A 72,089-nucleotide genomic window follows, 5' to 3' on the forward strand; every position below is an offset into this window, starting at 1 on the left:
TGACGCAAGTCCTCCCACAGATGCCCACAACTTGGATCCACTGGAAACAGCACTCAGCCACCTATGGGGCCTCTACTGCAACTCGTTGTAGTCATCCCCCACCCTGAAGCTCAAATAAAGGGCAGGGACAGTCTCAGAGAAGGCCATGACTGAAATGAGAACCTCCATTCGTGTGAAGGCTCCCATCCACTAGGGTGCTACTGGCTCTAGAGGCATGAGCCACTTAGCTGGAACTGACTCTGAAATGTCCTGACACATGCTCTACACCCCTCTCATGCCCTGTAGATCTGGAAACCCTGCACCTCCTCTGACAAACCTGTGAACTCGAGCCTGTCACCTAGAGAGCACGTTGGGCCTACTGCCATGGGACCCCAGGAAACATGAGGCCGACTACCAACCAAGTGGCCTCTATGAGTGCTAACCATGGGGTTCCAGACAAGGGGCTGCCATAAGCGCTCCTCGGTGCATGTCAGTTGTCTCTACTCCAAGCCACGTCGTAAGAGCTCCCAAGATCGAAGCAAACTCACAGCAAATCGGTCCTCTAGTCTCCTGCTCAAACCAACTCTGCGCATCTCTGTAAAGATCCATGTGGTCGAAGGTTTCCAAGGGCCACCTGACTGAGGCACCCTGGCACGAAGCCTCTGTAGCAAAAACTCCTTCAAGGGCTCCTCACGTGGAAGAAGTCCTCTGACTATGAACTTCCCAAGAAGGGCTCTGCTCTGATGTGTTGGATCAATGATCACAAGCCCTCCCTGAGAACAAGGGAGTGTGATGACCTGCCAAGCCACCTTGGCTCGGGCTATCTGAGTGTCACGTCCTGACCATAGCAAGTTCCTGATCAGCCTCTCTACCTGGCTGATACAAGAACTCGAGAAGATCTAACAGGAAGTGATGTACCACATAGTCGCCACCAAAAACACCTGGTTGGCAACTACTACTCTACCAGCCAGAGAAAGTCGTGGTAAGCTTTAATGTAACAACTTTATCCTGATGGACAGGAGAAGGGGAGCAATCTGATCTCTTTTTAACTAATCCAGCATACCAACTCATTGATTTTGTATATATATATTTTTTCCAAGAAAAATATCCTTCTATTAGTTAATGAAAACTACCCATAGGGCTACATCCACCTCTGCAAGAGAGGGCTACAACAAGCATGATGGGGAGACTCTCCGAATGAAAAAACAGCATATATACAATGAGGCTAAATCAAGAGATGGGAGGAGGGAAGAGCCACACAGGTGGAAAGTAGTGCCATTTGAGCACCCCCTGGACTATGGTGTAGAAAGGCCCAGGGCGTCAGAGTCGAAGGAAAGCCTCGCGGCACTCCCACATGCGGTTGGAGCTACCCTGTAGTCCCTCAAGCTGTCCTCTGAGAGTATGGATCATCTCTAGCCAAAATTCATGAACAGTCTCTGCTGGTGGCACAGGCGAGCCTCAAAGATGCAAAAACAGCGGGCCTGCCAGATGAACCAAAGTGTCAGGCCACTGATGAGCTCCCAACACTCCTCTCTCTCACTACACCACTCTTGTGGGGTAATCTCTGTAGCAGGCTGGAGTGTAGGTCGCCCCCCCTGCATCACTATCATCATGTTGGTAGAAGATAGCTCAAACCAAAGTGTGGACCAGGCCGCTGCCCCCCAAGTGTACTGTCGAGCCGTAGAGAGAGCAGGCATCAGCCAAAGAACTAGTAGCCACACCTGTTGGGCCGAGGGACAGTCCCAAAGACAATGACTTTGACTCTCTACCAACTGGTCACAGGCTGCACATGCGGCCGAGAGACCACTATGCACAAGCCAACTCCCTATTGTTGTGGCTCTGTGTGCAACCAACCACTGAAACAAAGTGACGTGCCTCGGCTATTTGGAGTCCCACAACCTCTGCCCAAAGGCTTCCAAGAACTCGACTATGAGGCCCTCCTCCTGCCAATGACGTGCCACAGCGGGGCGGGCCTCTCTCTGTGCTGCTACTATATGACGTCCAAGCCAAACAGTGTACTGAAAGAAGGGGACTCCTGGGCGGTCTGCAGAAGAGAATGGGTCCCTCTAAAGCCACTCACCAGGATCCCACTGTACTCGTGCCAATGGACAACACTCCCAATCCCATAGCCTCCAGTGTCCAGTCTCAAGAGCTGCTGGGTCAGGGTCTATGACGCAAGTCCTCCCACAGATGCCCACAACTCGGCTCCTCTGGAAACAGCACTCTGCTACCTGTGGGGCCTCTACTACAACTCGCTGTAATCCTCCCCCACCCTGAAGCTCGAACAACAGGGCTGGGACATGTTGGGGTATAAAGCCCAATGTGGTCGCCCAGGTAAGTGGGCGGGCCGCCAGGTATGTACACATATTCTTTTGTAAAAACCTAATAAGAACTCACTATGCTCTACACATTACAGTACAGCGAGTTCACCATATCATCGTGCTCTTCTTCTCGCACTCTCTCTCGCGTCGCACTTCCGCTCGTACTCCTTCAACTGGTATCAGAGCTCAGATCGAGGCTCGGGGCAGCATTGCAAGAGGCTAGAGTCACCAACTCAGATTGGATTGAAATTCGACAGGCGAAGACACGACCCCAAATCTCCTCAGTGAGCCCGACAGGCTCGGTGTTGTCAGAATTTCATTCTGAGGTCATCTCGACCACCGTTCGGCTTCGACAAAGGTCTGCGCCGGGCTTTTTCGACTACGTGGTCTCAACGGGTGCAGATCCGACTCTGCAAATTTGGGGTTTTCGGCCTACGACTGCAGGTGTTGAGGATATCGACACTCCCAGAGTGTTGATTTGTGGCTATCTACACATCGAAGGATGGCTCACAGTTCTTGGAGGCGTGTCACATACGACACGGGCGCATCTACACACAGACTGTAGGCGACATCCACTAGTTCATTAGGTAGCTTGTGTTTGCTGCTTGATATTCTAGATTTCATCCTGACATTACAAGTACTTCCACATGGGATGTATTGTCAGAGATGATGTATGTCTGTTGAGGGTTTGCTGGCTCTGAGTCACGCAACAAACAACCGCAGCAGCGGTTACAGCATACAGTGGGAAATTTGTGGATGTATGACTTTGTGGGAAGTCTATGTACTGTCAGATTTACTGCAGCCTTTGTTGAGGGTCGAGTGAGGTTTTATTGAGCTGGGGGATTCTCGAATGTTGAGATCCTTTCGGTGATACAGGTCTTGGAGCGATCCCTCGAGCACCCTTAGATAGGCAGCTAGGATGTATTGACTGTGAGTTAGACAGTTGGGATTGCATCTTTGCTTTATTGCCGTTGAGGCATTGTCGCAGTCTATGCTTACAGGACAGTGAGAGACAGTACAGGTGCAGGACAGGTTTACCCGCGGCTTACAGTGTCAGAGAGATAGTGTTTTTTGAGCTGTTTTTTGGTCTGTTTTTAGTACACCAGAGCCATTTTACAAAGGAGACTCTGCCAAAATTTCTGTAGAATCTGAAGCTTTCTTGGTTCATTTGACAGGTTGATATTGGTTCAGAGGTCAGTTTACAGGGGAAACTCTGCCGAATTTTTCCCAGAAAAGTAAACTACTGTGAAGCGTAGCTATGGCTGGATCACAGGACACTGCTCTTTACAATATCAAGAAGCTGGATGGAACCAATTTCCCATTGTGGAAGAAGCAAATTTGGCACGTGTTGGTACAAAAGAAGCAGATAAAACCTATAAATCTCAAGGGGATAAAACCAGAAGATATGGACGAAGATGAATGGAGCGAAATGGATGAATTGTCACTTTCTACCATTATGCTGACTTTGGCAGAAAGCGTTTACTTCAATGTAGCAGACGAGATGTCGGCTTATCAAGCATGGTTAAAGCTGAGTGATCTTTATGAGAAGCAGAGTGCAGCTTCACAGGTATACTGGCTTAAGAAGATTGTTGACTTGAAGATGAAAGAAGGGACACCTATGTCCAATCATCTGAATGAATTCAACACAATCTACAGTCAGTTGTCAGCTCAAGGTGTCAAGTTTGATGAACCTATTAGAGCTATGTTCCTGTTGATCACATTGCCGGAAAGTTGGGACACTTTTCGTATAGCTTTGAGTAATTCTGCACCTCCAGATGGTTTGAACATAGCAGGTGTAGAAGGAAGTCTGCTTACTGAAGAAACCAATAGAAAGACAATGGACAAAGGCAAAGGAGCAGCCTTAGTTGTCAGGGGAAAGACCAAAGAAAAGTACAAAGGTGAAAAGAGGAATCAGTCTCATAGCAAGTCCTGCGGTGCTAAAGGCAAGAGTGACATAGAATGCTACCATTGTGGCAAGAAGGGTCACATGAAAAGAGACTACAGAGAATGGAAAGCAAAAAAAGGCAAAGAGAAAGCTGAAGACCATGGTGAGAATAACAAGTCCTCAATGAAGATTCAAGAAATAAATGTGACAAACACTGTTGCAGAGGATGACAGTCTAGTGTCAGGAGACATCTACTTCTTGAAGAATACAATGGACTCAGCTCTTCTTACAGCATCTGATGGAAATGCACTGAGTGGCTGGATTATAGACTCAGGGGCATCACTTCATGTGTCTCCAAACAAGGAGTGGTTTACTTCTTATGTGACCACTAAAGATCATGTTCGGTTAGGCAATGGGCAGACATGTGAGATCTTAGGTGTTGGAGATGTTCAATTGAAGTTTCAGAATGGCTCTTCTTTCACGCTGAAGAATGTGAGACATGTTCCCGCAATTACAAAGAGCTTGATCAGCACAGGTTTACTTGATGATGCTGGCTACGTCACCACTTTTGTACAGGTGGAGAGTATGTTTCAAAGGCCTTTCAGGACTTTTGTGAGTCAAAAGGTATAAAAAGTGAACTTACTGCTCCTTACAATCCTCCTCAAAATGGTGTTGCTGAGAGGATGAATACGACCATACAAGAGAAGGTCAGAAGTATGTTTTCTAATGCACAGCTGCCAAATGGGTTTTGGGCTAAAGCTGTATCAACAGCTGTTCATCTTGTAAATAGATCTCCTAGCAAGGTTTTGCAGAAGGATTCAGTGCCAGAGATGGTATGGTCAGGCAAGGTGCCCTCATACAAACATCTCAGAGTCTTTGGCTGTGAGGCATATACTCACGTTCCAAAGGAATTTAGGAACAAACTTGAGCCAAAGAGTAGAAAGTGTATCTTTCTAGGCTATGGTAATTCTGGTGAGATGGGGTATGACTTTGGGATCCCGAATCCAGAAAGGTTGTCCGCAGCAATGATGTTCACTTTAATGAATCCAAATATCATTCTAAATTAGAGAGGGTTGAGGAGATTAGAAGAGTTGTCTTCCAAGAAGATGGACCTGCACGTGCAAGACAAAATGTCAGGACTCAAGAGGAGCAAGGACAGGATAGAGTGGAACCACAGGTTATGGTTGAGCTTGAGCCACCTATTGTGCGTAGATCTGGACGTGTCACGCGACCTCCTGATAGGTTTGTTCCATCTATGAATTATGTCATGTTGACTGATTGCAATGAGCCTTCATGTTACAAGGAAGCAGTGCAAATGAAGGACTCCGGGAATTGGCAATTGGCCATGCAGTCAAAGATGACAGCTCTGCATAAAAACCAGACATGGAAGCTAGTTAAATTACCACGGGGCAAAAAGGCTCTACCTTGTAAATGGGTTTACAGGTATAAGATCACCGCTCATGATAGTCAGCCAAAGCACAAATCAAGGCTTGTTTCCAAGGGCTTTAAGCAAGAACAAGGCATTGACTTTGATGAAGTCTTCTCTCCGGTGGTCAAGATGACTACATTGAGATGCTTTCTTGCATTGGTTGCCATATTAGATTTGGTGTTGCACCAGATGGATGTCAAGGCAGCGTTCTTGCATGGTGATTTAGATGTGGAAATTTACATGCAGCAGCCAAAAGGGTTTGTTGACAAAGGCAAGGAAGATTGGGTATGCCAGTTGTTAAAGAGTCTTTATGGCTTAAAACAATCACCGAGGGCATGGTACCATAAATTCCACAAGTTTATGCTTTCTCAAGGCTACAAACGTAGTGAGTTTGATCACTGTCTATATACAAAGAAGGCTAAGGATGGCAGTTGGCTGATCCTTATTTTGTATGTGGATGACATGTTGATTGCTGGCAAGCACTTGGAAGAAATTTCAGCTTTGAAGTCAAAGATGGCAAAATCGTTTGACATGAAAGACATGGGTGAGGCAAGTCATATACTTGGTATGTGCATTGAGAGAGACAGATCAAAGAAGTTGATTTGGTTATCTCAAACAGAGTATATTGACAAGGTTTTGCAACGTTTCAATATGGAGAAGGGAAAGGCATTGAGTGTTCCATTGCCACCATATGTGAAACTTAGCAAACAAGATTGTCTTGTGTCTGAGGAAGAAAAGGATGAAATGGATAAGATTCCATATGCGTCTGTAGTGGGTAGTTTGATGTATGCAATGATTGCTACTCGCCCAGACATTGCATTTGCAGTGGGAGTAGTAAGTCGATACATGTCAAACCCAGGCAAGAAACATTGGGAGGCAGTGAAAGGAATATTGAGATACCTGAAAGCTACAAAGAGTATGCGTATATGCTATGGGAGTCAGGAGCTAAGTGTAAAGGGTTTTAGAGACTCAGATTATGCAGGTGACTTAGACAACCGAAGGTCTACGTCAGGGTATGTCTTTACATTGGCTGGTGGAGCAGTATCATGGCGTTCTAGATTACAAGATTGTGTTACTCAGTCTACTACAGAGGCTGAATATGTTGCAGCATCAGAGGCATGCAAAGAATCAATTTGGCTTAATCGACTAGTAACAGGTTTGGGAATCAAAGAAGAGATGCCTGTGTTATATTGTGATAGTCAAAGTGCTATACAATTGGCTCGCGATCCAGTTTATCACTCAAAGACAAAGCATGTGGATGTGAAGTATCATTTGATCAGGGAAATGCTCGAGGATAAGCAACTTCAGTTTGTCAAAGTTCACACCACAGAAAATCCTGTTGATCTACTTACAAAAGGACTTCCCTCAGAGAGCTTTGCGCATTTTTCGCAAGCAGTTAGGTGTAGGGTAGTACATCACTTCTCTACATCTCTTGTATATTAGCTTGTATAGTAGCTTCTCTCACACTTAAAGTACCACATTGGACTTTAAGTGGGAGATTGTTGGGGTATAAAGCCCAATGTGGTCGCCCAGGTAAGTGGGCGGGCCGCCAGGTATGTACACATATTCTTTTGTAAAAACCTAATAAGAACTCACTATGCTCTACACATTACAGTAGAGCGAGTTCACCCTATCGCCGTGCTCTCTCTCTCGCATCGCACTTCCGCTCGTACTCCTTCAGGACAGTCTTTGAGCAGGCCCTGACTGAAATGAGAACCTCCAGTCGTGTGAAGGCTCCCATCCACCAGGGTGCTACTGGCTCGAGAGGCATGAGCCACTCAGCTGGAAATGACTCTGAGATGTTCTGACACATGCTTTGCACCCCTCTCATGCCCTGTAGCTGTAAACCTTGCACCTCCTCTGACAAACCTATGAACTCTAGCCAGTCACCTAGAGAGCGTGTTAGACCTGCTGCCATTGGACCCCAAGAAACATGAGGCCGACTCCCAACCAAGTGGCCTCTCTGAGTGCTAACCATGGGGTTCCAGACGAGGGGCTGCCGTAGGTGCTTCTCCGTGCATGTCGGTTGTCTCTGCTCTAGGCCATGCCGTAAGAGCTCCCAAGATCGAAGCAAACTCTACCAGCCAGCAAAAGTCGTGCTGAGCTCCAATGTAACAGCTTTCTCCTGAACAAGAGAAGAGGAGCAATATGCTACTCGGGGGACAAGTCCAAACCAACCTGACAACCCAAGTACCGAACTGCAGTCCCTGGGGGAATCCACCTGAAACCCTCTCCTGGCATCCAATCTGGCACAGGAGCACTGCCAACCGAGAAATCCACTGTCTTTCTCGAGTTGATCAGTGCGCTCGATGCACAACAGAAGGTCTCTAAATCCTTCTCACATCTGTGTAGATGGCCTCGTGGCCCTCTAAGTACAAGGCTGAGTCGTCGGGCAAAATTAGCATCCAGAAGCTCATCTCCCCGAATAGAGAGTGCTAAGCCCCTCAGACCAACCTGCTGTGACACCAAAAATCTTCTCATCGCCTCCGCATAGAACAAAAAGAGAAAGGGGGCAAGAGGACAACCCTGTCTAACCGATCGTGTGAGCATGAAGCGCTCACCTCTACCTACTCCCAAAAGCACCTGACTGTGAGCCTGTCTATACAAAGCTGACACCCCTCTGATCCAAGCATCTGAGAAGCCCATCCTGCGTAGAGTGCCCTCTAGAAAGTCCTAGTCAACTCTGTCATATTCCTTCTCAAAATCGAGAAAAAGAATCACAAGGTCCTCCCCACGGAGCTGTGCCAGGGCAAAAGCCTCCCAAAAAGTGAAGATGTTGTCAAGGATACTGCGTTCCTTGACAAAACCTGTCTGAGTCCCATGTATAAGGCTCTCCAAAAGTGGTTGAATCCTCAAACTCAGAGCCTTGGCAAGAATTTTGTAGGCTGAGTTGAGGATGGTGATGGGGCACCACTGTCGAATCTCATCCAAGGAGCCACCCTCCTTTGGAATGAGGTAAATTGGGCCCTCACTCATGCTATCTGGCATCATTCCTGTGTGCAGAATGTACTGAAAGGCACTACAAAGATCTGGGCCAAGCAAGTCCCAGTACTCCAAGAAGAAGCTGGGAGTCAGCCCATCCTCACCTAGACAGCTACCACGAGGGAGGGCCCTAAGAGCCGTGTGCAGCTCCTCGAGCTGAAGAGGCATCTCTAGCCTCTAGTGCATCTCCTCATTCACAAGACAAGGCATCTGTGCCCAAACCTGCTCCCTACATACATCATGCCACTCTGACTGGGGCTCAGCCGCCCGCCGATAGTAACTCACGGTAAAAGTCAGTATAGCAACTACATTCATATCCTCGGGCTCACAAACAACTGACTCATCGGGTCTCCTCAGTTGATTGACCTTGGCATGCGAGTGTCGAGGTCCCAGTGTCTCAAAAAAAGCACCTGTCACTCTGTCACACCTGAGTCCACTGAGATGCCTGTCAATGAAAGGAAAACTCATGACGCCTCTCCTCTGTGCAAGCAAGCGCCTGTCGACTCCTCCAACCATGGACTATCTGGATGTTGCTCCTGAATCCTCTGTAGTGAAGAAATGCCTCATCTGAGACGTTGCTCCTCCTCTCTCGCTGTAGCTCGTCGAGCCAGAGACTCCTAGAGAAAAAAGTGGCTAAGCTGAGCTAGGCCTAAGGCCACTCTATCTGCAGGTAGAGCCTGGCTGTCCATGCCCTCTATCCAGAGAGCCTCTACCCTCTCTCTGAGTGCTGAGTCCAACAAGACCTGCTCTAGGATGCGAAGCATCGTGCTCCCACTCCTTTGTCTGTGTGCCACTGTGAGGATTACTCGTGCATGGTCCGAGAAGGATGTCCCTGTCAGGATGCCCACTGATCCCCCCAAGTCACTGAAGTGGTCACTAGTGTAGAAGCGATCTATCTGCGATAGATTCACTCCTCCCACTTTGCGGTCCGATCTAGAGAAGGAAAGACTCACTGGAGGCCTCACAAATCCAGAGTGCTGCAATGTATTCGAGACCCTCAAAGTCATACACAACCTCTCCCAAGCTGCTAGCTCGACTCCATGCACAGTAGCATGGCTACCTGCAATCCTGTCAGAAGGGTCCTCCAACATGTTGAAGTCCCCTCCTACACACCAATGGTCAACCTGTGGCAAAGACTCAACAATCTTTGACCAAAACTCTGCACGAGCACTCGCCACATTGGGCGCATAGATGTTCACGAAGCCCACAAGGCCACCCTGAACCTGCATAGTAATCCACTTAGCCCTACGTGGCACAATAATCCCTCTGCCCACAATGGCCTGCTGCAATGAGTCCGCAATAGTCATACATATCCCACCTTGGATGCCTCCAAGTCCAAAATCAGCTAACCAAAAGGTATCATATCGTCCACGCAAAATCTGACCACATCGCCGAATGCGGCTCTTAGACAAATGGTGCTCCTGAATCATAAGGAGATCAATCTCTCCTCCCACAAGGCAACACTGAAGCTCCTGATGCAATCGGCCCCGCTGTCGCTGAAACTGGGGCCCACCTAGTCCCTGCACGTTCCACGAGATGATCCTCATGGGGAGCGAGAGAGAACACATGCTGCCGCAGTAGCAAGACGAGCTATCTTTGAGGCTGTCTTGGATGGGGAGTAATCCTCATCCGAGCGTCCTCTAGATAGGCGAGACTGCAGTGAGTGCCTAGTCCAAGCCCAAGCAGAGCGAGCCATGCGTAAAGCAACCTCCTCTGTCCAGGAGTTCTCATGAATGTATACATAGCAAGGCAAACACTGCGTATCAGCAAAAAAGTACACGACAATGTGCCTACATCCTGCTGAGTCTGGGGGTGTCACCGCAAACTTGGCCAGTGGCCACAAAGTCTGCAGCAAATCTGTAACTCCAAGTTCTCCCATGTGGTGAGAGACCTCGAGAACCTGTGTATGCAACCATCCCACCACTGAGTCGAGGGACCACTCTGTCTCGGCCCTACCATAGAGGGGGAAGGAGAAGCACTGGTTCAGGAGGCCCGAGTACTCCACACTCTGTCTAAACCAACCCCCACTCACCCGAGGCACAAGGATGACCTTCCGGAGCGTGTGGGTATCTCTGAACAAAACTCGAACTGAGGGGATGCCAGCCGCCTTGGCAACTACGGATGCTACCATACAAGGTGTCTCCAGGACAGTGCAGATGGCGGAGCCAATCCTGGAAAGAAGTGGTAGGTACTCCCTCGGTAAACCCGGAAAGCAGACAGAGATGGGGATGTCTGCCTCCTCTACTAGCACATCCTAAGTTGGGTCAAAACCATGTCTCCACTGTCGAAAGTGGGCGCGTGATGCTCGGATGGCCAGTGGACTCATAGCTATGACCTTGGAAGCCATCTCGGAGGTCTCGAACTCGATCTTCTAGTACCCTTGTCCGAGAATCTGGACATCCAAGATCTTGCCCACCTCTGCGAGAAGGCGGGCCTGGAGAAGGTCTCGCAGCTCTCCTCTGCTAGGATGAGTGTCGAGAATTTTACAGATGACCGAAGTCGCCTGCAATGCTCAACCTCAGCGGCTAGGCTCGCTTGCTCTGTCGGCGATAGAGCAAGTCGAATGGTGGGCTCAGCGGGGTTTGGCGAGGGGGCTTCTGGCGAGTCCCTCTGTGGCAAAGCCGGAGGCTCCATCTGTGTCTATTGTTGTGTTGTAAGAAGAGGTCGACAGGCGGACGCTGCAATCAGGCGTAAGCGACACTGTCCCAAAAACGAAGCAATGCCGAGGAGGCCGAACTACAACGGATGACGAGGAGAAACCGAGGCGGGGGGGGGGGGGGGGGGGGGGGGGGTAAGGGAAGGCTGGAGGTAGGAGGAGGAGGGGGTGATGGGGGGGGGTGGCGGAGGGCAGGCAGCGGGCGGCAGTGGGCAAGAAGAGCGCAGGCAGCAGGCGGGCGGCAAAGGGAAAGCAGCGGGTGGTAGCGGGCAGTGGCAGCGGGCGGCAGAGGGTAGGCAACGGGCGGGCTGGAGGCAGCGCGAGCAGGCAGGGGGCGGCGCAGGATGACAAGCAGTGGGGCAGTGGGGGAGGGGGAAGAGGCAGCGGGCTGAGGAGGGGGGGGCTGGGGCTCGGCGTGCGCAGTGGGTAGCAGTAGCGAGCTAGAGAGCCAACGGATTTTCTCGATTTTGTATATTGTTTTTTGATGTCATCTGTCAAACAATCCTTAAATGGAAATTGGTAAGATAAATTGTAAAATATTTTGCCAATCGTGGGACTTAAGACCACTAAGATTGTCATCTCTTGTAAAGTCCGTTTTCAAACAAAGCATTCACCTAGTGGGACTCTTGAATGAAGATATAGTCTTCTTCACTTTTTTTTCTTCTGCACGACTCAAAACCTATGGACCTTTTGGTATAGCAAACTTTCCATTGGGTTTAAGTCAAGGCCACATCTTTGGAAATTGCCCCACAGCCTATAGGTAATCTCTTTGGGCCTTTCTCTCCCTTTTTCTAGTGATGGTTTTCCATATGATCTTCCTCACATTCTTGAAGATATACATTGGGTCGAGCAGATGATTAATCAGCAGGTCACTCTAGTACGGGAGTTCATGAAAATTAGAAAGCCTTTCCATTCCAGGTGGCATGAAATCTCCCCTCTTTAGCCACACGTTTTTCCAATCGCTCGCTTTCAATGGATACATGTCATGTTTGCATATGTTTGGTCCACATAGCTCATGTCCTTCAAGCAAAAATCTACCATGCTCCTCGTAAATTGTCTTACTCAAATGATAAGAGCAGCGGAAGCCAAGTCGAGGACCACATTTTGGATATGCATGATTGCCCAAGTAACTCAAACTTGAAAATCACCAAATTTAAATATAAAAGCGTTGGCATATCCAAGAATAACATGTATGTGAGGGTTTCAAAGGCACTTGCCTGAACATTCACCAAAGTTTGGCCAATTGTGCATGGTCCACATGAGAATTCCTTGCACATGTACATTTCATCGTCCGATTGGTTGGGACATATTGACCATATCGATTCCTGTCCACAAGATTTGGAGCTCTTCTATAAGTGGTGTCAGATAGACGTCCATGTTCGTTGCTTTGTACTTTCATGGGACGATCAGTGACAACAACAGATCAAGATGCCCTTCTTGATAGCTAGCCATGGTGGAAGATTATAATTAACCAAACAAATAGGCCATGTGCTCCATGACAAAATGCGTAATCCAAATGGGTTTACTCCGTCCATTGCCAGACCAAAGCGGATACATCGAGGCTCATTCTTAAATGTAGGCCAACTTTTCTCTATGTGCTTTCATGCACAAGAGTTAGCAGGTACCCGCATCACATCATCTATCAATCTAGTATTTGAGTGCCATGTCATCAAATCGGCTATAGACTTACACCTGAACGTGCTCTTTATTCTTGGAATGATAGGAAAGTGTCGAAGGACCTTTGCAGGGATATATTTTTCGTGTGTGTCCTCTCTATACCTGTTTGATCCACAATTGGGACATTGTTCCATATTTGCATACTCATTGCAAAAAAGTAAACAATCATTAGGACATGCATGTATTTTGTGATAATCCAAGCTTAAATTAGTAAGAAGCTTTTTAGCGGATGGATGGGTAGGAGGCATGTGATTCCCTTCAAGTAAGATTTTCTCGTTGAGCAACCTATTGTTACATAAACAATTCAGCCCCTTGATCACATTATTGAACTACAATTTTCACTTTATCATGCTTAGGATTTGGCTGAGAATCTCTGTGACAGAGGCACCAGACCACCCGTAGATAGATTGCAAATTAAGTATTACCAAAGCGGTATAGGGAACTTAGATTTCTGTAGCATTGTAAAGTGGCATGCGTGCAAGAGTTTTTATCATCTCACCTTGTTTATCGTTGCTATCATCCTGTCGATATGGATGGGCTAACTAAGGTTGGTTCGTAGTATGGCCTTGAATGTTGTCATCTTCTATGTTTTCAATGAAGGGATCCAAAGAACACGTCTAACATCTACTCCATCTCTACTTCTTAAAATGCCACATTAGGTATTGGTTGGGAGGACTCAGTTGATGAATGTTCATTTGAAAATCATCTTCTTTGGGATGAAGTTGGAGCGATATCTACTTGCGGAAATTGATCTATTGTCTCTGGACCACGAGATCGATAACATAGGTCTTATAGTTGCTCTATGGAAAAGAGACAGTTTTTGCGTATGTGCTAGTCGTAGATTTTTTTTTTTGAAAGATCTAATGCTTGCAATGTGCACAAGGACACACCATCCTATAACCTAACATATAACCTAAACCAAACCTAAACTATAACCTAAACCTAACCTAACCTATATCCTATAGGTTATAACCTATAACCTATAGGCTATAACCTATAACCTATAACCTATAACCTAAACCTAACCTAACCTAATCTATAACCTAAATTAACCTATAACCTATAACCTAACATATATCCTAAATCTAACCTACCTAACCTAACCGAAGTCCGTTTGCATTTTTTTGAAGTACACGAATCATTTTCGTAGTTGGTTTGCATTTTTCTTCTATTTACCCGCTAGCTCTAACCTAACCTATAACCTAACCTAAACCTAACCTAACCTAACTTATAAGCTATAACCTAAACCTAACCTAATCTATAACCTATAGCATATAACTTAACGTAACCTATAACCTATAACCTATAACCTAAACCTAACCTAACCTAACCTAACTTGTAACCTAAACCTAGCCTATAATCTAGCCTAAACCCAAGTCAGTTCGCGTCTTTTGAAGTACACGAGTCATTTTTGAAGTTCATTTGCATTTTTATTAATATTTGCCACTATCTCTAACCTAACCTAACCTAACCTCTAACCTAAACCTAACCTATAACCTAACTCAATCTATAAACTAACATAGCCTATAACCTAAACCTAACCTATAACCTAACAGTCCTATAACCTATACTAACCGAAGTCCGTTTGCATTTTTTCTATTATTTGTTGCTAGCTCTAATCTAACCTATAATCTAAACCTAGCCTATAACCTAACCTAATCAAAGTCTGTTTGCGTTTTTTGAAGTACAAGAGTCATTTTTGAAGTTCGTTTGCATTTTTTCTACTATTTGCCGCTAGCTCTAACCTAACCTAACCTCTAACTTAAACCTAACCTAACCTATAACCTAACCTAAACTAGCCGATAACCTAAACCTAAACCTAACTTAAGCCTATAACCTAAACCTCAATCGCATGATGATGATGAGATGGTAGCAAGAATGACATTCCCCAAAGCATAATTTCAAAATAAAATTGCATAAAAATTTAAAGCATTGAAAGCTTCACGCATGAAGTTTTGTTTTGTTAATACAATATAATTTTAAAGTAAAATTGCATAAAACTTGAAGACACTCACATGCGGCCTATTTGAGCAAGAAAGAGTCTTAAAAACATCTTCAAACCTGCAAAAATGCACACACACACACGGTATGTTAAACATACACTAAATTCACAAGCCTACAAGCAAGCTCAAAAATAATCTCACCTTGATGTCGAGGAGTAGTCCATGAGCAAGAATCCCACCTCCGACAAGTCGTTCACCAGTAGATCTGCACTAGGTGAGGAAGAGGAAGGCAAGAGAACCGGCAAAAAAATGAGGAAAATGCGTAGAGAGAGACCCACGGTTTTGTTTTTTGTAGGGTCCACTGGTACAAGTGTCGGTATAGACAGTAGTATGAGCATCGATATATGCACCAGTACAGTCCTCAATATAAGTGTCGGTACAGACGCCAATATGAGCACCGAAAATTAAAAAATTAAAATTTTTAAAACCTTGATGTCCCTCCAACTTTACCTACACATATATTGATGCCCGCCATTGACACCAGTAATTTGACATTGTAATTTAAGCGAGCTCTTGTAGTGGATGGAACCCAACCTTGACCAGTGGCCTTGTATTATGTTGTTCTAACATGTACAAGCTTGAAAGTCCAAAATCTTGTCTCTGGGACTCAAAAATAAATAATCTGATTATTTACTTTTCTCAAATTTTCTCACTTTTTATAATTGTTTTTCCATATAGACACCTTGTGGTAGTCTCTGGACAAGTTTCACTGAATTTGAACAAGATTTGCCCAAGTTATCAATTGTTTAGTGTCTGTAGACTCAGTTTTCAAGAATATGGCTTAAGTCTCATTTTTGTGATCCAAATTTCACCAAATTTGATATGTGGAGTCTACTAGATATGCTTGACCTTGTAATATACTCAGTTGTGAAAAAATTCTCAATTCTGGAGCAGATATAAATAATCACGATTATTTACTTCTGGGATTTTTTGCAACTTTTGTCAAATTGTTAATACAAACTAGTAAAACAACTCAACTTAAGCTCCCTAACCAAGTTTCACCAAGTTTGGATAAACTCTGCTCAAATTGTCAACAGTTTTGTGTCTGCAAAGACTGACTTTACAAATCTGGCCACAATTTTCACATTATAGATCCAAATTTCACCAAATTTGATGTGTGTGCTCAATACAACATGATAGAACTTGTGGTATGCATGGTTGACCAAAAAAGTTTGAAAATTTGACAAAAGCAAACAATTGTGATTGTTTACTTCTGGTAAATTTTAGCATAATTTTGATCATTTGAGCATACACACATGCTAAACACTTCAAACTAAACCTCTTGGACAAGTTTCACCAAATTTGATCAAGATTTATCAAACTCAAATTCTCAAAAGTCAATACAGATCTTTATTTTTATCAAGTTTTGGATCTGTTTTGTGATCCAAATTCTATGAGCCTTCACTAAAGATGTTTGTAATTATGCATAGAGTCTTTGCTATCAACCTTGGTCAATTTTGAACTGAAAGTAAATAATCACGATTATTTACTTTTGTCCTGAACACTTTTTGTAAATTTTTCAATGGTCAGTCTTTTTGTGACATGTTTTAAGCCTCTAAGTCAAGTCAAAACTTAATTTGGCCTAAATTCTCAAGAAATTATAAATAATTTGTTTTTGAAAACTCTTAAAAATTTACCTCAAATGTATCTTCAAGCTTACCCACTGGTTCATACAACTTTTATGAGCATAACCTCTAGCCGAATCAATGGTTCACAGTCTTTTAGTGCTGATTCAAGCCGTAAATCTAAAATTTTGCAACTTCATATATAAAGAATGGGGTTGTGGAAAGTGTCCACAAACACTTGTTTTTTTTTAATGGTTTTCTGAGCCTTGATCTCAAGACTTGTCTTGTCCATCAATCATTCTTAAGATCCTTACCTAATCCTACAATTCTACAAGGTACTTAGCAAGTACAATCTACTTCCAATCTACCTCTACACAGCAAAAGACGACACTCTTAAGTTGTGTGATTTTAAAGAGAAATTTTTACTCTAGGTGATCCTAAAGGAAGTTAAAGGACAACTACACTAGATGCTCTTGTTTTCCCTAGTTTAGGTATATTCATACTCGGTAGCGGCACCAACTATGGCTGGGTTTCCTAACCTCACTCTTATCTTATTTGCAGACATAGCGAGAACCACGAACATAATTGTCAATCCATGGGATGAAGGTAACTGACTAGTGCATAGAGGCTAAAAGAGGGTTTCAATATCTTGGAAAACAAAAAACAACTCACATCTAATACAAGCTACACTCAAATGACCAAAGTCATCAAAAGCTAGTCACTAATCGGCAAACAAAACATGACCGTTATAGCATCAAATGACATCCAAATGTTACGAAACTTCTAGGAAAATTATAGAAGACCAAAGCACACATGCTTATGGTCTCAAATCTCACTTTTGATTAAGTACAAAAAATACAATTATTAACAACAGTGAGATTTTGACCCAGTCATTTTTGTCACCGAATGCATCTAAATGCTTAGCAATGATGCTCCAATACCCCGCCTATGTTTCTATTGTGATTTTCTAGCTTAAAGTCCTACTTATGATGAAATTAGGCAGCGGGTTGGCGATGCCAAGCTACAATTTACCATGATATGTTTACGTCAATGCATAGAGCTCTTACCTGCGGTTGCATTGCAACAGATGGCACTGCAATGTGACAACCAATAAGGGAGTAGGAAGCAAGAGAAGGAGAGAAGTGAGAGGAATTAGCTCACGCTGTGTATTTCTTATCCAAAACCTTTATAATAACTTACAAAAATTGGCATTTATATCTTAGCCAAGGTTTTTTTGGTAAAACACTAATCATTTGGGAGCTCTAACTAAGGATAAATTGATACAATGTAGAAGCTTATAGCTCTGGCTCATTGATTACGATATCCACTTGGAAAATAGGAGTTACAATATTCCTGATTTATCAAAAGAATAAGTTTTTTTACAATAAAATTCCCACAAATGGTTACATTGGTTAGCTTTCTGCTAATAGTAACTCCAGTGGGAGAGAGGTGGATCCCTATAGTGATACACCACCAGTAGATGTATTGAGTAGCACTAGAAAGGAGAATCCACTCCTGATCTGCTCATGAACATGTCAGAATCCCGAGACTTATGATTATAAGCGACAATTTTGATGGTAACTCCAATGGAGAGGGGTGGAGCACTATACACAAAATCCGCGTAGGAATAGCAGAGACAACATCACAATTAAGGAGTAGAGACTGAGGCGTGATGCTTTAGCTAAGTATGTACACCCACCAGCCAGGTAATAATGCATTAAAGTCAGTGTCACATAGATTGACACTGGAAAATGAGGTCGGAGCCCCATTTGGGGGGAAGGGGGGGAGGGAGTATCCTATGTGGATTTTACCATAAGATGCCAAGTGCCCAGTGAGGGACCCCATCTCACATGGGGTTTGATTAGATACCAAAAAGTCGCGAAGGAATGCGGCTTGATGCCATGGATAGGCATGATTCATCCCAAGGGTTTTTTTTTTAATAAAAACATTCTATTATATAATGTGAACAACAGGAGATAAGTTAAGATTGAGAAACATAAGCTGCAGGAAGGTACAAGGTTCCTAATGTATATCTATACGCCAGGTTCAAAGAGCAGCCAAAGATTTGTAGAGGTTTTGGTTAGGAGCATTGTGAAGGGGATCCAAGGTGTATATAGTGGGAGGTTCCATTCCATAAGGCAATATGAAGGAGAGTGGAGCACTTGTGTGGCATGAGTTATGGTGGGCCCTTGCTACAAGTTTACAAGTTCCAGATTGTATCTATTATTTCACTTTATGTGCCTTGGGCGGTCGGCCATTTGTTTTTGAAATCCTAGGCATATAAGTGAATTGTAGGTCATGTAAAAAGGGAGATATCATTTTGAGAGAAAACCTAGCAAAGAGAGGAGAAGGAGGCTATGGAGGTGGAAGCGTGAATCCACATGTACTCTCTTCACAAATTGATTAATGCATGCATTGAAGTTGAGTACTCTTGCTTTTCACTAATGTTGTGTATTAGTGTATTGACGTGTGTCAATTAATAACTAATCACTCTCTAATTTATGAGACTACCTATTGTGTGTTTGATTATGGTATTGTATGCATGATTAGATTAGTGTGTAGATTAGGATTTGTGCATACATTGGCCTAATCGTAACCCCGTGAGCTTGGGTGAGCTCGTGACTAGAATGTGCCTACAAGGATTATTAGAGAATGCAATGAAGATCATTGTATGATTTGTATAGGGTTTAGTGTGTGAGCAACACTAATCCTTTTCATTAGTTCTTTGTTCTCTCTAATATAAATGGACTCACATGATTTCCCCACTTATTTCTATCTCATTACTCTTACACACTCACCCATGTGTGATGTTTCCATGCCCTAGCCGGGTTGCTACCATTTGCGGATTGATAATTTTGTTGATTCGTTGGAGCTATGCTACAAAGGGAGCCAACATTTGGCACCATTTCTAGGGACGGTAGCCTAAGCTAGAGGAGATTTTTTTAGAAAATTAAGTGTTTAGGAGTAGGTTTATGTGTAAAAAACCCCAATTTCTCACTAATTTGCTACTAATTAGCTAACAGTTGGAGTGTTTTACATGTGCATATCCCTAATAAGAGGCTTGGTAATCACTCTTTTTTTAAAAATTGCAAAAATCTTGTGTAGATTTGAGTGAATTCTAGTGTTTAATTAAGAGATTTTCCACTAACTATCCCCTCTAATTAATCACTAATTGCATGTGTGTTTAATGCTGCACATTGATAAATTTTTAATTGGATGTGTGCTCATTAATCTTATGCATTTAATTTTGTTGAAATGAAAGCTACACAAGATTTTGTGTTGGTGTGTGTAGGTCAAAGCAGTTTTGGAAGCACACACACACACACCGGTGGAGTCGTCACTTGGAGTTGCAATTTTATGCGATTCTTGATGTAAATGTGAGTGCACTAACCCACTTAGTTCCTAATTTAGGTGCAATTTCTAATTGAAAATTAGCTAAGAAAAAATTGGTTCAATTTTGTGTGTATTGGTATGCGCCTATGTGTAGCAAAGTGCACAAAATTGGGTGCAATTCTGTGGCAATGTTGATGTCAATTGATTGATTTGAACTGATTTGATTTCTATGGTTGTCAATAGATTATGGTGAATGGTTTGATATCGTAAATTGCGTCGTCATGCTGTCAAAATTGCTCTAAAATCATGTGTGTGTAAGCTTGTAAGTGTGTTAATTCTGCATAATTACACAATTTATTTGAATGATTGCATTAATGTGAAAATGAGATGCTGAAAATTTTGATCTAGTTGTGATTGTTGTGCCAATGTGCAAATTGTTTTAAATTATGCCTCTAATTAGATTAATTTTTGGGTCAAAATTAAAAAAAAAACGAGAAAAACAATTCAATTTTTTAGTGGCATATTGATAATTGATTGATTGGATAATGTAAATATGTTCTCTATAAATTGAGTTGAATTGGATGCATAATTATTTTATAAAAATGGTAATTTTTTTTGCTAAATTCAGTAATTTTTTAGTATTTTTTGTTAATTTATTACCAAAAATATTAATTTTGATCCAAAAAATAATAAAATGAAAAACATTGATAGAAATTTTTGATCCAATGCGTGCTTTGCAACTTTGTAAATTGTTTCTAAATTTTTTGACTATTTTTTATATTATTTGGGTAATTTTTGCATAATTTTGGAGTATCGTGCAAATTTTTCTACTTTTGGCATTGATTTCTATTTGTGGTTTTTTTTTAAAATAAACTACACACACCCACCTCCCACAACACCCCTCTCCTTTTTTCTCTTTTTCATAAATTTTTAGCTCATTTTTTCTAATTTTATCAGACTATTTTCATCTTTTTTTGTTTTTATTTTCATTTTTGCACAATTTTCTTTTATATTTTTTTCTTTCTCTTGTTTTATTTAAAAAAACACCCAAAAAAATTTTCTCCCAAAAAAACATTTTTTAACAAAAATAATATATATATATATATATATATATATATATACACACACAAAAAGGAAAAAAAGAAATAAGAAATAAGAAAAAAAATAAACAAAAAAAAAAGAAACCGTTAAAAAATATCGACACACAAAAATAAAAAAATCTCACACACACATTCACACCTACCCACCTAACACAAACACATTCACCCACACACACACATCTACACAAAAAGACAAAAAAAACGCTCTCTAGACTCTCTCTCTCTCTCTCTCTCTCTCTCTCTCTCTCTCTCTCTCTCTCTCTCTCTCTCTCTCTCTCTCTCTCTCTCTTTGAAAGAAAGGTTCTTATATTACAATGTTAGTTTACAGTTTACAGTTTGCTCAATATGAGCATACATCGCTGCTGAAGTTCCTTATCTCCGAGGGTCATGACATCTTCGAGCACCCTGTTTTTGATTTCTTGTGATGGAATCCTAGTGCTCGATACATATACGTGATCATAGAAACTTATATTCCTCATGTTCCAGATGTACCATACATACCAAAGCCGGAAAGAATGCAGGCAAAAAAGCATTGCTGAGTCCTGTGTTTTGAAGAATCCAAACATGCATGTGAACTTTGTGAACTTGATTCCACCAAAACTTGAACCATTTCCACCATTCCCTGACTTGACTGCAATCCCAAAAGATGTGTCTCACTGTTTCATTTCTATGACATACACTGCAAGCTCCTGTTCCAGCTCCCTTTTTGAGCATAAGCATGGATGAGGGGATAGCTCCCATCACTACCCTCCACATAAATACCTTAAGCTTAAATGGAGATTGAAGTGTCCACAAGCTTGCAAGTACTTTAATCCACTAGTCATTAGTTTGCGACATAGACCATTGTTGATTGCACCTAATGGCTACATCAACCTCAATATGGAGAGCAGCATAAAACTTATCTGTTTTGCATGACCACCAACTTGCATGTGAAGAGGGTAGGTGCCACTCTTTGTGTCTATCCTCTGCATTGACCAAAGCGATATGAGGTAAGGGGTGAACAAATGTGCATAAATGGTTCCCTAAGCCCATTGCCGAGTCTAAATTCCCTTCTTGCTACAAGAAACTCTTTTGGAATGTGACTAGAATCCATAATCTGGCTAATTTGTACTATGAATTTTTTGAACATAGAAAGGGCTCTTTTCCCAATGAGCATTGTTGGTGGTGTTTGAAATACATGGCTCCAAAAGACACTCTCAGCTCCTAACGAATTCCCTGTGTATCGCTGGCGGCCATTCCACTGGAGTTTAGAGGCAATAATCTTCCCAGATGTAATCAGCATTTGTGACACAATGAACCCATTTTTAATGGGTGTTGCAGTAAAAATCTTATCCCATGATGTAATATTCCAAGTGCCATGAAAATATACCATGGAGCAGTCGATGAGGTACCATAAGCATAGGGACCAGTAGGTATCTCTTTGTACCATATGTTGCATGAGAGGCCCCCTCCTAGCATGCGCATGTGTTGTAAGATTCAGTATGCCAAATCCTCCATGCTTCATAGGCATGGTGAGGTGGTCCCAGGCAATAGGAGCAGCAGACGCTTTTTTCTTTCCCCACAAGAATCAAGCTAGGGCACATTTGAAAGGCTGTAAGGATTTCTCTGTCCAATCCAAGAGAGGTATATAGTACAGTATACATGGCAAGAGGATAGCCTGGATAATCCGTAGTCTTACATGTAATTGCCACTCTTCGCAGTGCCAAGAGGCTACCTTCGTCAATACTCTCTCAAGAACCCATTCTCGAAGAGATTTCATGGACACTTCCACTCCAACTGGGTAGCCTAGATGTCGAAATATGTGTCCTTTTGATAGACTCTTACCATTCCAGACAATCGCATGAAAAATTCTCGCAGTAACGTCTATCAGTGTTGATTTTGTGAGATTTATGTGCAACCCTGCTGCAAGGGAGAAGGTAGACAGAAAATCCATACATCTAGCAATGTTACCATTATTGGCTTTCAAGAACAAGATAGTGTCGTCAGCAAACCCCTGACCAACCAGTTGCTCATTGCCCAAATGCAAGACCTGTATCTTATTTTGTTGTACTAGTGAATCCACGTATGTGAACAATGGGTGTGTAATCACAGCAAACAGTAGGGGGCTAAGGGGGCACCCTTGTTTGACGGACCTTGAGATAGGTACTTTGTCTGAGAGGATACGATTAATAAGAATTATGGACCATGCATCTTGTCCTAACAAGTAGATACATGCACACATTCAAGGACCAAATCCTAGTTTTTTAAGCCCATCTTCACAAAATCCCAGAGCACTGTGTCAAAAGCCTTGGCAAAATCAATATGAAATAACACTACATCTTGCCCACTTCTGATTGCATGTTCAATGCCCAAATTCACAGTGAGAATGTTGTGGTAGATAGATCGTCCTACTATAAACCCACATTGAGCCTTGTGTATATGCTTTTGGAAGAAGGGTGTAAGCCTCAAGGAAATGGCCTTGGCCAACAGTTTGTATATGATTCCCATCATGGTAATAGGCCTCCAATCGCCCATAGTCTTTGGGAATAACGTTTTGGGCAACAATTTGATAATACCCTGTTTGAGGCATGGATCCAAGCATTGAGAAATCCACGAGGCATTGAGCATGGGCACAATAATGCTCTTAAGTTGATCCCAATATTCTATCAAGAACTCCTTAGAGAGCCCACAGATGCTTGGGGTTTTATCATTAGGTAGTTTGGATAGAGCAAATTTTAGTTCTCCCTCAGTAAGTTGTTGCTCCAGTCTCTCTGCATGATCGACGGAGCCCACCATGAGTGAAGGCAGCAATACCCTATATTCCATTGAGGGCTTTCTTCACCCGCTTCATGCAGGCAGCGCAGTCTATGGAGACCTAAATCTAATCTAATATAACGTAAATCTAAATCTAGCTTAAATAAACGTAAATCTAGTTAAAAATAAACCTAAATCTAATTTAATGTAAGTCTATATATAACCTAATCTTTAACGTCTTTTAAGATAGTTTCCTACGACGTTATAACTCTCTTCTTCTTGTGTGTGTGCGCGTGTGTGGATGTGTGTGCCAATAAAAAGAGATAAATGGTATAACCTTTCTATCACCCATGCCAATTATGATAGATTGATTATGCCATTTCCCTCTTGAATAATAGGTCTTGAGTTCAACTCTTCGTCGGTTAGATCTTTAGGTCTTTTAATTTTAATTAGTTTCCTACGACGTTAAATTAGTTTCTCTCTCAATGTGTGTGCGTTTTTTTGGATCGTATGCATGTTTTCTCTCTCTTTTTCTCTCTCAATGTGTGCGTTTTTTATTTATGCATGTTCTCTCTCTCTTTTCCTCTCTCAATGCGTGCGTTTTTTGTTTATGCATGCTCTCTCTCTCTTTTTCTCTCTCAATGTGTGTGTGCATTCTTTGTTTATGTATGTGTGTGTGCGTTTTTGTTTTTGTTTGTACTCTCTCTCTCTCTCTCTCTCTCTCTCTCTCTCTCTCTCTCTCTCTCTCTCAAAAACACTATGTGTGTGTGTGTATGTGTGTGTGTGAGAGAGAGAGAGAGGGAGAGAGAAAGAGGGGAAGGGAACATGAGAATGAGGAGAGGGAAGGAGCATACCTGGCTCTCCTTCCTCTCCTCGTGTGTGTGTGTGTGTGTGCAGAAGAAAAAGAGAGAGAGAGAGAGGGAGAGCGTTACCTGCTCCTTGCTTGAGGGCGCCGAAAAACTCAGATCTGAGATCTGAGTTTTTGGGCGCGCTCGGTTATTTTTTTACCCCTGCCGGCGTCGCTATGAGCGTCGCTAATATGAAGAGCCTCTTGTAGTGTCTGCTCAATGCATGAGTCCACCGTGTCAATAACGTCACTAGTTGCTTTCATTCTGGCCTCAGTATTATCTGCATCCTGGTGAAGAATTTTCATGAAATAGACTACAGCATGCTCCATAATATCCTTACTTTGCTCCATTTTTTGTCCACTGTCAGTATGCACCACTGCCATACATTCCCTTATGCGCTTACTTTTAAGTTTCTGAAAGAATATTTTAGACATGTCATTACAATCTTTCAAAGCATGTTGCCTGCATAAAAAACGAGCTTTAGTGGCTTGCATTATTTCCTCATTTCGGATTACATCTCTCTCTCTCTCTCTCTCTCTCTCTCTCTCTCTCTCTCTCTCTCTCTCTCTCTCTCTCTCTCTCTCTCTCTCTCTCTCTCTCTCTCTCTCTCTCTCTCTCTCTCTCTCTATCTATCTATCTATCTCTCTCCTCTTGCACCGAAACTGGCTCTCCCTCTCTCTGTTTTTTTAACAGCGCGCCATGGCCCATAGGGCCCAAAATTCTCTCTCTCTCTCTCTCTCTCTCTCTCTCTCTCTCTCTCTCTCTCTCTCTCTCTCTCTCTCTCTCTCTCTCTCTCTCTCTCTCTCTCTCTCTCTCTCTCTCTCTCTCTATCTATCTATCTATCTATCTATCTATCTCTCTCCTCTTGCACCGAAACTGGCTCTCCCTCTCTCTATTTTTTTGGCAGCGCGCCATGGCCCATAGGGCCCAAAATTATCTCTCTCTCTCTCTCTCTCTCTCTCTCTCTCTCTCTCTCTCTCTCTCTCTCTCTCTCTCTCTCTCTCTCTCTCTCTCTCTCTCTCTCTCTCTCCTCCTTGTGTGTACCCCACCCACCATTCCTGTCAAACATGTTTGTGAAGGATGTATTTTGGGTAAGATGCATCATTCAAAGTTTCCAAAGGATGGTTCAGTTAGGGCCACATGTAGGTTACAGCTTGCGCATAGTGATGGTTGTGGGCCCATGCAAACTCTGTCTTTGGGAAATCACCTTTACTTCATGACTTTCATTGATTTTAATTCCAAGCATGCATGGGTATTTTTACTTAAAGCAAAGTCCAAATTGTTTATGTGCTTCAAACAATTTCTGGTGATGGGGGCTTTTCACAAGCCAAGCTCCCATACCCCTCTTCTCTCATCCCCACCCCATGAAAACCCCTCTTAGGGAGGGAGTGATAAAAGACATTGGAAAAAAGTAAGGAAAAAATAAATTATGATTATGTAAATATATGAGAAAGGTAAAATAGGCCACCTCATGCCTGCGGGGCAGCCCATCCCCACCTTGCCTCCTTTTTCTTCATTGTTGCCCCGCCGTGTGTCCCTTTTCCTCTCCTCCACTCAAAAGGTCAACCCCCTCTCTCTTCCCCTTGTCCTTTCTCCTTTCTCTCTACCCTCAAGCTACCCCACCTCTCACCAATAATGCATTATAACTCACCAATAATGCACCCTAACTCACATGCAACTTACCCTATCTTCCAAAATAGTATACCCCACCCCCCCTTTCTCTCTCCTATCATATCCCATGACCCAAATACCCCCCCCTCTCTCTAAAGGGCGCCATGTCTCTTTTCTTGTAGCTAAATAACCTCCCCCACACTCACACACACTCAGTTTCACTAAAAAAGGTGCCCACAGACCCATCCCCACCCGGTGGTTACCTGATTTTTCTTGTGCTCACACACATCTGCACACAGATTCACCTCTGAACACACTCCTCTCTCTACCCTCTTGTAATTACTTTATTCTCCATGTCACCTCTCACTTTTTTTCATCAACCCATCTCTCTCTCTTAGTCTCTCTCTCATGAGACTGCTGTTTTGGCACATATACACACAGCCAGACAAGTGGGGCCCACAGTCACATGGCCTATGTAGATAATGATTTCTTCATTTCTAAATTCTAGAATTTCTCCCCCCCCCTCCTCCCCTATATAAAGAGGGGTCACCATCACACAAAAACACACAACATCACCAAAGAACACACTATGCACTGTGTGTGCCTAGTGCACACACACACACCCACACCATCACCATCACCATGCTTGTCTTGAGCATGACCTCTACACCCTTGGCTATGGAAGATGAAGGGCAACTAAATGAAGGATGATGGCCATAATCCTCGTGCGAGTCTTCACCATCAACTCCCACCTATCCGCCATGTGCTCTACCACTCTCTCCCTTCTCATTCCCCTACCCTATGCTCCCCATTTCATCGCCTAATTCTCTAAATAAAGCTTGAGGTTTTGTGAGTATGTTTTCTTGCAATGTTTTGCCCATGTGAGGTGTGCGGAATCGCCACCTAGTCTTGTGTTTTGGAGTGAGCTTGTGTATATGTGAAGGGTGTGCGGATTCGCCATCCTTTTGTGATGCCTAAGTACTAAGCCGCTATACCCCCTCCCTCACTCTCTCTCTCTCTCTCTCTCACTTGATCTCATTCCCTTTCCTTTTCATCATTACTCCCAAGCATCCATCTCTCTTGGATGAAAACTTTGTTATGGTGGTGTGTTGTTTGCGTCCTAGCCGCTGAAGCTAGGTGGTGCCCCCTGTTTGCTTTACCATGACACGCTCGAGGCGCGCCATTCGGTCCCCGGTGTTTTAGAGGCCGTTGGGGTTCGGGGTTCGCTTTGCTCCCGTCACTGGCTATGGCTGAAAATGTTTCGAAATGTACTATGGGTAGAATATATATCTCATGAATTTAATGCATTTCTAGCTAGTCGTGGGATAAAACATTAATGTACAGTGCCTTATACACCTCAAAAAAATGGTGTTGCTGAGAGGAAAAGAAAGTCACTTACAAAAATGACGAGATAAATCATATCCAATTTGCGATTTTTTTGTAATTTTCATGATAAAGAGGGAATGTGAATATGGGAGTATGTGTAGAGATATATGTGTGTATCATGGAAGCTATGGTGAAGAGAGGGAATGAGGATGGTGAAGAAGGTGATAAGAGTCATGGAATGTGCAGGTTTGGGTGTGGGAAGGAGAGGGAGGAGTGTGTATGAGTGAGTAGGTGTGTGGAAGGGTGAGAGAATGAGGTGGCAGCTTTGAAGTCGGCCCATAAAATTTATGTAAAATCGCCCTTGACTCCAAAATTTCTGAAAAAATTATAAAAAATACTTCAACTTACGAGCTACATTTTCTTTTTTGGACATCTTTTCAAATTTGGAGCAGAAGAGGGTGCCAAAATTCGAGCAAAAAGCTATCCTTGCAGCACCTCATAAGGCTTGAGGTGGGACACTATTTGATTCTTTTTCCTTTGTAGCTTCCAAGTGAGCCCCCCATACATCAACTATGACCTAATTTTTCCAAGGAGCTTGCACACATGTATGTTATAGGATAAGTATCAAATATGATATTTATTGTGGGTCAAGAAGATAGGTTAGCTAGTCATGGATCTTATGAAGAAATGGACACATGGGATGCATGGTGGCAACTAGAAATATATATGTGAAAAAAATAAAAGGAGGAAAATCATGAGGGAAGAGACCCTCAATTATTCTCTAGTTTGAGTGATTTATGAAATTTATTTGAAGATGAAACCTATGTACTTGTGAATACTTATCTGGGCGGAATGGAAAAGTATGACGGAGCCGATAAGGTGATTAGTGAATTTTTCCGGTGAAGTCACACAAAGTTTTTTCAAGGCTTGTTGGAGTAGAGCTTAAGGGATAGAATGATAGTAAAACATGTATAAGGAATGACATGCAATGGAAGCTAGCATACTTAGGCCTGATAATGCACACCTAGGAATATATATTTACATAAATACAAAAAAATTGAAAAAACCTTTATACTTAGGCCCTTTATTTGATGGATAGTATTTAGATGTAAAGAGGACCGTAATATTCATTTTTTTGTCTCCTAGCCTAATGACTCGCAGATATACACTTGTAGCAGCAACAGCTAGCTCCCCTGCGCTTGGTGCTTGCATGTCATCCAGAGCCTCGTGCCCCATGTAGCGTGCCTCGTCTTGCCTCCCTCTGCATCACCTACCTCCCTTTACCCTCACCCTAGGCCGCCTCGCACGACTTCTAATCGTATCAACATAGATTCCCTTGCTTTTTCCAATTTTTACAATTGGGTACCCCTACTCGCTCAATGATTTAATAAAAAAATGTGATAAATGCCCTAATCGCACACACGCTATTTACAATGAAAAAGCAAGCCTAGTCATTGTGCTAGGGTGTTTTTGTGGGGTGAAGTGGCTTCTTAAAAGATTTTATGAGAGCCAAAAAAACGGCTATCATTTAGCCCCTCCCTAGATGATGGTATATTCATGTACCATCAAAAGACATATCTTCCAATGAGAGTGTTTTTTCATCCTTTGTGATATTTGGTGCCTCAATCGAATCTTCATCTTTTAGTGCCAAGCTCAAAGACTTACATGGTATTGTAGTAGTTCGATGCTCTTGTAGATCCTCTGGTAGAACGCGACTCAAGTAGGGCTTTAGTCGATACCCATTCACCTTCTTAGGGTGCTCCTTGCCATCCAAATCCATGAGTTGATAGTAGTGTGAGTAGTAGGCCTTCTTTACAATGTAGGGACCCTGCCATCTAGTATTGAACTTCACATCAAAGCGATTGTCAAGCCGATTATCGTACCTAAGCACCAAATCTCCTTCCTTGATCCCTTTGTCTTTCACCTTTTTGTGGAGCTTGTCCTTTATTTGCGTAGCCTTTCTTTTATAGCACTCATAAGCCGCCTCCTGTTTCCATTCTAGTTCTGCTAGGGTGAGAAGAAAATCTTCCCATGCTGCTTCTTCTCATTGTGCCACCTTTCCATGAAGTCATATCGTTGGAATGTTGAGCTCGATGGGTTGCAAAGCTTCTTGACCATAGCCTAGGTGGAAGGGTGTGAACTCTGTTGCTTCCTTGTAGGTAGTCCAATAGGCCCACAAGGCTCCATCCAAGAAGTCATCCCATAGATTTATCTTGTTCTTTACCATCTTTCGGATGATTCCTGCAATGATATCATTAGCCTTCTCTACCAAACCATTTGACTGAGGATAGTACGATGTGCTATGCCGATGTAGAATGTGAAGCTCATCACAAACTTCTGTGAGCAATCCCTTCCTAAATCCTGGACCATTATCAGAGACAATCGCCAAATGTGTGCCAAATCTGTAACAAATGTGAGTGTACACAAACTTGCTAGTTGTCCTAGCAATGACTCTTGCCACACTTTGAGCTTCCACCCACCTAGTCATGTAGTCTATGGCCACCAAGATATACAATTTTCCATTTTTTGTCCTAGGAAATGGACCCATAGCATCAATGCCCCATTTTTCAAACACCATTTGCAAGGACTAACTGACGTGGACCATGCATTGTTGGCGTCTAATACGTTGTTGTCGCTCCTTAGCCTCAGCTTGAGCTTGTATCTTTTTCAATTCTTCTTGTACCTTGGCTGCCTTTTTTTATGGATGGCATGTAGCTCCTCTTGGCCTAAAGGATCATAGTATCTTTTAAATTTTCTCCCATTGACAAATCCAATGGTTTCAACTCCATCAAGAGTTTCCACACAAATGGTACCTTGTGGGGTGATTTCACATACTCTATATGGTCCTTTTCCCACATATTTCAACTTTTTCTTCTTGTTATGCACTCCATACATAAGAACTTTATCCCCAACCTTGATATCCTTGTTTTTTAAATGACGGTCAAACCATTTCTTTCTCCTATCTTTCTCCACAAGTGAATTTTGCACAACCAATTGTCTTTCTTCATCTAACCTCTCAAGGATATATTAACGCTCAACTAAAGTGTTACCATCCCAACCTTCTTGTGAAGCTACTCGCAGACTACAAATTACAAACTCCCATGGAATAACTACTTCTTGGCCATATACATCTTGAATGGTGTACAATTAATATCCACTTTGTAAGCAGTACGATAAGCCCATAGAGCTAATGTCAGCTTCAAATCCCAGTCTGTGTGATGAGCTTTCACTGTTTTGGTCAAGATAGAAATTAAAGTTTTTTTAGTGCTCTCAGCTTGGTCATTTGCTTGTGGATAATAAGGTGTAGACTTATGGCTATCATGAATTTTGTTGTGAGTTCCTTTATCTCTCCATTTATAAAATGAGTACCATTGTCACTCACAATCTCAAGGGGAAAACCAAATTGTGTAATAATGTTCTCAAAGAGAAACTTAGCAGTTGACCTTGCATTAGCCTTGCATGTCACCTTGGCTTTTGCCCTCTTTGTCACATAGTTAGTGGCAACAATAATATATCGAGATTGAGTGTTATGAGGTACCGGACTAATTGGGCCTCCAAAGTCTGACTCATTCACACATGGGTGCCCACAGTGATTGATCATAACTTTGGATTTTAAGGTGTTACAATCAAGCTATTGGTGGCCCACAGTGAACTATTCAATCAAAAAAATAATCTTCGAAAATATGATGAATCTCATGGAGTGCTATATATCAGTAGATAGATCTTGAAGAGGACATTCTAACTGTCAAACCTCCACCAACTTTGGAGTTTATTTGCAAAAAATTATCCATGCGCACGTTTTGGTAGAGAGAGGTAAAGTCAAACTCCTTAAAGGGCCCCTTTGTGAGTCCAAATTTTTCCTAATGCTTCACGCTTTTATGGTTGGTATGTAGTTCAAATCTCCTTCAAGAAGATAATGTCGCTATACTTTAAGAGCATCCACAACGGCCAATAATTCTAAGTCATGTGTAGGATAATTCAACTCATATGTACGTAACTTACGAGATTCTTAAGCTATTGGTCTTCCTTCTTGAGAAAGAACTCCACCGATTGTTTATCCACTTGCATCAATGAGTGTATTTGAGAAGTCTAGAAGCTGTAGTATTGGACCATTCACCAAAGCTTCTTTAAGTTTCTCAAAACTAGCTTTAGCACATTCATTCCAAGTAAACACTTTAGCCTTCTTAATTGTATTGATCAATGGAGATACAATCTTAGCATAGCCTTGAATAAATGTATGATACCATCTTGTCAAACCAAGAAAGCTACGTACTTTTCTTACTGATTTTGGTGTAGGCCAAGCTATAATAGATTTGATCTTACTTGGATCAGTAGAAACACCATCCTTGGATACCATAAATCCCAAATATTTCACCTTGTCAATGAAAAAGGTGCATTTTTTACGTTTACCATAAAGTTGATTTCGATAAAGAAGTTCAAGTACTCGCCGCACATGTTGTTTGTGGTATTCTCTATTTCTTGAGTAAACCAAGATATCATCAAAGAAGACAAGAACAAAATATCAAGATGCTCTCAACGTTGGTCATGATATGATTAAAAGTTGCAGGAGCATATGTAACTCCAAAAGGCATAACTGTAAATTCGTAATGTCCAAAACGAGTATTAAATCTTGTCTTTGGTATGTCCTCCTCCTTGATTCGGATTTGGTAATACCCTGACTTAAGATCAAATTTTGTGAAGATAGAAGCTCCATGTAATCGATCAAGAAATTCATCAATCCTTGGTATTGTGTACTTATTCTTGACTGTTACCACAATAATCAATACAAAGACGTAGAGTACCATCCTTCTTTCAATTAAAGAGAACAGGAGTATTCCTTGGAGAAATGTTGTCGTCCAGCTCTGCTACCATGCTAAAAAAGATACCAAAAAGATGCACGTCAAGCTTATTTGAAGCTTATCTTATTCTTTATCAGTGTTCACGGCTTGTTAACAAGCTATTTGTACGATTAATCCATGCCAGATGCGGCTTTTGAGAGCCAGTAATACCAGTGATCAGTGTCAGTGTCAGTGTCAGTGCCAGCTGCACGAGTGTCCAGTATCCAGCACCAGTATTATTGGGAGCCAGCATTTCCAATTCCCGTGACCAATGTTTCCAGTGTTCAGTATGAGAGTGTCTTGAGCATCAGAGTCTCAAGAGTTAACGGTGCGGTCATTCCAGCGCCATTTGCATTGTGTCCAAAATCCAGCACCAGTATTATCGAGAGCCAGCATTCCCAGTTCCCATGACAAGTGTTTTTAGTGTTCAATATTAGAGTTTCTTGAGCATCAAGAGTCTTGAGAGTCAGCGGTGCGGTCATTCTAGCGCTAGCTGCACCAGTGACCAGTGTCAGCACTAGCTGCATCAGTGTCCAGAATCCAGCACCACTATTATCGGGAGCCAACATTTCCAGTTCTTGTTTCCAGTGTTCAGTATTTGAGTGTTTTGAGCATCAAAGTCTCAAGAGTCAGCAGTGTGGTCATTCCAGCGTTGCACTAGTGTCCAGAATCCAGCACCAATATTATCGGGAGCCAGCATTTCTTGTTCCTGTGACTAGTGTTTCAAGTGTTTAGTATTAGAGTGTCTTGAGCATCAGAGTCTCAAGAATCTGCAGTGCGATCATTCCAGGGCCAGATGCACCAGTGTTGACCAGTGTCAGCGCCAGTTTGCAAAAGCTCCAGAGTCAGCACCAATATTATCAGAGCCAATTGGACCAGTTCTAGCGTTGGTGCGAGTATGACTAGAACCAGTATTCAAGTATTGAGCCATGGAGCTTAAGGCAAGCTAAGAATAGCTTTAAAGGGAACACATATTTAGAAAAATAGGGAAAATTTCATAAATTTGGGATGATTCTTTGTGTCTCATGGACTTGAGGTAAACTTGTATTGTACTAGGTTGTTGCAAATATGAAAACCATGATACAATGTTTAGTGGATGCTTATGAGTCTGCAAGATTTAATATGGTCCATTTTCAACAACCATACTATACACTAGAGTGTTTTTGCACATGATAGTCTACAAACACACACACACACATGCTCGTGCACCCAAAACAAAATTTTCTTCCCACACATTCTTCATTTGATAAAACAATTAAAATGTAAGTTGCAAGAAAAACTTGAGTGACTAAAGTGAAAAAAAACACCATTCATATTGAATAAGATTTCTTGAAGATTACAAAGGTGGGATGCCAATATCAATGTTGATAATGACCCTAGCTATGGGTGGACTAATTTGAATCATTGCTAGAAGATTACAAAGGTGAAAGGCCAATGCTAAGCAATCATTCCTCCTCATTTGCATTGACGGTTGATGGTGCATCATGTTCATCAAGTTTCAACTGAATCTCTTTGGCCTTGAGGATTATTGCCTTTGGAATCTTGATTTTTTCAGGAATTTGTCCACCCTTGGGCTTCCATGCCCAAATGATGTAGCTAGTGTCTTCCCAGCATTGAAGATCATTGATGTTCTCTCTCCAATACTTGTTCCAACAATCCTTGTAAACCTCCACATCACTTGCATTCTTCTTCTTTGAAATTGGTGCCCAGTATTGTATCTTCACTTGAAGATAGGTTGTCGAGTCATTGTTCTGATCAATATCTGTTGTTGCCACTCCTAACCAAATTGGGTGATTTTCATCACAAGGTTTCACAAGTACAAATTCTCCCTTTACCACATCAAGAGTTGGGTTGAGCTCCTCAGCAGGTTTTTTGCACATTGGACCACAATAGTGGCCCTCGACTATGTCAAGTACTTCATCTAGACCATCTTCCAATGGAACTTCAAGAGGATGATCTTGTTCACATATACTCCTTGGCTAGAAGTCATCAAATAAAGTGTTTTCACTTTGTCCAGGGTTTTGCATAGCTTGCATAGATTCTCCCAGTACATAAGAACTAGGTTGATCCACCTAGCATACTCACTTTCCTCTCCTTTCTCTTGCAAGTGATCTTTCCACCAACTAACATACTTCTTTAGTCCTTCCGTAACTTTATCACTATCTTTAACATACTCAAATGGTGGTAATACTTTTGGAACACCTTCAGGAATCTTGGCTCCTCCTTGGTCATTTCTCTTCCATAACTCTATACCATTTTCGGGTAACCAATCCACATTTTTAGGGTGTACTTTGTACTACATCAAAGGTATTCCATCACTCATATAGAACCTGAATTGAAATGGATTTGAATGACCCACTAAGCTATCTGCTCCATCATGTAAGAACCCCTTTACAAATCCTTTAAAGTCTGCCACCTTTTGTAGGAGAAAAGGTGATGGATGCATGCTAACACGCTCATTGAATATCTTCATCAAATGTGGAAATGTAAAAATGGCTTGTTTTCTAAGCTTCTCAAAAAAGCGACTGAAAAATGCATTAATGTCTTCATGAGTGTGACCAACCATAAGAAATCCAAGATGCATTGTGTCAAATACTCCTCGTGCAACCAAAAATGATAGGTATGCAAACACATATCGATTCTTATTTTCTAAACCACAATTGTCAAGTTGCAACAACAATGTTCTTGGCAACCTCTTGAACCCAAATACATTGCCATCCTCATGTACATGTGCATTAGTAGCAAAGATTGATTGCATCCTTGGATAATCGTTTTCTTGTCTAGAAGAAAAATTCTCAGTGTCCACATTCACATTTGTGATTAGATCAGTCTCTGCCTCTTCATTCTGAGCACTTTGTTCCTTGCAGTACTGGTTTTTCTCCTTAAGCACTTTCATATGGTGATAGAGAGAAGAGGTAGACAAAACACAATCAAAAAGATTTGTTCATGGTTCTACACTTGCGTTTTCTAAGCTCAAGTCACCAAACATATGTTTATCTCTTCTTTCTAAGTTTCTTAGACATTTTGAGAGAGATGCAATTGTGAAGTTGGGATCAATCGGCCATAATTCCAATGCAAAGTGACCATAAGTTGTTTGTACATGTCCATGAGTGAGCATTCCTGTCAAGGATACTAGAAGCCTCTCAACTCCATTGAGAGATTTTGGAACTGGTTTAATTTGTTGTATAGCAGTCGTACTCTGGTCCATCTTGTCATGTATAATGCACAAGAACTTGGCTGGATTCATTTCTGAAGAGATCCTTTAAGCATAGCACAGATTTCTACTGCTCATTTGTTGCAACATGTGTGCTCTCCTCTGTGCCATGTATCTAGCACGCTCCACCTGATTTTTGGTAGACTCCACCTTGACCTTTATTGATATACAAATGTCACATTCAGGGAATGTGCTTGATTTTGATAAAGTGACTGTCTTGAAGACTGTGTTCCACAACCTTGAGAATGTTGGCTGTGACAACGTTTTGTATTCCATTGTGACAAGTGTGTCGTTTACTTCCCGCAAAATGTCCACTTGTTTGTACATCGTTGGTAGAACACATTGAGTTTCCCGAGTACCATGCATGGTTGTCCTTGACTTATGTGGAATTTGATTTGCATTATTATCTATTGATAGCCGTTTTTCGGCTCTTTGTAATTACCACAGTGAGTTACCTCACCCTAGCAAAATCACCCAAACACTGTGGCCATCCCTACCATTTCACTGTACATAGGCGTGCGTGAGTCACGGGACTTTTCCCATATCTTCTTAAAAAACCCTCAATTAGCTAGTCATTGGGCTAGTTGAGCCAAAAAAATAAAAAATAAAAAAAATAAGTATATTATGGCCTATGCGTATGTAAATATTTCTTTATATATAGGGCCTAAATAAAAGATTTTTTTCATAATTATTTTGGTATTTATTTAAATATTTCTACCTAGGTGTGTGTTATTTATGCTCTGTACATTGCCTCACCATTACCACAATTTTTTCTTACCATTTTTCATACTCTTTATTCCATATAGAAATATTTTCATGTAAGCTTCTCTTATATTTGGTGTAACTCCACCCCAACAAAAATCCAAAAAAACTAGTTTTATTTATGTGTATATTTTTTCACTATTTTGATTTTTCCCTTCCTCCATCTATTTTGTTTTTTTCTAAAAAATTAGAACACCAAAAATATTTATCTTTTTATGGTAGCCTCATAATGAGAGAGATTTCTTTTGACCCCTTTATATTTTTTCCACTTATATTATTTATATTTGACATGTACATATTTTTTAGACCCCTCAATATTTGATTTTCTTAGTTGTACTATTCACTTATATCCTAATCTCAACAATATCTTCAATTATAGACCTACCAAATAAGGTCAAGGGTAGGTGGCATGCATACATGCACTATGGAGGGCTCACTCTTGGAGGTATTCAAAAGAATCATCCAAAGAAGGACCCCACAAGGACCTTGCAGTGGAAAAAAACGGTCGGTTTTGCTGAATTTTTAAAGTTCACTTGCTCTCCAAATTTGAAAAGGTGATACAAACAAAAGTTGTAGCTCGTGGGCTGAACTTTTGCCTCAAAATTTTTCATATTTTTTTGAGCTACGAGCTGTGAGCTATGATTTTTTTAGTGGACCCCAGTTTTCCCATGCTATGCAGCCACACTCTCTCTTCCACTTTATCATTTTCCTCTTTCACACACACTTCTCCACTCATCATCCCCATCTCTCTCACCACTCCTCTCTGCACACTACTCACCTTCTCCTCAACCTTGAAGAATAAGAGAAACCATGGTGAACTCATACCTCCCACACACAATTCCATTCCAAAATTGACCACCTAGTCTCATTTTTCCTCCTCCAAATTACCCATATCTATAAAAAAAACCACAAAATTCAGCCTCTTCTCTTTAAAGACAGCATCATGGTGGTTGATTACTCAGCTTCAATTACCTTGTCTCTCAAGGAAGGTCAAGAGTGGAGAAAAAATGTACCGTCAAAGCTAGTGGCCGTCAACAAGCGTCAAAATTGGCCCTACTCAAGACACTTGGAGCATCAACCTTGTAAGAAATCCACCTTTTCTTATCTCTTAAGAGTTTTTCTTCCTTATTTGTATCCTACATGGATACTCCCATTGTAAATATCCAATTCCATTTGTAAATTAATACTAACTCTACTAACACTAACCCACTATGAAAAGTCCTATCACCTCCATTTCTCTCCTCTCTCTTTCCCCACCAACTTCTTGATAATTCCAAGCAAAAGAAATTAGATAAATTGCTGAAAATCTAACCCAACCATGGTTAGAGGAGTAACCCTAGCCTTCAAAATTGCTATAAAAGGAGGGTGTAGCTAGCACAAAAGGGGAGAGCCATAAGCAAGAGCACTATGCTATAGCTTGAGAAGCCAAGCTCAACCTCTCTAGAAGGAGCTCTTGAGTGGAAGCTCATTGTCTTATGCACGTGCATGTGTTGTAATAGGGGATTAGCAAGGGAACTATATGCCATTGTAAGAGAGAGAGAGTGATCATTCAATTGAGAGTAGGAAATCTATCATTTCTCCTACTAGTGTAAGCCCAACATTTGTTGAATCAAGGAGGGTGGACTTGGACTAAGCTTGGATACTTTGTCTCCCTTCCAACGTGAAGTAATGGACAACAATGATGCGTAAGTGTCTTGGTGTTTTTTGTTAAGTTCTTGATAGCTTGTCTCTGGTGTTGTCATCAATCTAGCCATAAATCCCACATACTGTAAGAGGGCGACAGGGTGGAGAGGACTCCCCTGGCCTTAAGACAATGATTGGGGTGGCTTTTCTTGTGATGTGTTGTGGTGAAATTTACGCAAGCTATGTTGAACAAATACTAATCTCACTTTGATTTGTCATGACAGATTTGTAAGAAGGTATTAATGCAACAAGCACCCCCTCCCCCTTTCTCTCTCTTTCTTAAATATATAGTTGTGTTTGCTTGATCATTGCCGATACGTTTCAAAGCAGCCCGAGCACTCTCTCTCTCTCTCTCTCTCTCTCTCTCTCTCTCTCTCTCTCTCTCTCTCTCTCTCTCTCTCTCTCTCTCGTGTTTTAGGGTGTGAGAGTATTCCATTGGTGTTAGGGTTAGTGTAAATTCCTTGCTTGTTTGTGGGTTGCTCTAACGATTCTCCTCTTTTGCGTCCTAGTTCGCTCTTAAACTAGGTGGTGCCCCTTGTGTAGTTGGGATTTTGTTGTTTTGGTTTGTGTTGTGTTGTGCCCCAGCCCCATTGAGCAGCACGGGAGCCTTGAAGGGTGTCTAGAGGCCACTCTTCTTGTTGCCCGCCCCGGACCGCCTCAAAGTGGTGCCCCCACTGAGGACGGCTTGTGTATTTTTGTGTAAAATCAACCGTTAGCATAGTCAAGTAGTTTGCATGAATCACGAAGATTTGTATGATCCCTTTATTCCCATTGCAAGGCAAAAGGTACACATAATTGTTAGTACTAAGTTGCAATTTCAACGTGTCATTCGTAGAATTTTAGGTCCTCTTAGGTTGGCCGAGATAAACGCTTCAGTAAATCCTTTTATTTTGCCTCTCATTAGGTACGACCTTAGTTTGGACGTCTATATTTTTGTTTTGTTTTAAGCATTAGGACATGCATAGGCCATGGATAATGGCCCAGGAATAGAGGTTTTTCCCTTTCATTTTACTCCACACATTAGAATAAACGTTGCAATTAGTAGAAAGATCCATTTTCAACAACGAATGGTGTTCATGTTTGGTGCCCAAAGAGCAGGAGAAATTCTTGCATCACCAAACCCTGTCATTCTACCTCTCATCAACTACCACACTTCTTTTGATGTACATGTGTTCATTTTATTTTAAAATGAAGTGCAGCCCGGCAAAATAGTGTGTATGTTTGTTTTTTCTTTGTCCAAGTTGTTACAAGAAACAAAAAAATGATCATTTGTTCTAACTGGGAATGTGTGTGCAGTGAAAGTTCAATCCTTAGAGATCTAGCTCTATTACCAATTGAGTTGCAGGAGCAAGTAGTAAGGCGTCTCCCTCATAACAAGAGGGTGGTGAAGTTAAGACGGAAGGTCCTACGCGTGGATTCCATTTTCCTCTTGTTGTTGGGCACTAAGGAAGACCGCGCATTCATCCAACTAGTGTGTGCCCTAAGATTGGTAAATAGAGTGAAATTTGGCGTTTGGCGAGTGCATTTCACCATTGAGGAAGACTCTTCAGGAAACTTGCGGCCAGAGTTCATGCTTCATAGACTCACATTTGGTGAATTTTTCCCTCATTTGCGTCTTATTAATAGTCTTCCTTTCGCTTTCAACAAAGGAGATAGGGAGCTATTCAGAGCTTGTCTTAATAAAGAGAGCATAGAGAAGATTGCAAATTTGTATAAATTCTCATCCTTCTCTACTTTCTATGACACTTTGTTCATAGAGACATTGTAAATCTCTTTATGCTTTTGAATGATTTAACCATAATCCTAAGGAGTTTTTGTCCAGGAATTTTGTAGCACAAGTGGAGTCTTTAAATCTTGCAAACTTGATTGGACTTGATGAGGATGTTCTTTATGAAATTGTGAGAAGGTTGCCTCACTCCGACTGTGTGGAACTCGAAGGAAAGGAGCTCCTAGTCAATTGCTACTTTCTCACGGCCTTCGACGAGCATGAAGATCTAGTTTTTATACAAACCGCTTGTGCATTGAGAATTGTAGAGCAAGTGCAATTTATCACTTGGGACGTGGTTGCTCTTTTGGATCCAGAAAATGAAGTTCTAGAGATTTCTGTTTATCGCCTTAGCTTTGAAGAATTTCAACCCTTCTTAGAGCTCATCAATAGTCTACCTTTTTGTTTTGATCAAACAAATCGAGACCTCATTGAAGCTTGGATAGCTGAAGAAGAAAACCTAGAGTGGTATTTTCTTACTTCTTCATTTGCAGGCGAGTGGTTCTAAATCTCTATTGTATCCCTTATCGTAACTCGTGTTGTAATCTTTCATAATAATGGAGAGCCAACGCCAAATGTCTGGATATCCTCTTTTCTTTGGAGAGCCTGGAGAGGATGCAGAATTATTTTTAGCAAATTTCAAGATGTCTTGCCGTATCAAGGGGATAGTAACCGATCAAGAACGTGTAGAAATGTTTGAGGTGGTCCTTAGGAAAGATGCTAGTACTTGGTTTGACTCTTTGCCTGAGGAAGTTAAGGGGAATTACACAGAAGTTTTGAATCGTTTTAAGAGATACTTCTTTGATCCCCAAAACACTCAAAAACTATGGCAAGACATTGTTTCTCATAAGCAAAAAGACTTAGATGACTACTACTTGTACAAGCAAGAGTTTCTACGTCTTTGGGCTCTATGGATACGAAATGTTGCTAACCCTGGTGATGGTGCAGAATTTTTAAAGAAGGAGAGGTTCATAGCCGGACTCTTTCCTGACCTTAAGGTAAAAGTTGAGGCGGGTGCATCTACTACTTTTGATGCAGCTGAAACTAGGGCTGCTGAGAAATATAGGAAACTCAAGTGCTTAAGGGGAGAGGTTCCAATAGAAGGTCTTAGACCCAAAGGTAAGTCACAAGCATCAACATCGAGGGAGCTTCCTGAGGTAACGGCGGAAGTAATTGAGAAGTTAAACGAATCTTTAAGCAGCCTGTCAATTCACCTTGCACAAGCTGTAGGTCCAAAGGGACAAGCAAAGAAGTCTGAAGACCGAGATCCACGACCTAGGAGAGTTTTGCAATGTTGGAATTGCGGAGAGTCTGGACATGGGATGTATAATTGTCCTTGGCCCCATGGGGAGCCAGGGAGACCTAACTTGAATTACCCAGTGATGAATGCAGGAGAAGGAGCTGGTCAACAACCAAGGCTTCTACAAAGGCCAAATGGACCAACACCACCTCCACAAGGGGTAGAAGGAGTTCCACCTTTGCCAGATCCAAATGTGCATGTGGTAGAGGTGACAAATTCAAATGAGGTTGACATGGAAGCCAATGGCATTAAGCATGGCCGAGGAAAAGGTAAAGAGAAAGAGGGTGTCCCATCACAAAGTGACCATGGACAAGGCAAGAAGGCAAAGGAAACCAAGGAAGCTAAGAGGACTCGACGTCATATCAATCTCCAAGACTTTCCTCTTGGACATGGTATGGCTCCATACAACCTGTTGGAAGACATGCGAGGTAAGGGTCGTGATATCTCATGGCCTCAGTTTCTTGCATTATGCCCACAAGTTAGGAGGGATTTAACAAAGGCAGTTAGCACTAGGAGAAAGGTAAAAGAGAGTTTCCCTGTTGTAAAAATTGCACATGCTGAAATGAACGAGGATATTACACCTGTGCTAGATTGTTACATAAAAGGAAGATTGGTTAGGAAAGGTCTAGTGGATGGGGGTGCACAAATTTGCATCATGACAGAAGGGCTCATGCAAAGACTAGGCATGCACATCCATGAGACACCTGAAATCAAAGTGAAAATGGCAAACAATAGCAAGGCTAGGTGTGTAGGCATTTGTAAAAATGTCTTTGTAGAGGCCTTTGGCATTAAGAAAGCGGTGGATTTTTATGTTATGTCGACCAAGGGAAATGGTTACCCATTTATCCTAGGAAGACCATGGCTAATGAAAATGCGAGCTTTGCAGGATTGGGAGAGTGGAAAGCTAATTTGCAGGAATGACAATCACAAGAAGGTTGTCTTTGACATGAAGGAGCAACGCCAAGAGGAGCTCCATGAAGAATCATCTCAAAGTGAGACAGAAGAAGGTTGGACCGATAGCACTTCAGAAGAAGAAAGTAGCGGCAGCATTACTGAAGAGGAGTCTTCCATCGAAGTCATGGGGGTAAGGTTTAAGCCAAGAAACCAAGAGACCTCTTTTCAAGGCTTGGAGGAGGTAGGTCCTCAAGAGAACGAAGGTGTTCAAGATGAAGGGATGCTGGAAGGTATGCTATCAACAACACTTACAAAGGATGAAAGAGAGGAGTTCAAATGTGTGCTAAGGAAGTTTCCTAGGCTTTTTGCTAAAGACTACACCGATGTGCGTGGAGTAGATGCTGTTAAACACAAAATTGAGTTGAAGCCAGAGGCCACACCTAAGGCTCAGAAGCTACGAAGGCTAGGAGTCATCAAGGAGCAGGCTTTACTCAAGGAGGTAAGAAAGCTTCTAGCAGCAGGGTTCATTTATCCAGTGGAGAATTCAGAGTGGGTCTCTCCTGTTGTTGTCACTCCTAAGAAAAACGGAAAGTGGAGGGTGTGTGTGGATTACCGTCCACTCAATGAGGCAACAAAAAGAGATCACTTTCCCCTCCCATTTCAGGATGAGATACTAAATGAGGTAGCTGGTCATGAGAAGTACACTGTGTGTGATGGCTACTCAGGCTACTTTCAAATAGGTATCGCTTTGGAAGATCAATTGAAAACAACCTTTATCACTCCTTGGGGTTGTTATGCTTTTAGAGTCATGTCATTTGGTCTGACAAATGCTCCTGCAACATTCCAACGTTTCATGAACATGGTGTTTCAAGCATTCTTTGGAAAGTCAATTAGGATGTTCATTGATGATTTTTGCATTTATAGCTCAAAATCATTGCATCTACAAAGGGTAGAAGAAGGTTTAAAGAAGCTCTATGACATGGGAGGTCAACTCAACCCCGACAAGTGTCACATAGCTGAGGATGAAGTGATCTTGCTTGGTCACAAGGTTTCCTATAAAGGCATTGAGGTGGATCCTTCAAAGGAAAAGGCTCTTATTGAGCTCCCATCACCCAAGAATCTCAAAGAGGTCATATCATTCATTCAAAAAGTGAAGTATATGTCACGCTTTATTCACTTAGCTTCTGAGTTGCTTCATCCTTTGCAAAAGTTGACACAACAAGTAGAATTTGCATGGTGTGATGAGCTTGAAGAGTATTTTTGTAACATTAAAGTCATTTTGTCAGAGCTACCAACACTCATGCCTCCTTGTTGGGAGTACACATTCTTTGTTAGCTCTAGTGCTGGAAAGAAACAATTGGTGCTGTGTTGCTACAACAAGATCCCCACAGTACAAGGATGCGACCCATCTACTTTGCTAGTAGGGTCATGAATGCTTGGAGAGAGACTACACAGAAGCAGAACTCATGATGCTTTCTCTCATGTTTGCGGTGAGAAAGTTTAGATCCTACCTGCTACCAAAACCTTTTGTAATTCTCACTGCAGAAAATTTGTTCCCTTGGGTGTCATCTCAAATGAATCTTAGTACTAGGATCTCAAAGTGGATTATGGAGTTGCAAGAGTTTCAATACTCTTTCAAGGTAGAAGATAGTGTGCGTGCACAATTGGCAGGGATTCTCACTTATAGGGTGCACGAAAAGGAGATTAAGGTGCCTGAAGTAAAGACCCTACCATTACCACCACCAAAAAGTATTCCTAATGCTTTTACCTTGTTCTTTGATGGAGCTTTTCGTCGAGCCACAGGAAAAGCAGGGGGAGGGCTAGTGTTGCTCCACCCAAGTGGAGAGGTGGTCATGAAAGAGAAGTTCAATCTACCAAGTTCAGCTAGCAACAATGAAGCAGAATACGACACACTAGTTCATGGTTTGAAGATGTGCATTGGCCAAGGGATACAACGCCTCATGGTAAACGGAGATGCACTTCTCATTGTTAAACAGATTTTAGGCATTTGGGCATGCAAGCATGAAAGCTTACGGACAAAAGTTCATGCCATTCGTAGATTGTTTAATCAATTTGAAGAAGTGCAACTATATCATATTCCTAAGAAACAAAATGAAGATGTTGATTTACTTGCACAACAAGCCGTTGCATGTGTAAATAAAGAAGTGCAGGTCATCATGGTGGCGGCTGCTGTGAATCAACCGAGGTACCAGGGATTGGAGTCATTGGCTCCCATCATTGGCTACATTTTGGAGGGTGAGTTTCCACCAGACTTCACAAAAGCTCAGAAGAGGAGACTCATGAAGAAGGCAAGCATGTATCTCTTCCTAGAAGGCTCCCTCTATCAAAGAGGGAAGGATCAAGTGTGCAGAAGAGTACCAACTATTGAGGAAATTCCAGCCATTCTAAAAGGTTTGCACGAAGAAGCATGTGGTGGTCATTTTGCCCAAGAATTAACTGTGAAGAAGATTTTGCTTGCGGGGTATGTTTGGCCAAGCTTGCATGTGGATGTTCAACATTGGTGTAAAAGCTGTCACAATTGTCAGATAAATGGAAATAGAAGGTTGGTGCATGGCCCGAGGCAAATAGTGCTTGCAAATGGACCCTTTGAAAAGTGGGGCATTGATGCTATGGGTCCTCTGCCTAGGACAAAAAATGGTAAACTCTACATTCTAGTGGCTGTAGACTATATGACTAGGTGGGTGGAAGCACAAAGTGTGGCAAAGGTAAATGAGAAGACAGTGAGCAAATTCGTCTACACTCACATTTGTTGTAGATTTGGCACACCTTTGGAGATTGTTTCTGATAATGGTCCAGGGTTTAGAAAGGGATTGCTCACAGAAGTCTGTGAAGAACTTCACATTCTACATCGTCACAGTACACCCTACTATCCCCAATCAAATGGTTTGGTAGAAAAAGCTAATGGTGTCATTGCAGGCATCATTAGAAAGATGGTGAAAAACAAGACAAAGTTGTGGGATGACTTCTTGGATGGTGCCTTGTGGGCGTATCGAACCACTTATAGGGAAGCCACGGAGTTCACACCATTTCACTTAGTCTATGGTCAAGAGGCTTTACAGCCAATTGAACTAAACATTCCAACAATGCAACTTCATGGCAAATCAACACAAGATGATCAAGAAGCATGGATGGATCGACTTCTTACCTTAGCTGAGCTTGAGTGGAAAAGAGAAGCAGCATACGAGTGCTACAAGAGGAAAGCTACGCAGGCGAAGGAGAAGCTTGACAAGAAACTAAAGGACAAAGGCATCAATGAAGGAGATCTGGTGCTAAGGTATGACAATCGACTCGATAATCGTTTTGATGCCAAGTTTGAAACTAGATGGCAAGGGCCATACATAGTCAAGAAGGCTTTCAATTCAAGTTACTATCAGCTTATGGACTTGAATGGTAAAGAGCACTCCAGGAAAGTAAACGGGTATCGCTTGAAGCCCTATTTGAGTCGCCTTCTACCAAAGGATCTATCAAAGATCTGTCATAAGGCCACTGTCTCATGTAAGTATTGTTACATGAAGCATGAGTGTAACTCTAGCCAAAATTCTGAGGGGCCAAACAATAAAAATCTCGTCAAGGACTCGGAAGCACTCTCTTTGGAAAAGATGCTTTATGATGGTACATGAATATACCATCATCCAGGGGGAGGGCTCATGATAGCCGTTTTTCGGCTCTTTGTAATTACCACAGTGAGTTACCTCACCCTACCAAAATCACCCAAACACTGTGGCCATCCCTACCATTTCACTGTACATAGGCGTGCGTGAGTCACGGGACTTTTCCCATATCTTCTTAAAAAACCCTCAATTAGCTAGTCATTGGGCTAGTTGAGCCAAAAAAATAAAAAATAAAAAAAATAAGTATATTATGGCCCATGCGTATGTAAATATTTCTTTATATATAGGGCCTAAATAAAAGATTTTTTTCATAATTATTTTGGTATTTATTTAAATATTTCTACATAGGTGTGTGTTATTTATGCTCTGTACATTGCCTCACCATTACCACAATTTTTTCTTACCATTTTTCATACTCTTTATTCCATATAGAAATATTTTCATGTAAGCTTCTCTTATATTTGGTGTAACTCCACCCCAACAAAAATCCAAAAAAACTAGTTTTATTTATGTGTATATTTTTTCACTATTTTGATTTTTCCCTTCCTACATCTATTTTGTTTTTTTCTAAAAAATTAGAACACCAAAAATATTTATCTTTTTATGGTAGCCTCATAATGAGAGAGATTTCTTTTGACCCCTTTATATTTTTTCCACTTATATTATTTATATTTGACATGTACATATTTTTTAGACCCCTCAATATTTGATTTTCTTAGTTGTACTATTCACTTATATCCTAATCTCAACAATATCTTCAATTATAGACCTACCAAATAAGGTCAAGGGTAGGTGGCATGCATACATGCACTATGGAGGGCTCACTCTTGGAGGTATTCAAAAGAATCATCCAAAGAAGGACCCCACAAGGACCTTGCAGTGGAAAAAAACGGTCGGTTTTGCTGAATTTTTAAAGTTCACTTGCTCTCCGAATTTGAAAAGGTGATACAAACAAAAGTTGTAGCTCGTGGGCTGAACTTTTGCCTCAAAATTTTTCATATTTTTTTGAGCTACGAGCTGTGAGCTATGATTTTTTTAGTGGACCCCAGTTTTCCCATGCTATGCAGCCACACTCTCTCTTCCACTTTATCATTTTCCTCTTTCACACACACTTCTCCACTCATCATCCCCATCTCTCTCACCACTCCTCTCTGCACACTACTCACCTTCTCCTCAACCTTGAAGAATAAGAGAAACCATGGTGAACTCATACCTCCCACACACAATTCCATTCCAAAATTGACCACCTAGTCTCATTTTTCCTCCTCCAAATTACCCATATCTATAAAAAAAACCACAAAATTCAGCCTCTTCTCTTAAAAGACAGCATCATGGTGGTTGATTACTCAGCTTCAATTACCTTGTCTCTCAAGGAAGGTCAAGAGTGGAGAAAAAATGTACCGTCAAAGCTAGTGGCCGTCAACAAGCGTCAAAATTGGCCCTACTCAAGACACTTGGAGCATCAACCTTGTAAGAAATCCACCTTTTCTTACCTCTTAAGAGTTTTTCTTCCTTATTTGTATCCTACATGGATACTCTCATTGTAAATATCCAATTCCATTTGTAAATTAATACTAACTCTACTAACACTAACCCACTATGAAAAGTCCTATCACCTCCATTTCTCTCCTCTCTCTTTCCCCACCAACTTCTTGATAATTCCAAGCAAAAGAAATTAGATAAATTGCTGAAAATCTAACCCAACCATGGTTAGAGGAGTAACCCTAGCCTTCAAAATTGCTATAAAAGGAGGGTGTAGCTAGCACAAAAGGGGAGAGCCATAAGCAAGAGCACTATGCTATAGCTTGAGAAGCCAAGCTCAACCTCTCTAGAAGGAGCTCTTGAGTGGAAGCTCATTGTCTTATGCACGTGCATGTGTTGTAATAGGGGATTAGCAAGGGAACTATATGCCATTGTAAGAGAGAGAGTGATCATTCAATTGAGAGTAGGAAATCTATCATTTCTCCTACTAGTGTAAGCCCAACATTTGTTGAATCAAGGAGGGTGGACTTGGACTAAGCTTGGATACTTTGTCTCCCTTCCAACGTGAAGTAATGGACAACAATGATGCGTAAGTGTCTTGGTGTTTTTTGTTAAGTTCTTGATAGCTTGTCTCTGGTGTTGTCATCAATCTAGCCATAAATCCCACATACTGTAAGAGGGCGACAGGGTGGAGAGGACTCCCCTGGCCTTAAGACAATGATTGGGGTGGCTTTTCTTGTGATGTGTTGTGGTGAAATTTACGCAAGCTATGTTGAACAAATACTAATCTCACTTTGATTTGTCATGACAGATTTGTAAGAAGGTATTAATGCAACAAGCACCCCCTCCCCCTTTCTCTCTCTTTCTTAAATATATAGTTGTGTTTGCTTGATCATTGCCGATACGTTTCAAAGCAGCCCGAGCACTATCTCTCTCTCTCTCTCTCTCTCTCTCTCTCTCTCTCTCTCTCTCTCTCTCTCTCTCTCTCTCTCTCTCTCTCTCTCTCTCTCTCTCTCTCTCTCTCTCTCTCTCTCTCTCTCTCGTGTTTTAGGGTGTGAGAGTATTCCATTGGTGTTAGGGTTAGTGTAAATTCCTTGCTTGTTTGTGGGTTGCTCTAACGATTCTCCTCTTTTGCGTCCTAGTTCGCTCTTAAACTAGGTGGTGCCCCTTGTGTAGTTGGGATTTGGCTGTGGGTTTGTTGTTTTGGTTTGTGTTGTGTTGTGCCCCAGCCCCATTGAGCAGCACGGGAGCCTTGAAGGGTGTCTAGAGGCCACTCTTCTTGTTGCCCGCCCCGGACCGCCTCACTATGAAGCCCTATATGAGTGCTTTTGCCATCTCAACCTGTGTCAAGCTCTTCCTTATTATTCTAGTGTTTCCATGATTTCCATTGCATGCTCCATCCAAGATTTTTTTACGCAGCCTAAAATGTTGACTTTCTTGTTCCATGCATTACATACCGTGCTTTACTACATACCTTCTTTCCATCAAAAGTAAATTCAAATAATTCCTCTTCTTGATCTTTTCTATAGGCCTTGCTCATACAATCCAATACAAATGTGCATTGGCTAGTGTAGCTTTGTCCCAAAAGTCTGCCCTTGCTTGCATGATTTTTGATATGTTTCCAATCTGATAGCATCGCATCCCACAACAATCAATTGTTACAACTTTGTGAATGTTTGCAGCATCACATTGTTTGTTGCAAGCATGAGCATTACCTGTTTTTTTTCTAGGACTAACTCTATGTACATAACTCCTTTTCTTACCTATCCCATCTCTTATATCATAGTCACCGGCAATGGCATCCTGCTCTCTATCATTTTGAGTATGAAGAAGAACACCTAGTTTTTTACTAGTGATACCTTCTTCAAAACTAGTTTCAGTGTTGTTATCTATGCCATCATCCTCATACTCATCACTGGAAGCATATAAGCTATCAAGGGAATCTCTTGTTTCTTCCATGAGGGGATCTTGAATACCCTCAATGGCAGAAGAAGATCCAATGTCTTTGATCCAGAGCTCACCATTCTCAAATGTGAGCTACCTAATACGCAAGCTTACCAAATTTAAACTTGAAATATCACTTTGATGTGGATGCATCAACCCTTCCACAATGACACCCAAGCTACTCTCACCTAGTTTAGTACAGTTTATAGCCTCATATGGGTGGACCAACAATACCACTCCATTACCAAGTTTTGTAATCTAATGCCAGCCCAAAGGATGACTCTTTTCTCTTTCCAACTCGCTCTATCTATCAATCCGTCTTCTTGACCAGCAAGAAAATCCTCATCTATTGTGTGAGATTTTCCTCTGTCCATAACAATATTATGCAATGGCCATTTGATGATGCTTCCAACTGCTTGAGACATGGTTCTTGAATTCATTGTGACAAATGGAATCAAGAAGGTGTTATCAAAACTTTTTAGTACATGTATCGCCACACATGTTGTGCCAGTCAATTCAAAACCACAATGTTGAGATGCATCAGTGGAATCAATAACCCCACGAGCTTTCCTTGTGGAACCATCAACAAGAAACATTGAATCACCTTGTTTTGGACCCTGCAGTTTTTTAGAAAATCAAGAGATATCAGTAAAATTGTATGTTTGAACATAGAACTCAAAATTTAATGCATTCCCAAGATACACTCCCAATTTTCGCAAAAAGCTTGCATCCCATTCAATTAAGAAAATCTACACTGAGTCAATCCATGGAGGATGGTAGGAGGCTCGAGCTCAAGTTTGAGCCTGTATGTACATCTAAGTGCTAGAAATCTAAAGCTGACAAGAGTTGCAAGATAGGGACTATGTTACATTGCAGAGGCACTTATGGAATTCGATAGGAGGATGGAGCCTTTATGCACATCCAAGTGCTAGAAATATATAGCTCACAAGAGTTACAAGATGGATCTCGAGTTATATTGAATCAACCCATGTGGGATGGTGTCAGGACACGGGTCCTGTACCCTAAGAACTAGGCTAGGCAAGGACTACAGACAAGGGCCGGGCTAGGCAGTGTGGACAGGGGATCCGTCTAGGGCAAGGGGCTAGGAGCCCACCTATAAAGGGAGGTTGGGAGGAGGATCCAGGAGAGCCTAGTTGCCTAGTTTCTTACACTGGTATCAGAGCTCAGGGAAGCAGAGCTATGGAGGAAGGGGGCCTTGCATGGCTTGTGCATCTCTCTCTCCATCTCTGTCTCTCTCTCTCGATCAAAGCAGAAGGCAATCTCTCTCTTGCGAGTTATGGAGGGTGTGGCTCTCACGTTTGGGGAGTTTTTTGCATGTCTTCCATGAGGAGGAGAAAGGACAGGCATGGCCAAGGGCCTTAGGAAGAAGAAGGAAGGCCATGGAGTTCTTGGCTTGGACTTGCATGCTACATGAAAACCGGGTCGAAATTCACGGCGTGTGCAGAGGTGCTTGACAAGTCGAGGAAGAGGTCGAAGACCCACATGCACAGAGGCTTGGGCCGAGAAGAGAGCCGAATTCGGCCTCCACCAAATCAGTCCAGGGCGGGCTCGGTAGGGTCGCAAGGCCATAAGGAGTAACTCCCGACACAGGGCCGGGGCTGGGCGAGCTCTACAGGGGATGCAATACCCTCCTCCATGTAGTCAGTGCATCAGTTTTGCCATCGCTCAGAGTAAGCGACTATATAAAGAAAATTTTTTCGTTTTTTTTTTTTAAGGGCACCCACTCCATGTTAAGCGGCAAGATCCATGCGAAGTGCCAAGAGCAACCAGTTGTGGGCACACACCCTTCATGATTCTAGGATCTCGGTTAGCTCAGGATACGAAGCCGTTGAGGTTCCGAAAGACACGAAGTAGTTTGAGGTCTATGGTATGTGGCCTTCCATGGTTTGCCTCGATGCAATCATGCATGACTGCATGCTCATGCAAGGCACTGGCCATGGTTGCATGACATAGTCCAAAGTCAATTTCCCAGCAAGTAGCAAAGTCTCTTTCGCATTTCTACTTTTTATTTGTGTAAATTGTCACAAGTTGTAGAAATTTCAAGCAAGAAGCCGAGAAGGCGCATCGGCGTGAGTATTTACTCATGCAAGTTCAAGAAGCCGGCAAGTCAGGTCGGTATAAGTTCGTAATATGGTATGCAGACTCTTTTGCATTTGTTTCGGTAAATTTTTTGGAACATATCGCATCGCTATGTCATGCAGCATCCGTGCGTACCCTTTACGCCGGCAAAGCACAAGCACGACTTGTGACAATTACCATAAGTGCCAAAATTTGATTGGTTTAAATATTGGAATCAAGCAAGGCTTGAGAACCAACCGCCTTGCTCCGCAGCATGGGTTCACGAGTGGTTCCCTTTTGATGCAAAAGTATAGCCAATCTGCCATGTTTTGTAATCTCAAGGAGATTAGCACATCCTACTGCTTGACTTGATGCAGGAGGCATGTTGTTCGGCATGGCCGACTCCTTGTCATTATTTCTAGCCGTTGCCAAAGGATGCTTGTCACACACTCTTAGCTCATTTCAGTTGAAATTCCTCGACAAGGTTGATTCTTTTTGTCATGCTCTCTGCCTGTCAACAACCGCCTCCGTTGGCTATCAGAAAGGCTTCAAGTTAGGCATCTTGCATTGAGACTCCCACGTTTTGCATATGCTATGAGCATACAAACTTGGAAGGAATTTGGTAATCTGCTTGTAGGTTCTTTCATTACATGCCAGATGGATGTATATGATACAAGAGACGTATATACATACACGCGACAACTCTCTCTCGTGTAGCAGACTAGGCTATGAGCCGTTATGGAACAAGTTCTTCTCCATCAAAATTCCAGGATGACTGGTTACAACGGGATACCCACGTGAGCCTGATTTTAAATTTGTTTGTTTTTCATGTTTTCATTGGAAAACGTTGTCTGTTATGTAAAGCAAAGTGCTTTCACAAATTCACATGAAGCAAGGCTTCTCACGCGTGCCACGATATTGCCCATTCACTTGGCATCAACGGCATTGGCACGCCATTTTGGGAAAATGTAACCATTACAATTTGCTCCCATTTTATGTGTGGCAACAACACGTTATGATGCATCGCTCCCAAGGCAGACTCTGCAAAGGCACTTATGGTTTCGGCTCTCCTGCTTGAGGCTATTATAGTAGCCAAGGGCTCACAATTTTTCATGCACGGCATGCTAACCGGGTGGCATGAATTCCACCAATTCATGGATTGCGCTTCCGCTATCACACTCGCAACTCGGTCAAGGACAGACTAAGTGATGGATTCTTTAAAATGTTTTTTTTTTGTTGTTGCTGTTAACACAACACCACTAAACAAATTTTGACTTGATTCCCAGGCAAAGTGCCAATGCCAAGTCATCCTCATACAATCACGACCCCTACAAGGTAGAAGGGTCGGAATGAGTTTTATGTTTTTCTATTACCTCTCTCGATGAGAGAGTCATACCAGAAAATTGTGGATTGCTTATACGATAAGCTACAAGTCAGGCATAAGATGCGTCAGGGCACACAGCTTGGGTACACACTCTATAACCTTAAGGAAAGTTCCTCATCCCAGCATGTTCTTCTTTTTCTTCTCTCTCTCTCTCTCTCTCTCTCTCTCTCTCTCTAAGGGAATAATATACCAAGCTCTTGATACATATTCTGCTCGTGAGTCAGCTTGAGCCAAGGTGCTCTAACTCACAGCTAGCACATGCTTAAGATGCTACTCAAATTATTCTTCATTGGTTCGTCGATTGAACACTATTTTGCATAAGGGTAAACACTATTTTGATAATCTTCAACTCACAGCAGCTGATCTCTACAAGAAAGTCTAGATGTAGCAATCAGTTGCGACAGCATGGCTGTCCATAAGAGCTCGGCAGTTCACTTGTGTGGATCTCCTGCTCTCTCTATAGCACTATAGAGTGTCTATGGACATACTGTTTTGGGGTAAGACCCGACGGGTGATTGCTACATCACCCCATAGGCATTAAGGATCACAGTTTGATCTGCATTGAGGATCACCTTTGATCTCTCCCAGTTATACTTTCAAGGAAAGAATTCTGCAATCTACCACGCGGTAGCAGACAAAAACACTTTTCAAGTTGATTCCAATCAACCTGTACACAGTTGACTATGTTGGTTACCGTTATCTGCTAGTTGAGCAGTCTCTACAAAGAGTCTTATCAAGGGGTTTGACTACGTAGATTCTAATCCAAGAGCTTGGATTGCAAAGGCAACACCCAGACTTCCCAGTGCAATGTTGTTTGTTTTTTCAGGTAGGGGACGTGCTCCTCTCCATTTGAATACGGGGAAGTGAACATTACGTTCAAATCTCCAGGTATGCATCTATTGATTTGGTGTTATTCCATTTTTAGTATGCTTTGCTTGGTTTTTCAAGACATATAAGTACGCTTGAATGTTACAGAGTCATGCCAAGGGCATGTCGGCACAAAGTATTTCGGGCCAAGTATCCAATCTATCTTTCTGCCTTATGCTGTTACGAACCTACTTGTAGGGTTCAATTTGGCACATGTTGTCACATGGGAACAACATGGTCTAGGAACTCAAGGAGTTCGGTTTAGCCAGTGTGTAGCAATGAATGAGGGTCCCGCTCACTCCCGTCGTAGAGTGTTTACAGTTACCTCCACCCACAAGTACATCTTGTACTTGAAGGATGTTTTTTTTACACATCCTTATATGAGACATATTCCACATGTGGAGAATATGAGTCTCTGGACTGAGACTGGCGCCATTATGTCAATTATGTGTCACGACAAAGTCCCTAGGTGCTGGTCACATCTGTTTTCTAGACCATTTTTAGCACGACGTATCAGGAGCAATTTCGTGGCCAGAAATTGTCGGATACTTAGAATGACTTGTTAAGATACAAGTACTGCTAAACAACATTACAGATGGTTGTTTATACATATAGCAAGGCTATAAGCTATTAATGAAAAAGTTTCATTGTTTGTATCTAGAAGTGATCAATGTTTCACCTTTTATTGTGATTCAGATGTTTCAACAAGGTTTGCAAAAGATTGCAACTAAAAGTATTTAGTTTCTTTTCAGAACTATTTACATTCCTTTTCTTGCGTGATAGGCGCATCACATTTGCCATACGTATTGGCAAGCATCATTATGGATATACAGGTTCGGTTAGTTTTTTCTAAATGCATGCACACTAGGTGTTATGGGCCCTAGTGTTTAGCAAGGGCTGATTTGGAACGGCATGCATATTCCACAGATTGTTGCTTATGAAGCATTTTGCACTCTATGTGCACTATCTCTCTGAGATGACTTTTGGATCCACTAAATCACCAACAGAGGTCATGGCTCGGTTTGGGACGTTTGTGGATTTTTTTCAAGTTAACCACGATGGTTATTTCGGACATTGTTGATTCTTCACCAATATTAAACACTACTGTGATTTCCCGTTTACCAGTCATCTAGGACGACTGTCTGTAAACCGTGAGGAAAACACACCTCAGTACTGTCAGTTATCCAAGGGGATATGCATATTACAAAGATTACAAAGAGTAATCTTGTGCTAAAGGATCTGCTAAGAGCATACGTTAACACAACGCATTTCTAAATAGATGATTTTCTCCCTATTCTAGAATTTGCTTAAGTACGATTTTTGACTTTGAACACCTCTTGTGGTGGGGTTGGAGATTGTGTCAATACTTTCATACGTCAAGGACTTACCAGGTGTGCTGACAGAGTACGTTGGCACGTAGCCTTCATTAGGGACAAACATGTAACAGACTTTTCAAGATACTCAGGCGAGTAGGAAATCTGTCTCACAATTGCATGGAAAGTTACGCCAAGGTTTCCTTGCATTATTCCAGTACCTTGAGAAGATCTGAAAACTGGTTATGCCTTTGGACAACTCTTACTTGTGGTTACTCCTTTACAGTACTCACGTGAGTTATAAATGGAGTTACCGTTTAAACCCAAGTGACTCTTAGTTGTGGTTACTCCTTTACAGCACTCAAGTGAGTTATATATGGAGTTACCATTTAGACCCAAGTGGTTGCAAACGGACAACAATGTTGAAAATCAAGATATTCCTCTTGGTTTCATTGCACCTCCTCACTACACCAATTATCGGTCATACAGACAACTGGCTCACTTATGGGACGTCAATAACGAGAACATCAATATTCTTAAGAAGAAGTTTCCCACTTTTGTTTTCGAGGATGAAAACTCTTCTTTAAGGGGGGAGTAATGTCAGGACACGGGTCCTGTACCCTAAGAACTAGGCTAAGCAAGGACTACGGACAAGGGCCGGGCTAGGCAGTGTGGAGAGGGGATCCGTCTAGGGCAAGGGGCTAGGATCCCACCTATAAAGGGAGGTTGGGAGGAGGATCCAGGTGAGCCTAGTTGCCTAGTTTCTTACAGATGGTAGGAGGCTTGAGCTCAAGTTTGAGCCTAAATGTACATCTAAGTGCTAGAAATCTAAAGTTGAAAATAGGTCCAAGATGGAGCCTAAGTTACAATGCCAGAGCATAGATGAAGCCTAAATGTAGATCTAAGTGCTAGAAATCTATAGCTTAAATTAGTTGCAAGATGGATCTCAAGCTATATTAAGTCAACCCATGGAGGACAATAGGAGGCTCAAGCTCAAGTTTGAGACTAAAGGTACATCTACGTGCTAGAGATATAAAGTTGACAAGAGTTGCAAGATGGAGCCTCAGTTACATTGAGGCACCCATGTAGTTTGGTAGGAGAGGCTTAACTGATGTTGGAATCTAGATTTACATCTGTGCTAGAAATCTAAAGATGAAAAGAGTTGCAAGATGTATCCCAAGTTACATTGAATCAACCCATGGAGGATGGTAGGAGGCTCAAGCTCAAGTTTGAGCCTTGATGTATACATAAGTGCCAAAAATTTGAAGACGACAAGAGTTTCAAGATAGATCCCAAGCTACATCAAGTCACCCATGGATTTTAATGGAATGTTTAAATTGATGTTGGAGCCTAGATGTACATCTATGTGCTAGAAATCTATAGCTAGCAAGAGTTTCAAGATGGAGTCCAAGTTACATTGAATCAACCCGTGGAGAATGGTAGGAGGCTCAAACTCAAATTTGAGCTTAGAGTATTTATAGTATTTAGATGTACACCTAAGTGTTGTACATACATAGCTAAAAAGAGTTTCACAAAGCCAAAGTTTTATAGAGGCAAGCATGGAATTTTGTAGGTGGCTCGATCTCAAGTTTGAGCCTGAATGTACATCCAAGTGTTAGAAATCTATACTTGTCACACGGGTTGCAAGATGGAGCCCAAATTAAATGGAGGCACCCATGAAATTTGGTAGAAGGCTCAAACTCAATTTTGAGCATAGATGCACATTCAAGTGTTAGTAATCTACAAGCAACAAGAGGTGTGAGACAAAACCCAAGCTATGTTGAAGTAGCCTTGAATTTGGAAGCAGACTCAAATTGAAGTTTGAGCTACATTATACATCTAAAGAGTTGTAAGGTGGAGCCAAGGTAATGATGAGCTTTACATCAAACCTAAGTTTCCTTGAATGACCTATCAAAAGAGTTGGAGCTTACAAGAAGGTGAGGCTTCAAAGTAGTTGCATGAGTGGCTCAAACTTAAGTTCGAGCTTAGTTAGTCATATAGTTTTCTTTTAGGATATGACATTAGTTTGATTATAGGTATCCTTGGAGATTATGCTAAAACAATTGAGCCTTGATGGACATTCAAAATACAATGAGGTTTTTTTCTCAGTTGTTTATGTGTAAATCGAGTCTTGGTGTTTTACGTGTTGTAGCAGGAAAGTTTTACATGCAAAAGGTGCCACAAAATTGGTTAATCAAGAGGGTTGTTGGAGGCGGGTCCCTCACTCATTGATCCTAAGAGGTTTTAGCCAAGGGAAGTCAAAACTATGTCCAACTTGTGAGTATTATTTTCCAAAAACTCTAAAAAAACTAGTTCTAGACACCCCTAACTTCGTTGAATTTTTTGACCCCTTAAACATCGTTTTTTTGAAAACTGTTCATAGGTTTTATTGAACAATGTTTGTTCACAAAAGGGTTGAGCCGCTCTCAAGCTACAGGCTCATAAAAAAAGTTTTTGCAACTGGACTCCGTATGTGAAAGTTATGCTGATTTTTGTGAAAAGTTTTTTTTCACTTCTTTTAACCATTATGAAAACCATTAGTTTTGGTCCACACATGTGAGTTTGCTAATCTAACCTTGGTAGGTTGGTGGGAAAATCTATTAAAGACTTTTTAATGCTTTTGAAACCTTCTATATTATAATAGGTTTGGATTTTCTCACAAACAGTGACGAATTTGACGACGGCACGACAGGTGAGATTCTTTACTCTCGCATCTCCTTGCCCTCTGCGCATCTACTTGCGGACCCACAAGGCTCTTTCTCACACCTCTACAACTCTCTCTCTCTCTCTCTCTCTCTCTCTCTCTCTCTCTCTCTCTCTCTCTCTCTCTCTCTCTCTCTCTCTCTTCCTCTTCTACATTAAAATAGGGTTTGGATTTTTTTGCAGATAGTGAAAAAATCAACGACGACGTGACAGGTACGGTTCTTTACTTTCCCATCTCTCTCTCCTCTATGTATTTATTGGCAGTCCCAAAACGCTCTACAGTAACTCTCTCTCTCTCTCTCTCTCTCTCTCTCTCTCTCTCTCTCTCTGTGTGTGTGTGTGTGTGTGTGTGTGTGTGTGTGTGTGTGTGTGTGTGCGTGTGTGTGTGTGTGTCTTTCTCTTTTTTATTGCAAGTGAAGATCTGATATAGTAGTGGTATCCAGATTTGAAATTTGAATTTCAAATTTAAAAGGCTTATCCAGGTGCACCTCTTTGTCTCTCTCTTGTGTGTGTGTGAGAGAGATATCTTCTTCTAATCTTTTTGTGTAATTACCCTCAATTCCTCTTAATCACTCCTTAATCTCTTCTAATCTCTCTGTATAATCTCCCTTGCCTCCTCTCAATCACTTCCTCCCTTTCTCTTAATCTCTCCTAAACCTGCATCAATCGAAATTTCATTCTACTAACCATTGTAACTTGTCTTTTGAGATTACAATCACGGGTCCTAAACTTCTACTCTCCTCTCAGATACTAATCTTTTCCTCTCCTCTAATCTATTGTCCTTTTTCAATTCTGAATGCATCTCAAAAGTCTTCAATCTCATTCTATTAGTTTCTAATCTCTATTTAATCCTCTTCATTAAAGACTACATATACTCATAATTTTTTGCTACCGCCTCCTTGATACACCTATTAAACTCTTTCATTAAGTTAATCAAACTACAACTACATCTAAAATCACGCTCCATAAATTGAAAGTAAGTGGCTATTCTCTAATTAGAGTACTTAATCAATAAGTACTCTAATTAATTGTTTTTAAAGCTATAATTAAGTAATTAATCAATAACTACTTAAAGAAAAAGATAGATAACAACACTTACTTGGTTGGGTACTGAGTGTGACATTTCCACTTGACGTAGATTCTTTGCTTTTGATATTTAGCTCATTTTTGGTGCCTTGTTTCCTTGTTGATAAACTAGAACAATGAGCTGATGTAGCTTAAACCTCACCTTCTAATGCTATTAAAGCACTAGCATATTCCACTCTAGTGTGGCCTCATGAGCTTATTGTGGATATTTTAGCATGATAGTGTTGCCTCATGCAAGCGCTTGAGACTTAACCAAGGCCAGAGCATAATAGCTCTAGGATCGCACTTAAGTTTGAGCCTCAACTACATGTGCCAGTGTAGCACGAGGGTTCCAAGGTAGCCTCATTAGATCCTTGGCTACCAATGGCAAGAGGCTCAAACTTAAGTTTGAGCCGTTCTTAAGTTTGAGACATTCATGTCTATGCTAGTGTAGCGCTATTGTGCAATGCTACCCACATGACATCGTTGAGGATACTATAACACATTTAGGCTCAAACTTGAGTTTGAACTTTAACTTTCTATGCTCCTATAGCAAAGCACTACTATACAAGTCTATCCTCTTGACATCCTTGTAGCTACCAATGGCAAGAGCCTTGCTTGCAGTGTAGCCCTACTATGCAAGGGCAGAGCCTCATGACATCCTTGTGGCTATCAAAGACATGGCAAAATATCTTTAGGCTCAAGCTGAAGTTTGAGTATTTCATACTGTAGCACTAGGGTGAAAGGTTAGCCTTGTAAAATCCTTATAGCTACCAAGGTCATAGAATAGCATCCTTGTGGCAAACAATGGGAAAAGGCTTGCACTTAAGTATAGACCTTGCCTACAAATGTCAGTATAGCACTACGATGCATGTATAGCTCCATGACATCCATGTGGATATCAAAGGAAAAGAAAAACACTTTGAGGCTCGAGCTTAAGTTTGAGCCTCAACTGTATAAGCTATTGTAGCACTAGGGAGTAAGTCTAGCCTCATCCTTTAGAGATACTAATTCCAAGAGGCTCGAACTTAAGTTTGATCCTCACTTGCATAGGCTAGTGTAGCACTAGAATGCAAGGCTAGCCTGATGCCATCCTTGTGGCTACCATGGGTGTAGAATAGCACCTTAGGTTTGAGCCTAAGTTCAAGCCTCATTTTTATATGCTAGTGTAACACTAGGATGCAAGGATTTCCTCATGACATCCTTGTGTCTACTAAGGGTAAGAGGCTCGAACTTAAGTTTGAGCCTTGCCTACATATGCTAGTATAGCACTAGCATGAAAGTCTAGCTTCATGACATCCTTGTGGATACCAAGGGAACAGAACAACACCTTTAGGTTCAAACTTAAGTTTAAGCCTCAATTGCATATGATAGTGTAGCACCAGTGAGTAAGGCTAGCCGAGGGATATGCTTGTGGCTACTTAGGGAAAGAGGCTCGAACTTAAGTTCGAACCTCGCCTACATATGCTAGTATAGAAAGTCTAACTTAATGACATCCTTGTGGATATTTAGGGAAAGCGGCTCAAATTTAAGTTCGAACCTTGCCTACATATGCTATTGTAGCAAGGCTAGCTTAATGACATCCTTGTGGCTACTTAGGGAAAGAGGCTCGAACTTAACTTTGAGCCTTGCCTACTTATGCTAGTATAGCAAGTCTAGCTTAATGACATCCTTGTGGCTACTTAGGGAAAGCGGCTCAAATTTAAGTTCGAACCTCACCTACATATTCTATTGTAGCAAGTCTAGCTTAATGACATCCTTGTGGCTACTTAGGGAAAGAGGCTCGAGCTTAAGTTCGAACCTTACCTACATATGCTAATATAGCAAGTCTGCCTTGAACTTAAGTTTGAGCCTCAATTGTATATGTTACTTTAGCACTAGGGTGTAAGGTTAGCCTCATGACATCTATGTGGCTACCAATGCCAGTAGGCTCAAACTTAAGTTCGATCCTCACTTGCATATACTAGAGTAGCACCAGCATTTAGGGCTTGTTGCTACCAAGGGCATAGAAGAACTCCTTTAGGCTCGATCTTAAGTTCAAGCCTCAAGTGCATATACTTTAGCACTAGGATGCAAGGCTTGCCTCATGACATCCTTGTGTCTAGCCTTATTTGCATATGCTATTGTAGCACTAGGGTGTAAGGCTAGACTCAAGACATCCTTGTGGCTACTAGAGGCAAGAGGCTTGAGGTTAAACTCGAGCTTCACCTAGATATGTAAGTATAGCACTATCATGAAAGTCTAGATTCACTAAGTCCTTTTAGGATTCCTACAAGAATAGAAAAACACTTAGGATTGAACTTAAGTCTAGTCTCATGGCATCCTTCTAGTTACCAATGACAAGAGGCTCAAACTTAAGTTTGATCCCCACTTGCATATTCGAGTGTAGCACTAGCATGTAAGGCTAGCTTGATGACATATTTGTGGCTATCAAGGGCATAGAATAGCACCTTTAGGCTCGAGCTTAAGTTCGAGCCTCAAGTGCATCATGGAATAAAAAATCACTTTTAGCTCAAGCTTAAGTTTGAGCTTCCTCTCCATATGCTAATGTAGCACTAGGGTGCATGCCTAGCCTCATGACATCCTTATGGCTAGAAAAATCATAGAGCTTCACTTTTAAGCTCAAATTTAATGTAGCACTAACTTGCAAGACTACTCTCATGACATCCTTGTGGCTAGCAAGGGTACAAAACAACATCTTTTGGCTCAAACTTAAGTTCGAGCCTCGCCTACACATGCTAGTGTATTTTTTAAATGTACTATTTAACTTAAACATATGCTCCTTTTTTAGATTCTAATATTATTCTTTTTTGTTTTTTCAGGAATGGAGGCTTTCAATGTACCAAGTATACCAGAGCAGGGTGCACAAGTCTTCACACTCAATGTTCTTGGAATGTCCACTCACGCCAAAAGTACTGCTCCAAGAATAAAGGTTGACAAGACCTTTGAATTGACAAAAGAAAAAGGAGTGAAGTGGTTTTTGGATACCTATGATATAGATGCAAACTACAAAGGTGACATCCATCTATATTTGTCACAAGGTGATATGAAATATGGAGACATGGGGATTGTTGTGGGTCTCAAAGATGATGTGGATGCAACAACAATGCCATGATTTGCATGTAATGTGCTACCTATTGGAGAGACCACAAAGGAAAACAAGTTTTGCTTATCATTGGGCACTTTTCATGTAGCAGACATAAAATGTTAGCAAACTAGAAAAAGGAAATTATATTGTAAAATTAGGATTGAAGATCTCCAGCTTCACTAATCAAGAAGACTCGGGTGTGGACTGTGTGGAAGACCTAGTGAAGGCAGTGAAACATGCAAAGAGAGTCTTGAGCTTACCAAAGAAGATTGTACCTGCAAAGAAACCAATAGGGGCACTATCTAAGAAATTTGTGGAGAAGGCAGGGAAAGCCATAGTTAGGAGTGCACTTGCAACATCAAGAGGTGCCCTTGCAAGCGCTTCAACACATACAGATAAGATCACTTCCACCATTAATTTAGAGGAGCAAGAAGGTTCACAAGAGCAAGATGCACAAGGACTCAAAAGAAAAAGAAAGGCAAAGGATGATTCTACTCTTGAGGAAGATCAACAAAAACTAGCAAAGAGGAAGATGAAAAAGAGTGCAAAAGAAAAAGAGGTTTTTGAAGAGGAGTTGATGGACATGGAAACTCCATCCAAAGATAACAAGGCACTGACCTCCTTAGAAATCAAGAAGGGATTCTATCCTTTTGGGATTAATGAAGTCTTTAGCATTGACCTGACAAGTTGTTTTCCTGCTCCATCAAACTATGTGTACAGAAGATTATTAATCTAGATTGGGTCAAGATTTTGACTTTAGAATTCATTCAAGAACCAAAGCAAGAGGAGATACTGGCAATTTTGATGCCTTGTGATCCTTCCAAAAAAAATCCTCTTGGCAAACTTGCCAAAGAGGATGTTCGCAATGTTGATTATTGGATCATCTCTGGACAACACTCCATTAGTGCTGCAAAACGTTTGCAAGGTGCAAACGTTGCAAAGGTTACCCCTCAATTGCGTCAACAATTTGAATATAGATGATCAAAAATTATTCTCAATTGCCCACCAAAGATCTCTCATGAAATCTCCAAAGATGCGAATCTATGTGTTGCAATGTCAATGCAAAAGGAGCCATTTCTTGACCAACTTATGCAAGCACGAGCACAATGGCATGCAAATGGTTGTCTTTCTAATCCACCACTTGCTGTCAACCAAACCAAGAAGGACTTTGAGGCTTGGAAGGTACTTGTTTGATTCTTTGAAAACATGGATGTGAGTCTTTTTAATCAATATCTATTTGTAAACTGGAGTCTATCATAAGCTCAAGCAAGACCTCCATGTGCTCAATTAGAACTTAAAGTGAGGTTTTAACTTAAGATTTAGTGTCAGTTGCATATGAGTCTATAGCACTAACAAGCGAGGCTCGAACTTAAGTTTGAGTCCCACTTACATATACCCATGTATTTTGGACTTTTCATAGATGTGTGTGAGCATATTAAGAAACAATTTAATCTAGCTAGCCTTGAACTTATTAAGTATGCGTCTCCAAGTTAGAGCCTTGTCAATATTGATGTTGGAATTTCCAATTTTGCAGACCTTTGTTGAGACAACAGAGCACACACTTCAAAAGGGATTTGTCAAGACCGACTTGCATTTGCTTCTATGTGATGAGCAGATATGGAAGAATTGGGTCAAGATAATGAGACAATATTCTCAAGGCTTGATATCAAATACAAAGGGAGAAATAATTGACGAAGGTTCCCACAAAAATCCTAAATTTCTAACCATGAAGGGTGGTCAGATTTTACAAGCACCTGGCACAGCAACACTAGCACCTACATTGTTTAGGTGCATTTTAGTCCTCGAGAGTAGAGAAGTTCTTGAACTACAAAATGCAATCCTGGACAAAACCATCTTGATAAAGAAAGGCAAGCATACCCCTCATAGAATGGACATGGATGAGATGGCTTGGAAGCTAAAAACAGATTGAGTGTTGAAAGAAGCAATAATATCATTCTTCTTTGGTTTGACAAGCGAAAATTTATTTTGGGAGCAAGTTTCTGAGAAGTACAAGCTAGGAGATCATGAGTACAATCAAATGACGAGCTATAGCCAGTACTATGTCAAGGACTCCCTCAACAGAGAAAAGAAGACTCCACCCTCACTTCCAAAAAGTGTAGTAACTCTCCTCAATCATCTTTATACAGCTAATATGGGCATAATATCTCAAGATGAGTCTATTCCATGGAGAATCAAGGGGGTGGGCTTTGATACGGGGAAGATCAAAGACTTTTGCAATATAGAGCATGTACCATTTCAAATGGTTGTCTTAAATCTTCATGGTACTAAAGAAAAGCTCTCTATAGATTTCTTTGCAAATTTGGAACTCAATCTAAACACATTGTGCTAGTGTGTTTCTTAGACTGTAGAGTGCGCAGGTGATGGAGAAGGTAGAAAAGAATACTACACACACACACCAACACACATCGAGACACACACACACACACAATCGTTACCCTACAGCAACAGCCATTCAGCGAGCTGCTCTTCTCTTCTTCACTTTGAACTATTATCCAAAGTATATTTACAACATAGTATAGTCAGTGTCCAGCCGCCCATAGCACAATGGACATATTCTTTAACATCATATTCTTTAACACTCCCCCTCAAGCTCAAAATGAGCTTGCATATGATGGATTCCCGATGCTTCACAAAAGTAGCAAAACTTCTCCTTTCCAAGATCTTTTGTGAATATATCCGCAACTTGATCATTTGTCTTCACATACAACAAATCAATCTCATTTGCCAAAACTTTTTCTTTAATGAAGTGATAATGTACCTCAATGTGTTTAGTGCGAGCATGGTAAACAGGATTCTTTGCCAACATGATGCTGCTAATATTGTCACAATATATAATGACACTGTCAAGATAGTCAAAACCAAAGTCTACCATAAGTACTCTCAACCATGACTCTTCACATGTTGCCAAAGCTGTTCCACGATATTCAGCTTCTGTACTTGATAATGCTACAGTTGATTGCTTCTTGCTACTCCAACTTATCATACCATTGTCAATGGAAAATGCATAACCACTTCTAGATCTTCTATCGATAAAATCTCCTGCCCAATCTTCATCTATGTAACCATAAAGACAAAGCATTCCATAACTGACAGTGGCTTTCACATATCTCATAATCCGTCTCACTGCATCAAGATGACTTTTACATGGATTTTGCATGAATTGACTCACAACACCCACTGCATAACTCAAATCTGTCCTTGTTATTGTCAAGTAAATAAGGCTTCCAACCATCTTGCGGTACATAGTGACATCCTCAATGTAATGTCCATCATCAAACAACTTCACATTTTGATCAAGAGGTGTATCAACCGGTTTGCATGTTGTCATTCCAATAAGGCTTCCAACCATCTTGCGGTACAGAGTGACATCCTCAATGTAATGTCCCTCATCAAACAACTTCACATTTTGATCAAGAGGTGTATCAACCGGTTTGCATGCTGTCATTCCATACTTCTCAAGCATATCCAATGCATATTGTCTTTGCATCATCCAAATTCCTGATAATGTATTGACAATTTCAATTCCCAAGAAATATCTCAACTCACCAAGGTCCTTCATGTTGAATTCTCTCAACAAACTCTTCTTAACATGCAAAATTTGCTCATCATGACTTCCAGTGAGAATCAAGTCATCAACATAGATAACAATAACGACGATCTCTCCATAAACATGCTTCAAAAACAATGAGTGATCAACAGTAGACTGTTTAAATCCAATCTTCTTCAAGAATCTGGTTATCTTTTCACACCAAGCTCTAGATGCTTCCTTCAAACCATACAATGCTTTCTTCAACTTACACACATAATATGGAAACTCTGGATGTTGATAACCCTCTGGCTGTATCATATAAACTTCTTCTTCCAAGTCACCATTCAAGAATGCATTATCCACATCCATTTGCCGTAACTTCCAACCAAACATACTTGCCATTGCTATCACCAATCTGATTGTTGTCATCTTTGCAACTAGACTAAATGTCTCATCATAATCAAGACCTTTTGTTTGTGCATAACCTTTAGCAACAAGCCTCGCTTTGTATCTTTCCACACTACCATCTGATTTGCACTTGACTTTGTATACCCATCTTGAACCAATTGCTTTCTTTCCACTTGGCAAGCGAACCAAATCCCAAGTGTCATTCTTCACAAGAGCATCTATCTCATCATCCATAGCTGACTCCCATTCTGATTTTCCAATTGCCTCTTGAAAATGTGTAGGCTCTTTATGTTGCACACGTGAAACCATGTATGCATAATGTGTACGCATGTAACCGTTGTATGTCAATCTATCAACTGGATAACGCACCCTCTCTGATCTTCTCAATTGTGGTGCACTCTTCTCTTCAACTCTTGCATATGGGGGTACATATTTCTCAATATGATTACTGTCAGGTGTCCTCAAATGTGGTAAACCATGCTCTTCATCGAAGCTTTCATCTCCAGAACTCTCTTCAACCACTTTCTTCTTGCCTTTCTCGTCTTGCTTCTTATCTCGCAAATGACCGCTCCATGGGTTGACACTTCCTGTACTCTCCTTACCCATATGTGGTCCTGAAATAGTTCTTGTTGATGGTCCTAGCTTATCAACAACATGACGCACATTCTCTTGCTCTTCATACTCATCTTCTATCATCACTGGCTTTGGTTTATACCATGGTTCATGCTCACAAAATCTGACATCTCTACTGACATAAACTTGTCTTGTCGTAGGATCATAGCACTTGTAACCTTTCTTTTCAACTGGATAGCCCAAGAATATACACTTCACTTCCTTTGGCTCCATCTTCTTTCTTGCTTCATTTGGCACATGAACATAGCAAACACATCCAAAAACTTTCATGTAGGAAACTGTTGGCTTGATCCCATAAAGTCTCTCATAAGGTGAAATTTCATGAATGGCAGCAGTTGGTGTTCGATTCATAATGTGTACTACTGTATGAACTGCTTTAGCCCAATATGTTAATGGCATATTCATCTCATTCATCATGGCTCTTGCAATCTCTGCTATGACTCTATTCTTTCTCTCAGCAACTCCATTTTGTTGTGGTGTGTATCTGCAAGTAGTTTGTCTTCTTATGCCTTGTTCACGTAAGTAATCATCGAAACTGTATGACATGTACTCTCCCCCTCCATCTGTACAACCATTCTCTTTCTCAACCATAACTTTGAACTCCAAGAATACCTCAAATGCCTCTGACTTTGCCTTTAGAAAGTAAACCCATGTCATTCTGCTATAATCATCCGTGAATGTGATAAAATATCGACAACCATTTGGTGTAGCATGATCACAAGGTCCCCAAATATCTGAATGAACAATTTTAACCTATAGCGACAAACTCATCCTCTTCTAGCTTCTCTTTTTTGTCAAACCATTCACCATGATATGTCATATGATTTGTGGCACCACTATCTAAATACCAATCATCTATATGATGTGGCTCAACCATGCTTCCAACAACTTGCTCCATAGGAAATAAATGTCCACTTGATCTATTGTCATATATATTTTGATCATGAGGATTGTATCCAGCAAAGTTTCCTCCATGTCTACCATAACCTCGGTCTCTTCCACCACGATCACGATTTTGATTTAGCCTTGCGTAACATTCTCTTTCAAAGTGACCATCAATGCCACATCTGTTACAATATCCATCTCTTTGAGGATGTACAAATCGTCCACCTCCATGTCCACGAGTTCGGGCTCTCCCCCTGCCTCTTTGGCTATAATCATTGTAACTTTGACTTTGTTGATTTTTCCATTGACCTCTTCGAGCATTGTTTCCACGACCATAGTTTCCTCTTCCACCTCTATTGTTTCCACGACCTCTAGAGTGCAAAACCTGATCTCTGGAATTGTTATTTGATGTAGAAGGACCTGACTTGCCTAACTTCACCTCTTCTTGCAAACAAAGGTTTACTAACTCTTCAAAATCAGGCATGTGTCCTCGAACAAATATAGATGTATCCAATGACTTGTATTCCGGTCCCAAACCATTCAATGTCACTGAAACTAAGTCATCATCTGGAACTTCAACATTAATGCTCGCAAGATCTTCCTGTATTTGCTTTATCTCTGTCACATAATCTGATATGGATCTATTTCCTCGCCATACACAATGTAACCTTTGCTTCAAGTGAACTTTTTGTGGTTCTGTATTGGACCTGTTCATTCTTGCTAGTATCTCCCATGCTTCCTTTGGAGATTGAGCCTTCTTCACATGTGGTATAAAGAAGTCACTAATGCATAGTGAAATCCAATGCATCACTTTCCTTGAATTCTCGATCCACTTCTTGTAAGCTTCTACTCCTGCTTGCCATGTTTTATGTGCTTCAACATTCTCTCTATTTGGTTCCAAACCAACCTCGGGACACTCTTGTTCACCTGTAATGTAATCCCATAAACCTTTGCCCATGATATAGTTATCCATCCTGTAAGACCATATGCTATAGTTCTCTCTGGTCAGCTTCTCTCCAACAATCTGTGTGACTTGAGTTGAACTTTCTGCCATCTTCACTCTCTCAATTTCTTCCAAAGGATTTTGATAAACTTTCAGCAAAGTTTCGTTTGTATTTGGACAATATCTCAAGTGACAATCTCAACCAAAGTGCTCATAAACACTGACAAAAAATCTCTCACTGCCAAGGGAAAATCCACTGACTCACTTTGCCACAGACTGACTCAGTAATATGCATAAATACTCTAAAACAATGTCCACATGGACCTGTATGCAAATGCAATCCATACGCTGTCCTGTACCACATATCCATACATCCACCTTCTTCCCATAGTCGTAAACGACATATGAGGTCTTTCACGGGGCCAGTCGGGGGTTCGCTCCAGTACCTAATCCACCTTGCCAAGGTACCAAAGCTCCCAAGGCAAGGCTTCAAAAAACCTCACTCGACCCTCACAAAGGCTGCAGTTTTCCAAAATACATTAACCGCATATCCATACATAACCACAAAGTACTCAATCTAACAATATAACCGCCTCAACTTCTTCCCACAACCTTTCTTACATAGGCGGATGTCCATAACGGACCCACAAGAACCAAACATAATCTTCCATAACACAATGTCATGATGCAAAAGCTCTATGTCGCTCTCCAAAACCTGTGTAAATGCTGAATTCTTCACCTGTAAATCTATTGCCGAGTGCAAAACTGGACATCTCTTATGCTTGTGTGAGCTAGCTGTTTGCTGCAAAAAATTGTAGGTTTTGGAAAATCTGAGTATGCAAATGCGTCCGGAATGCCCAAAAACATAAAGATAGACTCCTGGATCACTGTATTCCGAGTTCGGGTGAGGAAGTTATGACCAAAAAACCTCTCTTTTTTGCTGTTTTTCAAAGCTGCGGAAACTTGTGTATTGATTGTAGCTCCTTAAACTGAGCTCTTATACCACTTTGTAGAGTGTGCAGGTGATGGACAAGGTAGAAAAGAATACTACGCACACACACACCAACGCACATCGAGACACACACACACACACAATCGTTACCCTGCAGCAGCAGCCATTCAACGAGCTGCTCTTCTCTTCTTCACTTTGAACTATTATCCAAAGTATATTTACAACATAGTATATTCAGTGTCCAGCCACCCATAGCACAATGGACATATTCTTTAACATCATATTCTTTAACATAGACATGAACTTAAATTTGAGTCTCACCTCCAAGTGAAATAGGTAGCATGTTAGGTGAGCATCATGTGATCGTGTGTATAGATTTCAACGACAAAAGTCCTTGTCATAGAATCCTACCTCAAAACTTCCAAGTGAAGCTCACAATTTCATATCCTATTGTAGCAATTACATATGTTAAGAAAGAGTCGTAATCTATAACAAGAAACTAAAACTTGGATCGAACTTAAGTTCGAGCCTTGCCTTCGTATGTTAGTGTAGCACTACCATATGAGTCCAGCCTCATGAGCATTGTAGCAAAATAATGTTACAAATAACAAAATACTTATAGATTATGAAGAAAAATGGATCGTACCTTGAAAAATTCATAGATAAGAGGTTTTATAAATAGGCCTTGAGTGCCCATAATATAAAAGGTTTTCACATAGTGAATGATAAAAACTAAAAGGGGCTTAGGGTTTACATTTTAAACTTGAAACATAAGCATAAACTTTGAGACTTAAGTTTTAGGCTTGAAACAAAATCCTAAACTTTGAAACTTAAGCCTTAGGCTGGAGCTTAAGATTAAGCCTCGCTTTCAAATGCACTTTAGGTATCATTCTAGGTGAGCATTTTTTTGTTAATGTGTTAAATGGAGCCTTTCTAGCATAAAACATCTGGGTTAGATGATGGAAATTAAATGGATTCTATGGCTATTGAAAATCCACTATACTATTTCTAAATAGGTAAAATGGCTTTATTCATCTTTCAGATGAAGACAACATAATAGAAGAAGAAGATAACATATCTCAAGCAGCACAAGTGCTACCCACCATTGTTGGAGAGACCCATTTTTATAAAGGTGATCTTGTAGAGCACAAAAGTGATCTTGTAGAACAAACCTCTCAAAAAACTTCAAATGACATGACTAAAGAGAGAAAGAACATGCTACTTATGATTTGAGAGACCCAAATTCATGAAAGCGACATTAGGAATAGTGAAGAGGAGATGGTGGTGGTAGAGCATCAAAGTGATTTTGTTGTGCAAAATTGTCCAAAACCTTCACATGACACTAACAACATGCCTCAAATAGATGAGGATGCGGAGGGTAGTGAGAAGAAGGGTGAAGCCAATGAAGAGCTCCAAGCGACTCTTGCAACCAAGGAAATACAAGAAAAAATTGACAGAGGAACAGGAAAAGCGACACCAAATACAAACAAATTCCCAAGCATTCAAGAAAGGGAGCAAGGGAATGAAGTTGGTGAGAAAAAACAAAGGTACTTATTTTTCCAATGTGATTAGAATAGATATGGCCCTTTTTGGAAGATAATACAAAATTCTATTATGTTGTCTTTGCAAGTGAAATCGACATTCAAAATCAAGGATCCAATGTGCCACAAGTAGAGATCAACGTTGAGAAGCTACGTCCTAATGCAGGAAAATGCAGGCCACTTGGAAGCTTATATCCTTTTGAGAGAGATGGAGATAAACTAGTATTTCAATCTTCCCACATCAATAGAGAAATGCAATCACTTTTAGGAGACATCATTATAGATGAGTATGGGAGTATGAGACATAAATAAACGTGTGCAATCTACAATTGTGTGTTGCAAATATATGGTCCCTTGTTTTGAGATTTATTAGTGCAAAACCTTAAATTGTTATCATTCTTTTGTATCGTATACAGAAAATATTGTTCATGCAATCAGCATGAAGAAACATGCACTCATTCTTGATCTTAATGGAGTTTTACTCAGCAAAGAAGACAAGAGGCATCCATGTACAGATTGTGTCAAAATTGACCTTGGTCACACCACAATTGGTGCTCACCCGGGTTGTTTTGAATTTTTGGATGAGATATGTCAGTACTTTCATGTTGGTATTTGATCCACCATGCTACCAAAGAATGTTTGCACTTATGTGAACACTCTTGAAAAGCATGCACATAAAAAATATCATTTATTTATGGTATGGGAACGAGAAGATTGCTACATCCATAATCTTCAAAAAGTGATAGACTGGATAAGCCTAATGTTGAGGCTATGTTTAAGCCTTTGTTGAGGGTTTGGTGGCAGTGCAAGAATTTATGCAATACAAAGAATACATTTCTCATTGATGATAACCCTTTCAAGGGATGTATTAACCCAAAAGATAACTGCTTATATCCTGAAAGTTTTCAAGGGAGGCTTGACTATCTTCTTTGCAATGAGCTTCTACCATACCTTTTAAATCTAAATAATACAGATGACATTCGATCTGTTATTTTACTCAATTGGTTAGGACAATCTCCAATCACAGAGGTTCATGACCTATTTACAAAGTTTCAAGACATAATGGAAGAATGGGGCTTGTTCAATGCCCAAGCTCTAAGGGAAGATCTTGACAACAATTCAGTCGAAGTGGAAAGCTCATCTTCTGCATCTTCATAGCTACCACTGTGCAATAACAAGTTAAGTTATGTTCAAGAAAGTAGGGGCAAGAAAGTAGTAAACTCCTTATGCAAGGATCCAGTTATGTTGGCATCCAAGTTTGGTGTGCCACTATTATCTTCAAACCAACTGAACTTGTTAAAATTGTCTCACAAAACAAAAAAAATTGAGTGATCTACATGCTATTGCTTATGCTACTAGCTTGGAGTATGGTCGTGGTCATTTCATTAGCGGAGTTGCAGCAAAAGCATACATATCAAAGCTACAAAAGGCCTACTTAACCTTATGGGTAGGACTCACTAGATTTATCAAAAAATATAAAAAATAAAATCAAATTATTATCTAATCTAGCATATTTGTTATTGCAGGTGGATGAAAACAACTAGTAAGGGCTTGGCATGTGCGTTGACTCAATCACCTGGAATGTTCACATACATCTAGAGTGGTGGAAATGTGTTCAGAATATTTTGACCAAAACAATGTGTTGGGCTCTAGTATTCCGGCCAAAACAATGTGTTGGGTCCAATTATTTGAACATGAACCAAATATGTACACTTT

At 41.3% G+C, this 72,089-nt stretch overlaps 1 pseudogene; it reads right to left on the reverse strand.

The window, feature by feature from the left end:
• Positions 1-21,259: 21,259 nt before the first annotated feature.
• On the reverse strand, positions 21,260-22,689 carry LOC147460195 (uncharacterized; annotated as a pseudogene).
• Between the last annotated feature and the right edge of the window lie 49,400 nt (positions 22,690-72,089).

Source organism: Adiantum capillus-veneris, chromosome 4, assembly GCF_014529385.1.
Source record: "Adiantum capillus-veneris isolate H3 chromosome 4, ASM1452938v2, whole genome shotgun sequence".
Taxonomy (NCBI): domain Eukaryota; kingdom Viridiplantae; phylum Streptophyta; class Polypodiopsida; order Polypodiales; family Pteridaceae; genus Adiantum; species Adiantum capillus-veneris.